This window comes from Synchiropus splendidus, chromosome 2 (genome assembly GCF_027744825.2).
Source record: "Synchiropus splendidus isolate RoL2022-P1 chromosome 2, RoL_Sspl_1.0, whole genome shotgun sequence".
Classification (NCBI taxonomy): Eukaryota; Metazoa; Chordata; class Actinopteri; order Syngnathiformes; family Callionymidae; genus Synchiropus; species Synchiropus splendidus.
The window spans coordinates 29,463,543-29,535,631 of NC_071335.1; the positions used below are offsets into that span (position 1 = coordinate 29,463,543).

Sequence of the window (72,089 nt, forward strand, 5' to 3'; positions counted from 1 at the left end):
ATATATATATATATATATATAGATATATAGATAGATAGATAGATAGATAGATAGATATATATATATATAGATATATATATAGATATATATATAGATATATAGATATATATATATTATTGGCTCCAGTGTGTATTTATTGATTCATTTTTCAAAATCAATAAATACACACAGGAGCCAATAATAAAAATAATAATAATCGGCAGTAGCAGAATAGAAGCATCTTGCAGATTTCTTTTTTTTTTTTTTTTTTTTAAACCAGCGAGCACTCTAAACTCAGCTATCCCACAAGTGCAGTCCTTCCTTGAACAGCTTTGACAGGTACACTGTTTTGTTTTGGATAGACGGAAGTTAGAAACACTACCAGACAGTAATGCAGCCAAATGGATGTTGAACATCAGTGAAACTACACAGAAGAACAAGCAGAAACAACATGGACAAAAACACAACAAAAGTCTGACTTATCCTCTCGGAATACACTCTTCACCCAGTCCACTTGTTTCCTCTCTCTCTCTCTCTTTTCCTCCTGCAAGGTAGTGTAAGTGGATCATGAAAACCCAGGGAACCAGCCTGACTAGCATCAATCAAAGGTGCGGTAAGAAGCTTACTCCTGCATATTCTCATGCTCTATTGGATGTGGAGAAATGTGTGCTGCTGACTAACTCAGCAGACAATCCTATCTTGACTTGCGAGGCTAAATCCCCTGGCGTCATTTTCACTGGCCAAAAAGGGTTGGAGACAGAAGTTGGAGGATAACAGTCGAGTCAACCAACTTATGGACCCAAAAGTATCTGCCAAAGTACTGTGTGTGCTATACACACGCACCATGCCAAGAGAGATCATCCAAGCTTCACTCTACTCCCTCAAAGAGACTCTCTTAAACAGCAACTCATGGGAGTCAACTTCAAACCAGGCTATGCTAAATATTGACTAAACAACCTCCATTTTTCACCACATGCTGCCGCCACGCACTTTTGAACTGACGTTTACGTCACTGCGAAGATCTTATTTAGCATTTGGGTTTGTCGTAAACTCAACATGACTGATCCAAATATCATAAACAGCTTCACAACATCTGCGCTAATATCATTTATTCACCTTTATTGATTCCCCTTTCAACATTTCTCAAGTGGTCTCTTTGTCTCCTTCCCAAAACTCCACATAAAGCGCTCCACTCTGATATACTGGTAAATCCTATATGTGACTTTTCTGATCACTCCCTATGAGGGAAAAACGTCTGATTCATTCTTGCTGATACTCATGAGCCTCACATCAACCGTGTCACGCCAAAGCTTGTTGGGCCATGTGGGCCAGTCATGCCCACACGTTCCACCTCAACACCGTTTCACTCCCAAGGCATCAAATAGTGACTATTTTTGGGTCAATTCAGGGCTCCCAAGTTATGACAGTTGTGATGTGTGAGACGTAATATGCAACCCAATGGGGCGCTGGACGAATGTTGAGATGGAAGAGGAACGCAGCGCTGCATGAGGAGAAAGCTCTGCTGTGACACCTGCTCCAAAGTACAGTTCTCCAATTCACTCCCATGGGGTAATATGTTGATGTTGGGAAAGTGGAATTCTGTCTCCTGTACTGACGTTGCATGATGATGCATAAGCATTTTAACGGTTTAGAAAAGACGTTCGGAAGCTCTCTTCACTGAATTACATAGCTCTCCTTCTAAAAGACGGCAGCACAAAGTCACACTCAGTGTGGAACCAAAGGAGTGCAAACCCCAACCTCTGTTTTTCTTATGTGTTGCGTTGACCTCAGCATAAGGTGCACAAGCCCACTTTCCCAACTTCAATATATGGATGTGTCCAGGTGAGTGTTGATCAGGTATATACGGTTTAGCACCTACGATGACTACTGCGCATGCTCATTTGAGGTGCCTTATGTACCAAGTGACACAGCACCGTGTAGAGCAAAAGGAGCGCCAGACCATTGCTTCACCTCAACCTCCATCTTTCTTTTCCGTGAGTCAACATGCGCATGGATGGCATCACTCTGGAACCCAGAAGTCCACGTAAAAACAGCCACTATTTCACACTTTTGAACTGAGTATCTGTTGTCCACCCGGCCTCCACTCTCCTCTTCACCGCCCTTGTTTGTCTGAGTGATCTCAATTCAGTACACAGCCTACATCTTCACTCTTCCTCCTGCCTCTCGCTCATTCGCTACTGATGCTCTTGCTTTTCACTTTCATGCCTTGTCTCTCCAGCTCACACCGCAACCTCGCATCATGTTGCAAATGCATTATGTATAGACACTTAAATATCTTCATGAATGAAATATGCAGAAACACACATTAAAATTGCAGCAAAACTGTCTCTTTTTTCAAATAAAATGATAACTTATCATCTGATACACAAATGAATGCACAAATCATTGCGTGGAGTGTTGCGTTATCTGCACGACATCCGCAGTTGTAGAAGACACCGGCATAATGCTTCTGAATGACCCCCACACTTTTGTGTAGTTCATTTTTGTATCCAAGCGTCTGAACAATTCATAAAAACTACACATCTTATTTCTCCTTTTTATACAGCAACATTTTAATGGTCGTTTGTAAATCCATGTTGAACAGAACAGGAACAGATAACATAAAAGACAGTCTTATTTATCACCACTTTACCTGACTTTTTGTGTGTGTCCGTGTCCACATGTGTCCGAAAACATGTCGACTCACATTTGATTGTAAAACCTTGGATATCTAGCTCAGTAGTGATGGTCCTCCCTCCCCATCCCGTCCTGTACATGAATACACAGTCTATTTAATAAAGTCGAACACAGGCTGGAACACTCAAGTGTCACCGCTACACGCAGACACCCACGTGTCTGATCTGTGAAATGTAACAATCAAAGATGAACAACAACTTAATCCTCGGTTGGCATCAGAGAGTTGGCTTGTACATCCAAGCATTACTTGTTTCAAACTGACTTTTGTAGCACTTTGTTATATAGCATGGGTGACATTATGCAGCGTAGAAACTTACTCAATGGTTACACAGTTTTCAAAAAAAGTAGATTGTATACATATATAGATAGATGTATATATAGATTTATATTTATTTATCTTGTTTTTTTTATTTTTTTGTTTGTTTTTTATAGCACTGTAAACAGTTTTCACACATGATGAAAAAAAATAGATATATAAAAACACTGAATGTATCTGATTGTTTACGTATATAGGCCTTGTTCGGAAATCACAATCTGTTGTTGGGTTCTCTGTCTCTCACCTCATGGCGCGTGAGAAAGAGCCTCATTCTCTTCTTATTGACAAACTGAACTCTTGAAGCTGGTTTTTCCTACGTTTGCTCGTACAAATTTGAACATCTCCTACCAAACCGCAGGTTCCTGTTTGCTGGATCAAGGCTAGATTCTTCACATCGAAACCACACGTAAGATCAGGAAGTGAAAAAAGTGAGTTGCCACATTGAAACAGTCAAATAAATACTGTAAATGAAAAGAACACAGAGGTACCAAATTTATAAGAAACTGTGTTCGTCTTCCTCGTCCTTTCGTAGCTGTACAACATCATCTCTTTCCGTGTTTTGTTTTCACTTTCCCCTCTGCGCACAGTCTCTGTACAGTTGACTTAATGGTGACTGTAGAAACCGCTCCAGGGTTCTGTGTGACGTTGGCTGAAATTTGTACAGAAATATTGTTTGCTTGATGTAAACAGGCACACACAGATCTCTAGAGGCCAACTCCTTGGTCAGAAACAAAAACCTCCACAGTGAGTAAATATGTCCAGCTTTTTTTTTTTTTTTTTTGTTCCATTTCATTTTGTATTCCTTTAGCGCCTGTCTGTGTCTCTCTCCTTCACCTTCCTAATGTCCACAACGTCTGTTTCAGTCCTGCTGAACGGATTAAGGCCTCGGATCGCTCCTCTGATGCCTCAGCCAGTTCGTGTGTCTATAACTCTTTGGTTCCAACGCACCAAAGATTGTTTTTGATTTGTACATTGGCCACGACAATGTTCAGAAGCTGATGTCGCGTATTCGTTTCGCTGTCTTTAGCATCAGTATCGTCGGTCTAAGACAGAACTTCAAGCTGTCTCTGACAGGTCCACGTGGAACGAGCTAGCAAATCCTTTTCCCGGCTGAAAAGACAAAGAATACAGTCATTAAGACAAATAAAAGTTTCCCGCGAGACTTTTTAGTGACACAGTCTGTTCGAAACACTGTCTGTTGAAGGATACGTGCCACAGAGGACTCTCTGTGAAGCTATTTTTATACCCAAAAGGCTGGTCATCCGACCACAACGCAGAGACTAATTTGGGAATTGGGCATTCGACTCCATGAGCGAGTGGAGATAAATGTTTGAAATTTTGCAGTTGCATTATGTATGGGTACAAAATACACAGCAGATTAATTGCCTCATTCATTTTCAACAAACTGATCATTAAACATTCACACAGTCTCTATCAAGGCATCAAAACCATTCGCTTGTGCAGTTTAAAAGGTAAAATATTCCCATTACAGGCTGTTCTTTCTGTGTACGGTTGTGTTTCAAAACCCAACAAAACAGGTTTTTTGCATTGTCTTTTAAAAATTCATGAAAAAAGTGAACAAATGAACACACATAACACATGTACAAATGCGTGAGATATGAGGAGTATTTGGCCTGGCGCTGCACGGCCAATGTGCAGAATCAGGAGAAAAGCAGCCTCTGACACCTGAAGGCGAAATACCAATTATTTTTTTTGCACAGACCTGAGGTATGTTCGGAAGATTGTTTTCCTTCCTTTGCCAGGTCACAAACATTCATTTACCTGAGAGGCACTCCTTAGTTTGCTTGTGGTATCATGGCGGATGGTGGTTAGCATGGTAGTGACTTAACTGGAAATGACTTCTCCACTGAATGTGTATATCAAATCCATTCTCTACTCTCAGGGCTAATGGAATATTCATGGCAACTGGAAGCATGGAAAGCAAATGAAAGCAGCCCCTGGCTTGCTACTTTTCTTTTTTTTTTTTCTTCTGGGCATCCACAAAGAGCTGCTCAATAATGCACAAGGAAACATTTTTTATTGGAGAAATTATTCATGTAAACTTCATTAGGCAAATTAATTTGTCATATTTGAGTTCAACCTTGGATTTTAACTGAGCTAAATCCACAGACCAGCTTTGTTGGATGGGGCATAGATATGGCCTGCAGCTCATGGGTTTGTTTGCTCAAACATTCTTTTGACCTCGTGGCGGTTGAGTGGTTTTCCCAATGCAAACAGTATATTGAGTCATGCCTCATTCTCTATCGCACGTGTCCGTCAACTTGTCTGATGCCACCTTCCTCGGCTCTCATTTGTACAGTTGAGGAGACGGACATGGTGAGGGTGAGAACCCTGGGTATCAAACCCTGTCATCTCCAAATTGAAGTCAGAACTCCCTGCTGAGGAAACTAATTCTGTCTGCGAGTTCTTGACTTCTTTGGTCCCCACCTCCAGCTGGGGGCCAGAGGTCCAGCAGGAACACAGATCAATGGTAAATCAAATCACTGGTATTTTGGCTCTTCAGCAAAACGTCACGTTCCTGCTGGCACATCACTTCATCCGGCAGTCTGATGCCTCGCGCCTCAATTTGTGGATTTCAAAATCATCACTAAAGTCTTGTCCATATTGACTGGTCTTCCAAGTGATCTCTCTTGAAATCCTGTCGGGTAAAAATGGGATTTTTTTAATCCGCCGACATTGTTAAAATTGTGACTTGGCAGGTTGAGGGTCAATGTCTGGTTTTGATATAAATGACCAGAAGGAGGCTACGATAGTTTGTGAGCAGACCAAAGAGCCTTGTGGCTCCATGTTGAAAGACTACACAGATATGATCCACCATCTCACTTCGACTCCAACAGCCAGGAAAACAAGCGCTTGTTGTAGACGCTTCAGTGCATAAATATATTTTTCCGGCTGTAAAGAATTGCCTCCTCATGTAATTCAGAGAGACCCTCCTCATTCAGAGTGACAACAACAACCACTAACCTCAAGGACATTTATGGCATGAGCACTTTTCCGTCCTACAACCTCCAGAAAATCGTCCCATAATTGTAGCGTCAGACGTGATTCAGTCCTTGACTTCAAATTGGTATGTCTCCCAAATTGTGATCCCGAGGTGAATATACTCTATAGGGAGCTTGCAAACAGGAAGTTGAAATCTAGATTGAAAGAAGCGAAATTCAACTTCTTCAACTATTTTTTCAACAACTTCTTCAATTATTTTGGAGTCATGAAATTTAAAAACATCATCATTTAAAACAATTTCAGTTGATGTGTTGAAACTCATTGTTTCACAGAATGCCTCTGTCCATTTTTTCAAAATGGAGGGAACCTGTGCTTATACGGTAATTTTTTTTACTGGAAGTCATAACCTTTATTTAATGTTAAAAAAACGATGACATACTCAGAAATGTAATGTGTTTTACATCCATCCAAACTCTTGTTGGTTGGCGCTGACTTGAAGGGGAATTCCAAATTTGGAATTTTGAACAATGTAAATAAATCGTTTTTGAACTTAATTGTTATTTAGTAACATGAAGAACATGGATGAATAGTGCCAGGGTTGTTTTTTTTTTCCTCTTGGGGAAAAGATTGTGATTTCCCCTTCATCCAAAATTGATCCAGTTCCTTCAACAATGGTACTTCTGCCACCCATCAGCCTCAAGGCACTTTAGAACTCTGATGACACGGTTGTTGAGAAGGCCACTCTTGAAGTTTCTTACGCTTAACTGCACTCACTATTTGCTAAGTCATTCTGAATTTCAGAAGGCTCTTTTAAAAGGAGGTGACACATTGAAGTTCGAACATGCCTGAGCACTCTAGCAAATGAGTAGGGAAGTCATCCTGTGGATTTAAATATTGATGAATATTAATATGAGTTCTTAACAGAGGATGACCTGGGAAATGAAAATACTTTTGATACACATGGCATTGTCAGGGACGCGTGTGAGATGGATGGCGTGAAGGACAAAGGCGACGGGTTTCCTTTGATGGAGACCTTTGCTTGTATGAGCATCAGATAAAGAAGATTCAATGGAAGGAAAAAAAAGGATCCCACAGGGAATTTAGAGGGAAAAGAAAAATGGGCCACTTCAAAATCGGTGCGATTATGATTCAAACTGATTTTATTTTTTAAGTTACATGATTACAGACAGTGTGAAATCAAAGTGGGGGTTAGATCTATTTTATACAGACTTTGGAGAAGGGGAGTTAGAAATAGAAAATATTATACATATGACACAGCACGTGACAAAATGGTATAAAATAAAAACAAACAAAATAAAACATATATGAGAAAACAATCCAGCAGAACATAAAGCCACAATTTATATCTCCTTAAAATAGAAGAGATAGAACAAATATTAAAAAAAAAAAATGTCCCAATTGCTCATCTTCCCCTTCTCTAGTATCTGTACTGGACCAGACCAAAGTCATATGGTCCTAAAGAATTTTCATACTGATACTCACAGAGAAAGGTAGGTTTGTACGGGAGCGTCCCCCTATCATACTCTTTCCTCTCTAGCGTGCTGGAGCTGTACTGCTGTTGTTGCGGATGAAGGTGATGGTGAAGGCTGTTGTGTGACTGTGACCTTTGACCATCCTTGCCAAAGGTGGAGAATGACCTATCGCTGGACGAGGCAGTGGACGAGGTCATGGCGACTTGGTCGGACAGGTTGACGGAGGAGGGTACCTCAGTGTCAGGTAACGTGGCGTCCATCCCTGGGACGTGAAGGTTGCTGCGGTAGTCGGGCCCCTGGCGCCCGTCGGATGGCACAAAGGACGGCATCCAGCAGCGGTCAGAGTGGCCAAGAGCCTTACACTCCTCCGTGCAGTTAGAGAACAGATCAGCACCTGCAGTGAGGATACGAGTCGAGGAAGAAGGATGGAGTGGCGGTAGATGGAGAGGTGATAAATGTGGAGAGAAAATTGCAGATTGAAGGATGATAAAAGGTATGTGAGGAGCATGAGAGGGGAGGTGGTGGATATATTTCCAGAGGAGACAAGAGAAGAAGAGAGAACACGAGTTAACAATCATTTGCCTGTGACACAAAAAAAAAAAAAAAATGTTCCAAGAGCTATTCATCAAACAGACAAGACCAACATTGATGAAGCAAAGTGTTTGTTTTTTTTCTCCGCCTCATTCATTCTGAATGAGATGTGCAATCGGGCTGATGTTGTAAAACTCATCCCTTTCACCCCAAAGTCTCAGTCTCACAATTGCTTGCCAAAAACAAAGAGACAAATGTGATTCCAAGGCGGATCAAATATTGTTCTGGTGGTGAGGGAGCGAGGATGGAAGCCCACTTCCCCCCCCCACGGTGCCACCTCACGCCTCTTCCCCCATTCAATGGTACTTCCACCCAGCTTGGGGCTGTACGTGATATCGACGCTGTTTTGTTGGTTAAGAGATCTAATGGTTTAATATCAAGTCACAAGTGGACCTCAGCCACGGCTTTGACTGTACCGCCAAAATTATGTTTCACACATTCCATAGTCCAAATAAGTGTTTTTCAACAGCAAGATAGAAAGACTCCTCAAGATTGAACACAGTACGCCATCATCAGAGTACATGTTTATTAGTCAATAACTGCTAAAACTAGATTATTTTCTTGCACCCAAATACGCGAATGACATCACTTTGTTGTTTGTGAAAAGCATTCTCCGCCAACACCCTTTGCAGCTGACAACCTTAATACTGCAGTGCATTTTCTCATGTGTTGTTTATTGTTTGATGCTTTTTCTTCTCTTTCCGAGATACCGATCGACTTCATTTCGTGCTGCTGAATGTGGGAAGTCACCACGGCAACTTGGCACCCAAGCTCCACCTCTGGCCAAGAGGTCTCAGACAACTTCCCCCTTCCCAAGAACAAAAGCCCGGTTTGTTTGTGTTCACATTTCGGATTTTTGTGCAAACATTTACCCGAGCCCAAAGTGCGACAGTCTCCCAAGTTTTTGCCAGGATGTTGGTCACATTTCAAATTGAACTGGCGGTGAATTCGGTGGTCAGTGGATATTCACAAGCTCACTTCTGTACTTTAATAATTCATAGGGAAGATCTTTTTCAATGACAAGGGGTGGCTATGGTGTTAATAAGTTAGTAGTGTCTCACATATCGCTTTGTTTTTCATCCAATAGATGCCCTTTTATTTGGAGAAAGCTATCGCATATGTCCATAGGGAGAGAGAAAAACAAGTTTTTTGTCAAAAGAAAGTTCAGGGACCACGTCAGAATGTGCCCACAAACCTAAATCTAAAAGGCTCCAGTATCTAAAGTAGGCCATGTGAGAAAGACAAACCCATTTCCTGCAATAATTAGTCCCGTTTGGCGCAATAACACATTAACCCACAAATGTGACAATGAAGTCGACGGCACACGCAGCACCATGTGTTTGCTGGAAGCCAACGGCTACGATCAGGGATCGCTGTTTCCAGTCGCAGGAGTTGGGGACAGCAGCACACATGGGTCTTACAAAATGCAAATATCTGCACTTGCTTATCGACTGGGTGCGTCCGACTTTTTTTGCAGTTTCACAGACCTGCATGGTCGTAACAAAAATGGCGGTGAGCCATTTATTTCTTGAAGTTGTACCTACGTCAGGGAAAATTTGTATGTTCCGAAAGGAGTTTATAGTCGATAGTAAACTACACACTGATATGAAAGGGACAATGCTTTGATTTAGGAGCACGAGCAGCCAGAAATGGAGCGCAAAAAGGGGCAATGGTGAATGTTCTTTATAGACAGAAGTACAACGCCAGTTGTATAACACTTACTCTCTTGTCTAAAAGTGCTACATGCTTCTTTTTTCCTAAGTTTCCTGAGCCAGGCCACTTGTTCTCCCAGGCCGCCATAAATATCTGATCACTTTGCTTGCTTCCGTGTTTGTTGGAGCCGAACAAGGCAGGAAAACCACCCGAAGATGTTGTGCCCCGTGTTGCAACCTGGATGACCGGCTGACGGGCGCGATCTAGTCTCCCCTCTTAGCTACAGGGTTCTCCTTTTGGATCAGCTTCATTTGCAAGAGAGGCATTCTAAAATTGTCAGATCGCACTCTGTCACTCATCCCTGTACAGAGTGACACAGTGTGAAATTGACAAAGACAACTGCCAAAAACATCATATTGAAATAAGGAAGAAAACCAAACCAAAAAAAAAAAAAAAAAAAAACAACTCTGAATTAACACTTGGAATGATACACCGGAGAAGCAAACACACACATACAACCAGCACAAAAGGCCTCCTAGACATGTTAATTACACTTTCAAAGTGAATAAAGGGAATGTGGAAGAATGGAACCAGCTTTATGAAAAAAAAAAAAAAGGAAAAGGAGAAAACAAGAGGCATGAACAGAGTCATCATAATAATGAGACCCTGCGGCTACGCTTTCCTTGTGCAGAATGGATTTGAGGTTTTTCCTCGAGAAGAAGAAATGGTGTGATCAAAGTGGGGATGTGGGTAGTGTAGAGGAGAGGAGCAAAAAAAAAAACTGGAGCTGGAGAAACAAAGAGGGTGTGAAAGCGACAGTTTTCCCCAGAGATGGAGGCGCGGTTTAAAATCAAAGAGTCCACTTACATATATCTAGTCGGATGATCTGTTCAACTGATCATGACACTGCTCCTTGTTCGTGTTCAGGAGTGACTCACCAACTTTTGTAACAGTCATGCGCTGTATTCATTAATATATGACCCAAAAAGAGGATCACGAACACACCCTTTTAGATGAATAAGACTTTGAAAACTTCAACAGACCTATAGCTACATTACGGGAAAAAAAAAAAAAACAAGGAAAAAAACGGTGGTAGCACGGCAGCATTCTCTGTGACCTAGTGTGAAACGCTGTTTATGTTAATATCCGTTCGCCTGTTTTTGCCTATGTCTCGTTGTGTAATTTGACAGAGCAATGTCACATCATTTACTTTTATGAGCTCTAGCTAGTCAAGCTGCTGCTCATGGACCCTTACAACCCCTCCCGAGAGCTGCTGATCTAATTATTTGAAACTACTGACCGTTGTTCCTTATTGTTTGCCAAAGTAGGTCACACACACACACACACACACGACGGCTTTGAGGAGCGCAGAAGAGACGGGAAGATGAAAAATGGGTTCATTCCAGAAGCCCTTCACAGGAAACCTCTAGAACTGATTTCCTAAATTGAATGGGCCGCGATGCGAAACCACAGGAATTGCAACCATTTATTATTTATTTAATTTCACTAATGGATCAGTTCAAACATGCCATTTTATTTAAATTACAACCTCACAATTTTGAAAAAAAAAAAAGATGAATGACATATCTATATATTTGAGGCACAACTAGCGACGGAAGAAAACTAAAGAAGAGAAAAAAAAACAAAGCAAGAGAATAAAATGTTCATTACTTGAACAGTTGGAGAGTCGAATAAAATCACAGCTTTTTTATTAACAGCAGAGTAGCTTCTAATGAAATATATTCACTGATAATGACTGACTGACACTGTAAGTTCCATGCAGGGATGTGTAAATAGCTTTCATTATTGCATCAGCTAAGGATGTTACAGTTCTGCAGGTGTCTCTCAGCTAGAAAATACAACCCTTCTGGTTATGAACTTTCATTCCCCATTGACTACCACCTTGTGACACATTTAATTTTGAATACATTTAAAATGGATAAGAAAAAAGGAGGTGTTTGCAAGCTCGACGTGCTTTCTCTTGTTGTCCGTGGCTGCGATATAGGGACGCCAAGTCTGGCGTCACGCGAGTTAGCCTGACTGAGTGACCTGTGTGCCATCGGCTCCCAAGGAATAAAGAGTCTGCTTCTAAAAACCACAGCTTTCAAGACAGCAGGGGAAACAGCAAGACGCATCTGCCTCATGGAGAATGATATCCACAGACGGATGGGGGAATGACCAGTGTAAAGACAGTGTATCACTACATCACCCATGTGGAAACAAAACAGTTCAGAGTGAATCTCCTTTTGACAAATCCGAAGCATGTGAGGTAACATTTATAGACCGTGATTTCAATGTTTTCCCAAGTAGTTTTAAGCTAAGCTGTGTGAATTTGGACTATATCCATGACCCAGTAAGACAGCAATGTGTTGGTGACCAGCTGCCCGAGGAAGTTTAGCCCAAAGCACAACTGATTCTGATTGTTTGTCCTTCGCACTCAAGTGATGTGAAAGCCCATTCAACCCCACCTCCCTGTGTGAATTACGGGGGAAGGGCGCTGTGGTCTGTTCTGAATGAGATATAGGACAAACATACGGGCATAAAGCCCGTTTCAAAAACTCCACCAGGGAACTCCCTTAGAGCTATTTCAGCTGAACTTCATCCGAAGTCCTTGCGAAGTGCAAACATCTCGTGTTGACCAAGCCATGAACTTATCTCCTGTGGGGGGCACAGGTCAGACCTTGGTCTAACCCTGGTGAGAGGGGTGGAAATGCCTGTGGTTGGAATGACTCAGAGGCGCCAGTTGAAGAGCAAACTGGTGGTCTTTAATGAATACCTGCCATCGCTGAAGGACAGAACTGAGAGAAAATCCGAATGAATAAACCAAAACTTTGATGAATACCACGCAACAAAAACTAATGCTTGCCACCACCGGCGTGTCTAAAAGAGAATGCACTATGAGTTTTCCGTGGGCACCGTTGATTGAAGCGCAACTGCGTATCGGAGACGGAAACCTGAGCTGTGGTCAGGCTTTTATTTACTGAAACATTCACAGGTCCATTTACTATGCCTTCTTATCTGGCCATGAGAGAATAGTGTCTCTTAAATTGGCAAAGAAAACCTGCAATATGAATAAAAGAATAAAGCAACAAACACTGAGAGAAATTTCAAATATTGGAGCATAAAAAAGCAGGGAAAGAAAAAGTTGTTTCTATCTTAAGATGAACTCTGAAAGTCGTAGCAGTTTGGCTTTGGAGGAAAAAAGCAACATCCAAGAACATTTGGTCCTCCTGAGAAGCCAGATCTGTTCACTGTCTCACTCGTGGCAAACCTATCCTGCAACGTCAAGCCTTCCTATCTGGGTGAGACACAGGCACTGGTCCAGTCAAGCATGGAAATAATAATATCTTCAACCTTCTGTTAAACACTCTCCTCCAGTATTTCTGCTCCCTCTGATGTCTGCGTTGTGTTTACTATGCACGATTTAGAAAGTCACCTTGAAAAGAGTGTTAGATATTGCTCAAAGGTAACTCAGAAAAAAATAAAAAATAAATAAATAAAGCACATTTGCAGTGATATTTCAGAAGATCATATTGTCATAGCAAAAGCAACTGTAGAGAAATATCGCTTCTTTTGTTTTGGAGTTTAATCCGTGCCGTAATATCTTCAATAAATGACTGAGGCCCACTTCACTCAGTCATTTCGCAGAGGATCTCACGAAAGAGAATGTTCAAAAATGTAAATGTATATATGTTAAATGCTGCCTCAATACATTTGAGTTGATCCATTGTCTTCATTTAGACTCTTCGTGAAGTCATTAACGTAGGTGTTGTCTTCAGTGTTTCACATTTACGCCGTAAGTCTCCATCACTTTCTTCCGTTAAAATATAAATAAATACACATCAGATCAGACTGATGGACTTGCCCTCCGATAGACTTCACAACTTCTTCTCCCAAAGGTTAGTTTGTGCTCATCACCTTCGCATGCGTGGGCTGCAGCAGCTCCAGATCGAGCAAATAATTCCTACGATGGCAGACAAAAAGGCTGGATCTATATTTACCTCAAGCGAAGAGACAAATCCAAACGCTGATTTTGAGCGACACATGCTTGCATTTACCCTCGGATTCACCCCTGAAACGTATGCATATTTATGGGGTCTTCTTAAGATAAAGTGGGAGGGAGGGGTGTAAATTCCTGCCTCCTTCCATGGCCTTTGCCTTTTTAGACGGGCTCTCTCCAAATAAGAGTCCTCTTCTGATCCAGAAGGTCTTGACCCATCTCTGCTATTGTGAGTGTACCTTCTACGAAGGCACTAGTCCTCGTCTTTCCAGGATAACAAGGAAATAAGCAGTGGAGTGGAGCACAGATGGGAAACCAAAGACCCGCACTTCATTTACATACACAGTTAATATCCAAGGATTAAGAGAAAGCTAATTTGTTCCCTTTATTTTTCTTTTTTTTTTTTTGCATATCGCCCAGCAACGCCAAGTAGACAGAAGGGTGTATTGTACTCAGGAGATGATATGTAAATTTAGCATTCACTGCACATCAAGCTCGGTGTCACGCGCATCTCAAACCGCGCAGAGATTTTTGCCTGCCAGCTCTCTCTCAAAAACAGAGACGTCAACACGTATGTTCGCGAGCGCACACATACATCTATGCGTGCTTAAAAATACTCTTTTGCAAAGGCACACGAGAACACGCACCATGTGACACTCAGCCAGTAGCTGTTGATCCTTGTGAAGTACCTTTACTTCTGCCAGCAGAAAGCAAAATAACAACCAAAACAGTGACTGGCAATGACAGGCCCTGCCAGCAGCCCCATCTCTCATCATGACCTTATCACGCTGGAAGAAAACACACACACACACACACATGCGCGCGCACGCACATTCCATGCAAACAGCTTCTCCTACTTCTATTTAAGGTACCATAGTAGATGTTAGATCGACGACTTCAATCACGACGCAAAAGAATCCTCTCAAGGGGGCCGCATGTAGGGAAAGAAATGTGCATAAAAATAATAGTATGTGATTAAAAATAAAGATCTACTTTCATCTGAAGATGAACAATTACTGCGCAGGTACCGATGACAGCTCAGAAAAACCTTTGATTGGATACCGGCTGAAGAGGCTGGTTAGGAATACCAGCTCCACAACAAGCAGTAGGCGAAGACGAGAAGTGGCACTGCTGGAAAATGGAGTGTATCTTGAGAGAATCCTTTCTCCGACTCAGGAATGATGAGGAGCACCATTTTGCGAGGGACTTCAGCGCAGGCAATAGGACCAAACCGCCACAACATCCATAAACGTCAAGCTTAGCTGGCATTTATTGTATTTGCAAATGCATTATGCGGCGTATTTGCAAGTGCTATTACCTTTACACGTAACTCCTTTGAATTTGTCCTGCATTACCCTTTGTTTACCTCTTTATCGTTCTGTAATCCTGCCTCAGATAACTGAGTCGCCCCGCAAGAGGATTAATACAGCGCTGTTTGTGCTCTGTCATATTGAATATTATCAGTGTTGCATTTATACATACATCTTCAGTTACCTACTGCTTAGAGTGGAGTGCTGGAGTCTATCCCAGCAGTCATTTGGCGAGAGGTAGAAATACACCCTGGACAGGGAGCCAGACCACACACACACACACACACACACAGACACACACAGACACTTAGGGGCAATTTTAGAGTGTCCAATTAACCAATCACATTGACCTGTCTACCTGTATATGTGGGAGGAAACTGGAGCACCGAGAAAGGCCACCGGTCCGACCCGGGAATCAAACCCGCAACCTTCTTGCTGCAAGGCGAGAGTGCTTAACTAGTAGCCGTGTGGCCAATGTTGCATTTACGTTCCCTCAAAATGCCCCACATTATGCATTTATGCTTTGTCTAAACTTTCTGTCGAAATTGTTTTATGTTTCAGTCATGAAAAATTTGGAGTTCATCACTTGAGTATTCATTTTAACACCAATGTGCTGTACATGCCAAAACTACTTTGTATGTTATGTATATTATTTATTTGATGTATACAGGCTATTGCACAGGTATTCGTTGGACAGCAACCAGCAACCAAAGGTTTGGCATTTGTCATCTTCGGCACGTGAAAATTTGATTCAGTTGCATGGTAAGACAAGTTCGCTCAAGTTACTGAAGTTGGAATAGAAGACAGTGGCAGCCACAAAAGCTATTCTTGCGTGGTCCTTGTCGGATAAAACCAAATACACACTCGCGAATAGAAACCTGAAAAACCTCACTCAACGCTTTCCTTCCTGCTGTATTCCGTTGACTGAAATCTTCTACTTCCTGTTTACGTTCAGAGACGCCATCTTGGATTGTGTACTCGAACAATTTCCGACTGTCAAATCCATCATAAGGTGACGTCATGAACTCAGTCCAGTTAAGACTTTCACATAAATGTATCAGTTCATGGGAGGAACGAATGGCTGCCTTAACAAGCAAAATAACCTCAGTGTACAGGAAGAAATTCTACTACTTAAACGCACATCACAAACACTGCAGCATGTTCAAGTATTTATGTATTAAATAAGTATATCCAAGCACATGAGTCGCCTCACCTCACCTGATTCATTCACTCGCCTCTCTCTGGCACAGTTTGCAGTTATTTTCTAAGACATTTAATCCTCTTATCCCATTTTCAACCCCATCTCCTATCATCTTTGATGTCACTTTTTTTTTCTTTGAACAAAACACAAAACCAGTCCCTCGAGTAGGACTACCTCTGTTTTTCATCTAGTCATGTCTGGTCTGAAGAGAAAGCAGACAAAAACCATCAATATGTGGACAACGGTGCCACACAGCAGGGGAGCTGCTATTTTTTTTTTTTTTTTTTTGCAAGAGTTGGACAATGAGAAACTCCCAGGGCCCGAAAAAAAAAAAAAAAGCTGTGCATGGTGCTTCACAACATGTTCAGTATTGACAGACAGAGAAATTGTGAGAGACAGACAGGACTTTTAATGTTTGCCACATGGCTGGCTTGGGATTCAGAGCCAAGATGGCTGCTTGCTCTAATAGCATCTCTGTGATGAATGCCCCCTGCCACCGTTGCGTGTGCGTTTGGAAAGCCTCTGTATGATCATTGATCCTTCATTTGAGGGCTTTTCATCACTCCCTTCAGTATCAATCCAAACAGCATTTGAATCGCCCCACTATTTCGCAGACCTTTCTGTTACAAAACAAATAAAGGAAGCTCAGAAAGCACAAGGTTTTCCCTACAACCGCTGGAAATGGAACTATACGTGTGTATGTTCGGAGAAAATGCAGCCCCTTGGTAAATGCACTTCCTTTAAATAAAGTCATTTGTCACAGCTTCATTAGCTCTGAATCTTAATGTTATGACACCACATCAGTGGCTGGTGCGTTGCGTGTGATCAAAGAAGTAGCAACGTTTATATTGTGAAAATGTCTTCACCAATTGGCTGTGAATTTCAGTGCCATGCAGCCGTTAAAAAAAGTTAAAGGATTTGCAGAGAGATATATAGAGGGAAAAAAAATCAATGAATGTACAGCCGGGTTTAAATGAAAGTTATTTTATGTGAAAAATACAAATTGATTTAAAAAAATGAATTCAATTGTGTCAACTTTCATTAATTCCCTTCTGTTTGTGTTCCGATTTTCCTTTCAATACTTGATGCTTTGTTCTCCTGAAAGTCCCCACTATGAGACAAATGCTCATCTTATATCTTAGCCCCTCGATGCCAGAACTTTTTTCTTCTTTTTTTTACTACACCACAGGCTTCTGTTCACATCAGCTGCTCCAATACATTTCAATACTAAATGGCCAGCGTTAATTCACTTGCATTGGTTCCAAACCTATGTGTTACACACTTTTATTTCCCTCTCAAAAGCTCTTTTTTTATTTTTTTTTCCGGCAGGCCTATTAAAACAACGATGACTGGAATCTATGATACTTTTAATACCAACACAATTCTTCCAACTTTGAATGAACTCCTATCTTATCTCGCCCTGTCGTCTCCGAACACCAAACTTCATTTCTCACGGAATCTATTGCCTTCCAAAAAGGCTGCGACGAAACACAGCTTGCTAAATTCATTTGACAGCTCATTGACATGAGAAGCTGCAACATGGCGCCCGCCACTAATTCATAATCAGCCATCTAATACTCTGTTGCCACAGTGACTTAATTGTCCCATTTGTCATGGCTGTTGTTCGCACCAAAACAAACGTCAGGATAATGATAATTTCCCGTCTTCCAGCCGTCACGCAGCTGATCAAATGTTCCTCAGACACGATGATGACGGATGATGATGATTATTTTTTGTTCCCCTCTTTCTTCTCTTTTCTTCTTTTCAATTTTTTTGTCTGCTTTGCTCGCACGCTCCCATCAGGTCTCATTAAACCGATGGAGGAATGTCACAAATCTGACAAATACTTGGAAATAGATGCGAAAGGCTTTTGTACCTGACGGATTTGCATTCTGTTTTTTTAACTTTTTTTGTAAAGGGCCCATATGCTGCTCAGTTCAGATGCTTTTAAAATGATATTGGACCCCAGTGGAAGGAGTAAAGGAGTACATTTATAGTGAGCGGAACACAATGCGACTTGGTTACACCTCCCCTGCCTGACCACCAGAGGCTGCCGTGTTCTGAATGTGACTAAGAACGATGAAGACCTAACACAATGTCGCTCCCAAAACCTCTCTTTTAATGACTTTTGCGTCAAATGTTGAGGCATTAGGCTTTTAACTGAAGCAGAATTCCCACCTTCCACGGCAAATCCTGTGCCATGTCAAAGTAAGATGAAGGTTGGGGTTAGCGTTGGGATTTTGCTGCTTATGCAACCATTAGAGATTGTGTAGCCATGTTGGGTGCTATATATTCCAAGCTACATCTAAAGTGGTTCAGCTAAAATAGCGTCCGATTGTCTCACGTGTGCGTTCCCAACCTCCCTGCTTGGAACGTTACAGGAGGAGTCAATATCGGACGCAAAAGTCACGTGAAGACAGTCGCTATTTGACACCGCGGGAGATAGAATGGACTGAGGAGACTGGAAATGTGCTGTTGTATTCAACTTATCTATCGGAATAGTCACTGCAACTTTCGCTGAGGATCGTGTAGCCTATTTGTATCTTTAGCCACCAAGCTAACCCGTTCCAACAATGCATGACGTCAGTTCCTGTGACTCCATCTGAGTGCGTGGATATATTCTTATTTTACGATTCCATTTAAATTCATTTAATGTGTCATTCATTTGATATGAATAAAAGGACTTTTTGGAACAGGTAATTCAAAAACTGGAATGCGTAAAACAAGATTTAAAAGTATCGAGAATATCCCATAATATGAAAAAAAAGGTCATTTCTCGCCGTATTGCTCAGTCTTAGTTTAGTGTGATTCCGCCTACTCTGTGGTATGTGTCGGAGCAAGTGGGGCCACGTCACACGGCACTTTTAAGAGCAACAAACACATGTTTCACATACGTCTTGCGTTGCTCAGATATTACAAAAATAACGTCTTTAAAACGGAGGAACCTAGTGACGTGGCTCTTCTGTTATTTGAATATATACGGCAGTGATCTATATAGTGAATCAATTCAGTTAAAAAAAAGCATAGGTGCAGCAGACAGTTGACTTGCTGTTCAGACTTCCAGATGGATTTAAAGGTGTGAAATCGGCTTGTGCTGATACGGGTTTTAAACTTGCCAGTACTGAGAAGCACCCCATCCCTGAGTTAATATGCAAGATCAGCATTCTTTCTCTCCAGTGTCCTCATGATTCACAGGGATACCAAATTGGCTGCCTCCATGACTGACAAGAGCGCTTTTGTTTCGGCTTTGGGTCGAGGGAATCAGCATGTTAAGTAGACTGTGTATTGTGTATTCCGCGCTGCATTTATACATACTTTTGTTCAAAGAGGCACTGAAGAACTCGGGAGCCCTATTACGACTTGCATTTAACACAAAGAGCGTATGGGTCTGAAAGCTTAGTCGATGAGCACGGCCAAGTGACCTTTGCATCATTAGGAAATGACAAATAGTGAACAGTCGTGGCCCGAACCAAAAATGTGCTGAACAATGCATGCGGCGAAAGCCGTTTCTCATATTTCCCCGCTGCAATGTGTCGTCGGCTTCAAAGATGGCAGCTGGCCTTTTGATTTAAATCATGTTTGCAGGCTTGCTTTTTTTCTCTCTCTTTTCTGAGAGTGGCCGAGTGGGAAGCGACTGCAAGGTGCGCAGGTTGATATGCTGGATAACTGGAAATGGGTTTGCTTTGATTTCAAAACCGTGTAGGGCACCGGAGGAAAAAGCCGGCTGGAACAACCGCCCCATGTGAAAGCCTTGCCACGAATGCTCCTGCGATAATTGCTATGCAAAGGTTCGGGAAATGAATTACTGATCATCCAAGTGTTACGTCGAGCAAACGTGTGGGAGAAGACAGAATGAAGGATGAGACCCTGCGACGGAATTGTGTGAGTCAGACAAACACACAAGTGAAAGCATACTACATAAATGGCTGCGCACACGAATAACTACGACATGTGGCCTCGGTCTTATTCCTCGGATTATCGCGCACTCAGCGTTACATTTTTAAAAACACACAGCAGCAGATTAGCAAGCCTTTGCTAACTAAAACCATGAAAGAGTCACAGAAACATGCAGAGGAGAAAATGAGCTGCGGTAGAGTTATGAAAAAAAAAAACAAAAAAAAAAAACAGAGCGTCCTCTCGACTGAACTGTTTTCTTCAGTCATTCCTTCAAACAAAGCCACATTCTAGCACAATGCGTTCATGTTAAATCAGACAATAAATCCCCCTCATGCTCACGCACAGTCTGTCTGGTTATGTTTACAGAAGGCAGTGGAAACTCCAGATTCCATCTTTCCAAAGTACTAATAGTGTGATATTGCCTCCTGTGGAGTGGTAAGCTGTCGCTTTCTAAATCCAACTCTGAGGACAAATGCTGATTCCACATTTGAAATACAGATAACAATGGAGTACACGCCCGTCTGTGCCAACTGAGCATATTCAAGTCCAGAACACTTGTTGGAGAGTCCAAAATGTAGACGTGTGCTAGAAGGAGCACTTCACAAAACAGACATAATGGGATTTAAAGTGTTTAAATGACTGGAGCTTAATTAATTTGTCGGGGCTTAGAATAGGGAACCGATCGTGTCGTTGTCAATGATTAAGCAAACGCTGAAAAAATGTGAACAAGTAGGCAAACGCTCAGAAGGCGCAGACCTCAGCCGAGTCAGCGACGTACAACACTCTCCAGCGCACTTGCAACACGTCACAATATCCAGAAATCCAAACAGAGCCATTTAGAATGAAGAGAGTCACATAGTCTCAAGTTAGCATGCTAGCATTTAGCAACTTAAACAGGCGGACATTACATTACCTTGAAAATGCTTATGTTTTTGGAATCAAATCCCATTTCAGTTATAGATAACTTATGCCTGAACTAGCTGAAAATATTGCATCCATACGAATCAATTGTAGAATAGAATAAAACAGAATTACTCTTTATTGTCCATCTATCGTCCAACATACAGGACTGCATAATAAAACACTATAAAAATATGGAAAATTTTAAAAATAGTGGGATTTGAAATGCTCGCTCTCGACACCTCCGAAGCTGGAGCGCTCACTCCAGGGTTTGATGTCCTGTTGTGGGCTGGAGCTGGGACAGGGATGAGGCGAGTCTGGGACAGAGCGTGACTTGGTTTATGACTTTGTCACAGCCAAACTGCACAGAAGCGCACATTCAGAGCTGGACACGCACCGGGCACCTCTTCACTTCTGGAGAGACGTCACTCACTCGGCAACCCCTCCCACATGCAGCGGCCACACACATAGAGGAACAGCGCACCTGCAGCAGACACTCTACATTCACTCCTACAAAAGCCTATTTTTAGGCTTGGAACGCATTAGTTCTTTTTCCAACACATTGAAATGGGAAAATTGATTCAGATTTCTAACAATTCGCTTCTCGAACAGCCGTCTGGAACGGACTGTGGTGGAGAACCGAGGTACCACTGTATATGATCTCGCTCATGGAGTCATTCAAAAAGCATCAGATAGAAACAATGGGACGTGGATATTAACCGTCCTGCTGGACCGTCTACCGTGATCATTCCACCGGATAATGAGCTCCATCCGCAAAGCTTCGACACCTATTAGCCAAATTTGTATTCTCAGCAAAGAGGTGATATTAAATCCATTGAGTTCTACAGGGGGGTCGTGAGGGTACGAAGAGTCAGCTACCGTCGGGAGAAAAGGGCGATTCAATATGAAATAAGGCCACAAACTGCTCCATTTACTTCTGTCTGGCTCCACATTGATCAATAAATGAGGTAATATGATTTTCGAAGTACGCCAGGGAATTAAGATGCAGGACAGAGGGCTTCGCTCGAGCCAGCGTGTTACTCTGACGCTGTTGACACTAATGTGGGCATGAGTTGACTAAAACCTTAGAGAGCAGGGCTTGTTGTTTTCAATGACGTAGAGCATCACTTTATATGACATAAACAGAACATATTCTGTATTTGCACATCCATTATTTTTCACCACAGACTGAGCTACTTCTGCGAGAGCAGGTAGCATCCATGCCGATTTTCCTAGTGGGGACCCTTATTTCCAAGCCTTCCATCAGCATGTAATTGCCCTGTATGATGCAAAAATGGAAGTTTCTCGCGCTGAAAACAAGATCTAACTAAATGGGAAAAAGCAACTAATGTGTTTGATCAACTGAATCCATTAGCCAAGGAAAGGTAGAATGCTGTTCCAACTGTGAGCCTACTCATGCAGCTGATTAAAATGCATCTCATTATTCATCAATTTACCGTCTGTGCTGTTTGCGTTCACTTGAGTAAACTTATTGATGAGTGCGGCAAGCACCATGGGACTCGTGGTGCCTTGGTGAAACGCCGCTGTCCTTTCAGCACCACGCTGTGAAACAATGTGATAGAACAAATAAGGAATGGGAACGGCAAACCAAAATGATGAGAGAGAAACCATCCACTCGCCTTTTTATCTCGGAACTCAAGTACAAATGTGGGAATCAGACACACTAGGAAGTTGAACTCCTTCACGCACCAAGTCAGGAATAAAAGGCCCGCATCACAAATGGTGCTTTCCTTTGTGAGTTTTACGCTCCCCCAATGCTCATGGCTTCACCTTCAGCCAATGACAAAGCGCCTTGTAGTCACATGTTTCACTCGCGACGTGGAAGTGATTGGTTAGCTCGGGGACAGGACAGAAACTGAAGGAACATGGATGACAAACCGGGAACTAGCTACGAGAATCAGCCCACAAAACAGTCTCAAAACAAACTTGTTCCGAAAAAAAAAGGCTCGCATTGGGTTGTGTGGCCGTATTTTGGATTCAAACCGGATGACGCTGTCAATCTCAAGTGATTTCCAAGACGTGTTTTCAATCATCCGTCGCACCACAAGGTAACACCACAAATCTTTATCAGCACCTCAAACGTTCTGTGTTTGGTGCGGCAGCTTGGTTTATGTGTGCAATAAACTTGAGAGAAAATCGTGGCAGAATACCATGATATCAATTCTTCGCTAAAAAAACGTGACTCATATTTTCCCCCAAATTGTGCAGGCCTATCCTGCACTACTGGACTCGACAGCCTTCTAGTTTTAAGATAGGACATGTAGTGATGAAACAATAGGCAAAGAGCTCAATATTATTTTTCTCACCTACGGGCAGTGACCTTTAAGATAGGGGCGATGCTCAGTCATTCAATCTAGAACTGTCAAGTCAAGCATGACTTTAGGAACACCTCCCTGGTGAGGTCCATCGATGTTCAACTGAGAGGAAGCACTAGTGATGGGTAGATGAGGTTTCATGACACAGTATTGAAGGTTTAATGGGGTTTCATGAATCTATGACCAGATTTTCAGCTGATTCAATGAAACCACTCATCATTTCTAAACGCCATCTAGTGGCCTCTGAAATAGGGACACTGTTTTGTCAGACTTGCAACACTGTTTCATGATACCTCTTCTGCCATCACAAGAAGCACTTCAAAGAGACGATGTCTTTCAACTTGCCGTCTGAAGAGTTTCTGTGGCTACTTTGCTTCTACCCCAGCGACCCAACTTCAACTTTATTCAGCGGGAATTGGATGGATGGCTATATTACATACATTTATTTGCGTATAAATCTTGATCTTGTCTTAATATTTTACTAGGAATCCAGGATGTTTTTTTTTTTTTCTACTTTTCTACTTCTAGCTTTGACTCATCTCCTTCAGTGTTTCCTGAGCCAAAACTCATGAGATAGTGTTTCCTTTGTTCTCTTTGCGTCAACTTGTTTCCTTGCCTAATTATTATTTTATTAACAACTCGCAGCCGTTGGCGATCTGAGCTGCGGTAGTGAAGAATTTCCTCCTTGTTTATTGTACTGATTTTTTCTTTTTTTTTCAAACCGGCTCGAGTCTATGAAGGTTCTTCACTGATCAGATGCAGTTAAATTTGAAACCAGTCAGAGAAAGACGTTGTTAAAAGCATCATTAGCTGTTCTTTCATAATGTCGTCCACCACTGTTGTGGCAAGCAAGAATGCGCTATTGAAATTCACAGAAGGCAGAAAGAGACACACTACCGGCAAAGACCAGTCTGTCCTTATCAGAAATGTTCTGTTGAACCCCTGACTATACTCTTTGGTCTGTAGAGGACAAAAGTGCTGTGTGTATTGTTGTCTTCCTTGTTCCCATCACCTATCTTTATTGTAGGTATAGCAGGCAGTGAAATGTGTCTGTACTGAGATGTGCCAGTTTCCTCTGCCGTACCAGCAGGTTCAAACATTTTTATGTGCATTTCTCACATTTTTGAGGACTAATCTGACATTGTTTGAGAATTCTGATCACTAGTCTGTAGATATAAACGTTAGTTTCATTACTCTTTTCAGGGGCAACTAGAATTAAACATTGTATCTGATATAAAGAGTAACACAAAGCACAAAAATTACTGTCCTGTGTTTTACAAATCAATTCACAAGTTAAAGGAAAATCTGAGCCTCATGGACCACTGTGTTTCACATGTCTATTTGAATACAGGGGGCTGTAGTCGCTCAGACTTCTGGCCAGGTTTAACGTCCCACTAGACTGAAGTGTAACCCACCAGCAATAGAAAGAGTAACACGCAAGCATCCAACAAGAATCAAAAATGCTCCACACACAAGCAAGAGGGAAACTTGAATTCATAAATGGTGTGTTGAATAAATATTATGGGCTCACAATAGTATTGTTAGCAAACATTGCAGCTTCTTTGTGTTTCAGAAATGCACTGTAACATAAGTCAGACTGTTTCAGCTTCAGCCATTTTTGAAGATTTAGAGTCTGATCGGGGTTTAGTCAGGTCAGATGCGAATGCAGGTGGCGACAACACGTGTTACATTGTTTGAGAAACATATACATATATAAATGTGTCTAACTCACCGGCTGAATGGCCCCTGTTGGTGGCATCATGGTCACTGTCGCCTTGTTCACTGTCTCCATGACCGCTGTCTTTGGAGCTCACTATGTCAGCTTCTTGGAAAGCGGAACTGGAAACAATAAGTTACAGCCATGGTTAAATAGGAAAGGTGATGTGGTGGCATGGCAATAATAATAATAATAATAATAATGCAGGGGTCAGTACCACATGCAATGTCAGGGTTAAATGAGGGTCGCCATGAAAGTGTCAGTAGGTGAAGGGTCAAAATGAGATGTTGCACATGGTGATGAAAGTGTAGGCGCAGCTCTGTTGGTCATGCAGCAGGACTGGCAGCCGCCATTCATGATACCAACATGCATTAGAGTTGTGCGAGTCAGTGAGTTGGACAGTGAGTGATGGCTACCTGTTGACACGTCTTGGCCTGTCCACCAAGTAGCTGAGCTCTGCTCGCTGATGTTTGGTCTGAAAGAAGCAAACATTTAATCACTGCGTGGGACAGACACCACAAATCTCACAGAATATCACTCTGCAGGCGGCGTTTCCCTGCGTGATGCATGCACTTGCATCAGGAGCCGATGCGAGGGACTCACGGAGACGATTCAATGATTGAGCTGGCCGATGCTAGAACTGAACAACCTTTGTTCGTGCCGCTACTGTGGCGGCTCGTGCATGGAATTATTAACGCAGGACACTCATGCTACACTGCAATCGACAGAGTAACACCTCAGTTATGGAGCAGAAGTTGCTTTGTCCTCACAGAGCTTCCTGCCACGTTTTATCTCACTGTTTTATATAAGTACTGGCTTTATGTAAACAATGGATGTGGGGCATCAAATGCTGAATTTAATAGAGCGACTAGGGGTTCAACTCGATAAAGAGATCTGTAGTTGCTCTTGTTTACAAAGTAAAAACACTGATAAGGAATGTACTTTAAAGATAGAGGAAAACTATTGCAAACCGCACACTTCCTTATCCTTGGTAAACAGGGGAAATCATTAATTAAAAGGCTATAAAAGTGGCCTGTTAATTAATGATAACATACATTAGCTTAAAAGTGATTCCATGTCATAGATAAGCATTAATAAATCCACATTAAAGATAGATTATTCTACTTCACATTGGCAGGCACCCTGTGTTTACCAATTCTGGGTCACATTTTCGTGTATGTGGATGAGTTTGTTTTTCACGAAATGCACCTTGTGTTGACTGTTATTTATTTTAAAGGTTTTAGCACCTGATAAATGTGTGTGGTCTCTAAGAAATGAACAGTATTCAATTTAAATGTTTTTTTTTTAAATCTACGTTAAATTGACAGGAGAAGTTGGTGATTTCCTTTTCGCTGCTAAAATACAGGACCTCACAAGAGCCAACAATCGATGTGCCCAGTCAGACTGACAGTGATGGAAGGCCACAGAGCAGTAATGCAGAGTTTTCATCTTTGATAACTCTGACATGAATCATGATCATGTTGACAGGTCTATTGTGCCAACACCACGTTGATGTGAACTAGTGTTGTGCGTCTAAATGTGGTTCGTGTCCCTCACTCATGCAGCCAGTGGGGTGATTCTCTTACCTCACTGGACAGAATGCTGCCGTTGGATATAATGTCCGGTTGCTGGTCGCTGTATCCGGTCACTATAGCACCACAGGGGTTGTGATCAGTGTCAGTGTTGCGAGACGGACTGCAAGGGTTCAGGAACATCAGATCCGTCTTGGCCGACTCCGGGGTCAGACACACTTGGTAGCAGTAGGAGTTCTGGTTCTGATGGTGATGGGAGCCGAAGCCTCCTCCCACGCCTCCCACGCCGGATTCCTCCACAGGCACCTGCCCCACCGGGCCGACTCCTGACGTCACGTTGGTGCTCTGGACTAACATGATGTCAGATTTGCTCAGCTTCTTCTGCTTACGACCCCGGACTTGCCTGCTGCAGCACGGGGCACAGCACATGCAGCACTCCCCGGCCAGCAGGCAGGTGTGCAGGTTCAACTTCTTGTCCTTTTGGCAGCGGACGGCCAACACGATCATGGCCAGTAGGAAAATAAAGGAGACGGAGCCCAGGGCTATTATGAGAATCAGTGTGAGATCAAGGGAGGTCTCCTTGGCCCCAGAGGCCGTGCCTCTTTCCCCGCTGCGGCCTTCGACCACGCTGTCCACTATTATTACACTCACACTGGCGGATGAGGAAAGCGGGGGCTGCCCATGGTCCCTCACCTCAATCAGCAGGTCGTAGAAGCCCTGGGGGTCCCGCTTTGGCGAGACCCTGCGGGCCGTCCTCAGCTCCCCGGTCCTCCAGTCCATGCGAAACATCCCCATCTCGTTCCCTCTCAGGATGCTGTACGACAGCCGTGCATTTTCCCCGTCATCGGAATCCATGGCGACGATGCGTGTCACCAGGTACCCGGGCTCAGCCGAGCGAGGCAAGTGCTCCTTGGCAGTGCCGTTCTTACCAACCGGCGCGATGACAGCTGGCGCGTTGTCATTTTGGTCCACAATGATCACGTTGACAGTGGCGTTTGAGAAGAGTTCCACAGCCCCGGAGTCCTTCGCCTGCACCATGAAAGTGAACTCTTTCAGTTGCTCATAGTCAAAGGAGCGCAGCGCGTACAGGTACCCGGTGTCCTGGTTGATGGACACGTAGGTGTCCACTGACATGCCCTGGATGTCACACTCCAATATGGAGTATGTAATGACAGCGTTCTGTCCCACATCAGGATCCAAGGCACTCACAGCATGAATGAACGCGCCGGGAACATTGTTCTCTGTCACGTAAACGTCATAGACGACCTGTGTGAAACGGGGCGCGTTGTCGTTCTCATCAGAAACGTGCACTTTAATAGATTTACTCGTCGCCAGAGAGGGCTGACCCTTGTCTTTGGCCACCACTGTGATGGTGTAGGACTCCGTGCTCTCTCTGTCCAGAGGTCCGTCCGTCACGATGGTGTAGTAGTTTTTAAAGGAGGACTTCAGCTTGAACGGAACGTCTCCCACGATCTCGCAGCTCATCTGTCCGCTCTCGCCGGAGTCGCGGTCCGAGACGCTGAACAACGCGATGACTGTTCCGGGCGCGTCCTGCTCGTTCACGGACTCCGTCACGGTGCTGAAGCCGATTTCTGGCGTGTTGTCATTGACGTCCACGAGTTTGACGAGCACCTTACAGTGAGCGGGGACCGCGTTGGCGCCCAGATCCTTCGCCTGCACGTAGATCTGGTGCGTACTGCTCTCCTCATAGTCCACCTCGCCGGCCACCTCAATGCGACCGGTGCGGGCGTCTATGTTGAACAAGTCCTTGATCCTGGGCGCGTTGTGGCTGCTGAAGGAGTAAACTATCTCCCCGTTCTGGCCCTCGTCCACATCGCTGGCGTTCAGCTGGATCACCTCGGTGCCAACCGGCGTGTTTTCGCGCAAACTGACATCATACACCGACTGCTCGAAAGTGGGGGCGTTGTCGTTGGAGTCCAGAACTTTGACGACCAGGAGAGCGGTTCCGGTTCGCTGAGGAACCCCGCCGTCCACCGCCGTCAGCACGTAACGGTGCACCGCCTGCTGCTCCCGGTCCAGCGGCTTCTCCAAAACCAGCTCGGCGAACTTATTCCCATCGCCCTGCGTCTGCACGTCCAGATAAAAGTTGTTGTTGTTGGTAATGGCGTAGGTGCTCAGCGCGTTGGTGCCCACGTCCGGGTCGAAGGCGTTCTCCACGGGAAAACGCGTGCCAGGGATGGCGCTCTCCGAGATCTCCACGTAAATGTCAGTCTCTGGAAAGCTGGGCGGATTGTCGTTGATATCCAGCACCTCGATCTCCACGCGAAAGAGCTCCAGGGGGTTCTCCAGAAACACCTCCAGGTGCAATAAACAGGGGATGGTTTGCTTGCAGATTTCCTCCCGGTCGATCTTCTCTTTCACCAGGAGCGCGCCGTTCTCCAAGTTCACCTCCAGGTAAGGGGTGCGCGAGCTGGGCACCGTTTGGAAGCGACGAGCGGAAAGTTTGGTGATGTCCAGCCCCAAATCCTCCGCTATATTCCCAACCACTGATCCGGGCTCCTGCTCCTCCGGCACCGTGTAGTGAAGCTGACCATCGGCTCCGGCAAGGATGGAGAGCAGCAGGATCAGCCAGCGAATCATCGTCCTCCTTCTTCAAGCGCACTTCAAAACTGACACGAAACAAACCCAAAAAAATCACTTGTTTTTCACCTACAACAAAACCCCCTTTTCCATTTCTGTCCTTAAAACGACGGCGGCTGGTGGGATCTCTCTCCTCCGGCTCGGGTCAGTGGAACATTGTGCGGTTTCAGCTGTGAGACGCGCAGCCATTTGATCCCAGCTCCTCCGCTTTAATCAGTTCTGCACTGGTCTCGGAGTTTTTTGGCGTGAGCGCAGTCATTGCGGGCTGGAGCGCAGGGACGCAGCCAACTCTCCCAAGTCAACAGAACAGCAAGTCCTTCTCAGGGAAAAGAGAGAAGAAAAAAAAATGTAATTCCAAGGGCGCAGAGCGGCGTGGTTCTGAAGAGTCAGTTCTCAAATCACAGGGTGTCTACTTTGCGCGAGCGCTTAAGGCGGATGATGCTCTCAGCTTCTCTGCTTCTGTGAGGCGAGTGTGTGCAGCGGGGTTGGTTTTGCGCACAGCCCTTTTCCCCACCAGCCAATGGAGGGCTCAAGCACCGTCGGTAATGTCACCTGATTGGGGCTCTGAGACGCCAGCCAGGGCTTCACATCGGACCCACAAGTGCGCTCTTCTCTCCTCCTCCTCCGGGCTGAGGCACAGCTGAAATGAAATGTTTTACACATTCAGTTCATCAAGAAAGCCGCTATCACGGCGCGGGACGGTCGAAACAAGACGCCATCCTCACCCCAAACGTCACTTGTAAACACGCTGGAATAATATATATATATATATATATATATATATATATATATATATATATATATATATATATATATATATATATATATATATATATATATATATATATATATATATATATATATATATATATATATATTCAACGCATAACTTTCGCCTGACAAATTCTCATAGTCAGATGAAGTAAATAAATAAATAAAAAATAATAATAATAATTTTCACTTTCAAGTTCAGTAAACTGACATTGAAAAAAACATAACTTGTTTGGGGGTTTATGATGCATGAAATCCTGGATCGACAAGTCGTCTTTAAACATTACGACAGTTTATTCAAAAAGAGCACCGACAAACAGCAATAATAGTGTCCATTCAAATGGACCGAGCACTGTGAATTGAAAGAAACATCTAAAGGCAGGTGTCAAACTTGTGGCCTGAGGGCCATTTGCGGTCAGATCCTGGTCAATCCTGACACACAGCTTCTTGCTCTATACATGTGTACTTGCTTTATCACCAACAGATTCATGGTCTCCTCATTTTCAGAGGTCAGTAGGCGGCTTAGTTGGCAGGTTACCCACGGCTACTTTGAGCAACTATCTAAATGAAACTTCACGTTATTGTTAAACACGAAACTGAATCTGAGGATGATGCTTCATGAAGCTTCTTCCACCCATCACTTAGAGATTATATATATATATATATATATATATATATATATATATATATATATATATGGCACTGTATTTTCCCTGCATGACTATTAATTATCCACTGCTTTCTGAAAGTGACATTTTTCTCCAGATGAATGGGAAACAACATTATTAATGTGATCATAAAACGTGTAAATACGGAGTTGGCCTCCAACAGTTATAGTACGCACCACTGACTGTAATTCAGTGTAATGACATATCTGGGCTGAATCCTACTGTGCTTCAAAAAGCCTTCAGCTTCGCACTTTTCTAATTTATCATTAACCCACTCACGCTTCAATTGTGTCTCCCCTTACTATTAACACAAATGATACATTCAAATGAGCGAACAGTGGGGGTCCACCGTCTGCATACGTTCTTTTTTTTTTCCTTTTCTATGTGAAACAATGATGAAAAGTAGAGTAATGTGAGTGAATTTGCATAATAGGAATCAGTAATTATAGATGGGATAGACGGCGCTCCACAATGTGAGCCCCAAATGCATAGAGACATAAGTATTGTGCAGTGGATTAAACAGCGATTCTGCATCCAGTCATACAAGTCAGTATAAACAAAGAGCAGACGTTGGAAGAATTTGCAGCCTTGTCTGAGCAGGAGCTGTGTGACTGAATCAAGATGACACTGGCGGAGCATCTCATCTCCTCCCTTCCTCTGCCTCGCGCTCTTGTTTTGGAGAACAACGTCGCCCCCTGGCGGATGATAGTGGTTCTAATATTGTATAATGACTTCAACAAAACATTGACTGATGTTGCTGAATTTCTTAACTGTCGCCGTGATTTAGAATAAATAAATAAATAAAGGTATTTGAGACTGTAATTCTACAGGTCCGTCAGTTTATCTGTCTCATGAATCCCTCTCTTTTTTTTAGATGAAGAGAGCTTGAATTATATGAACAAAAATCTTTTTTTCAAGTACATGTTTTGGTTGTTCTATGTTCTTATTTCTTTTTTTTGTTTCATTTTTTTTGTTTGATTGACAGACTGGCTGTCCCTCAGAGGTGAATGTTTATGAGGTCATCTTGACATGATGAATATTATGTGATGCTGATTCAATAAAGGCGTTAAAGCACCAAAAAAAAAAAAAAAAAAAAAAAAAGAAAAAAGGTTTTAGGGATGTTGCTGGTGGATTAACAACTTATATCACTTCATTCTTTTGAACGCAAACTCACACTATATAGACAAACATGTGGTGAATTCACATTTGAAACAAAATTTTATTTGGATGACAAAGTGACGCTCATTTCAGTACCATGAACAGCTCCTGTTCTCGCACTGTCAATGTTTCAGTTTATTTTTAAATTGATTTATTCTTATTTTTTATTATGTTTATTATCTCTTTATTATTATTTATATATTTTTGTCAGTAATAATGACCATTTACGTGGTATATGAAGTATAATATATTTTTTGGAGGTGGAATATAAACACAAAAAAAGAAATGCTGGACAGTTAAAACACAACATTCTTATTTTATGTCACCATCACTATTGAACGTGTTCAGACTGAACCAACAAATAATTCGGACTCCACCGACCTCACCCTTCACGGTAGTCTCTTCCGGCCCTGAAAAAAACATATATATATGAGCGGCTACTCGATTTTCCCGCCTGGCGTGTTCATAATTTAGAGGCTCCCAAATGACAAATGGGACATGATTTTTGACAAATGACATCATAACCCGGTTTAATTTGAGGGGCCAACAGACAAAGACCAGCACGTGGCTGAGAGCTCAGGATGCCATTAAAATTTCATACGAACAAAAAGCAATTAAGATATCATTAAGGGGGCTGGAGCCCAAGGAATATACCTCAAGCTATTACGCTGTACTTCCAGCGCTCCAGCCATTGTTTAGAAAGGCACTTCACAAATGGCAGAGAACCAAGCTGCGGTCTCTTATTAGCAATTGGTAAAGGGACATTTCTTATACGTGCGCAAAGGTTCAGTCGTGGTGAAACAGCCTCTTTCCTTCAGTCAATTGACTTCCTGTCACCCCAAGGACATAAAGGCAGGTGAAACTGTAGAAGAAAACCAAGCACATCAATACACGCAGAAAGTTATTTTGATTGATTCCAAGAAAAGAGCCTTTCACCTCTCACTCACAAACAAAGAACCATCGCAGTCCTTCAACATATAAGGTTTCAAACAAAGGCTTTAAGAGTCTCTCCAATAAAGCAATAGTCACATCTCTGTGTGTATAATTTTCCTCGGCGAAACAAGTGATAATTACCTTCGCATTGAAAGTGCAGTCAAGAGACAGGACCACGTACGATATAAATGGCTCAGCCCTCAGCCCAAAGTGACTGTGTGTGTGTGATCAGTGTCTGGCCTAGACAGCTGCAGGGTGACTCTCTGCCCTGATGGCCATTACTCAGTCTGATGGATGGAGGGATGGCAGAGGGAAGAAAATCTGAGGGGTTGGAAAGAGAAGTATAGGGATAAATGGCGAGGAGACGCCGGGGAACAGCGGTCTGGATGAGGGAACCGGAACCTCAAGAGGCTGAAGTGTCAAAGCAATATATGAAGGGGGGAGGGGGGGAGGGACTGACAGGAGCAAATGATCCTCACTGGCGAAGAGGAACGATGGACAAGAGTGGCGAGCACGAAAGCTGATGTCATTGGAAGTCATTATTTTCCCTCACCGTAGTATCGCAGCTGCTGCGTAACAGCAGAAAACAAGTTGACAAAACAACTTTGGCTTCAAATGAATCGGCGTGAAAAGCATCACGTTTCCGCTCCTTCTTCCACAGAAGAGTGAACCTGACGCGGGACCATTATTTCCAGCGGCCAATAGACGGTGCGCCATATGGGCTTTAATGAAAAGAGTGATCCGCAGCCCTGGGTTGTTGTGAAGCCCGCGCCATTGTTTGGGCTCCCGATGTAAGACTGTGGCCTGAGCTTCATTTACTTACCACTAATTACCTATCACAAGTTGGCAGAGCAACTTTTGACAAAGATATCAGGCTCTGCCTCCTCCTTGATTTTGTACGCCGCTCTGTACAATATGCCAGAGAAGGTGGCGGAGACCTGAGATGGATACAGAGTGAGATCTTTCACTCAAACCACAGCAAACAGACAGAAAATAGAGAAAAAAAAGAGTTGATATTTATCGCACATGCAAATCATTTCACTATTCTTGGGTTGAATGAAGAAGCTACAAGAGCATTTTGCGCAAGGTCATCTTCGAGGTCAGTTTTTGAGTATTGCAGTTGGTTGAATTGTTCAGAGCTCATCATTGTTTCAGCTATCATCTCTTCACAGACCACCCCCACATGCAGTACTTACTATTTGACTTAGATTTTGTTGATTTTTGTGGCCGGTTCGTGCTGAAGTCAACTTTTCTTATTGCGTATTGACATGGGGTAAAATGGTGCACAACTGGGACTTCAATCCGGTCGGCTGGTGGACTGATCCAACTACATTCAGCGCATTCAGTGTGGTGGGTAGATGAGGCTTCATGACACAGTGAAGACACTGTCTGCTGTATGATGTTTGGACTTGAACAACTAATTCAATGAAGCCTCACGTCATTTCTAAACCAAGAGCTCCATCTAGTGGCCTCTGAATATCAGTACATTGTTTCATCAATCCTGCAATACTGTTTCACGATACCTTCAACTATCCGGTGCACAGAGCGAACGCATCCAACAGGCTGCAATTGGCATGGCACCACATCGGCAACTCAAGCTAAAAGGTCTGTCACTGCCTGATCTGGTCCACCTGCCTGATGTGGTCCGCTGGAAATTCCGGTGCTACATCTGGAAATGCGTATCTTTTACCAACTGAAATTTACTGCTATGCGCAAGCATGGTTATATCGCGCAAAGGTGATGGATTTTTTTTTCATATTAAAATTGTTTTACTTGTATAAAATAGTCTACATTTTTTTTTTTCTGACATTCTTTTTTTTTTAAATCCAACACCGCACCACAAAATCTAAATCTATGTGAAACAAATGTAAGGAGAAACGTTTCCTATACAATTATGGTCATGTATTGGGAGCAATAAGTAATACATTGCGCAGGTGTAGTGGAGGAGCTTGAAATGTTTATTGATTCAATAAAGCTGGATTAAAAAAAACGCAAAATCAGATACTAACATACAATTACAAAATCTAGACTGTGACAACGTGATGTCTTTACGCTAAAAAACGTGCGCGTATACAGTGAATACTGCGTACTTACGCATGACTGTTAAAACATATAATTTCCAGATTTTAATGTTAGACTATATGACATTTATTGAAAAATAAATCACAACTTTTCACGATATAACCAGTAAACACAATTCATAGAACTAGCACATGCGTGTTACTAACATCCAATTCCAATCCCGGAACTTCCGGTGGACCACATCAGAATCAGAATCGATCCCACCAACTAGGAAAGTGCTTTGGAATAAAATAAAATAAATTAACCAACAAAGGCTGTTCATGAATACAACATTTGAGGGGAAGAATCAGGCAGGCGGACCACATCAGGCAGTGACAAGGGCCACAGTGATGTGTCCGTTGTGTCGAGGCTTCGATGTGTGTAGCAGGTATTATGGCAAGTTTTCATATGAGGCCTGCACTGAGCATGTCCCAATGATATGGCAATTTGAAGCCTCAAAACCGACTGTACCTTGTGATCGGTTCAAGAACTGGATCACGCTTTTGAGAACCATCCTCAACTATAACAGGAGCGAGGAGACACACAACAAACTTACATTTTGGACTATTGGCTGCAGCGCTGCTGTCTATGCCGTAGATATGTCTGTGATGTCCACGTACCCTGCTTAGAAACGCCACCGCCACTGAGACAGATTCATGGAACAAACTCAGCAAAGTTCTGTACTCAAATAACGCCACCAATATTATAAATTTTATTTACATTAAAGCACTCAAAATATGTTTTTTTCCCCATGCACTCATCTGAAGTTGCGCCATGCTGATGCATTTGTTAGGTAAATAAAATGCCCGTGATTTTATTAGTTTGATGTGACAAGGCTCAATATTTTGGCGACATGAAGCGTGTTTGCCTGTAAAAATCCATACATTAGCAAGAACCAGACCAACAGAGAGACAAACAGGTTAAAGTTCCTTTCACCTGCTTTGAATGCCGTTGATCGCTATTCTTTTTTTTCTGTTTCACTGGCGGGGAAAGAAAAGACGCAACAAAAGCCGCTGTGTTCCTTTAACACCATTAACTATTGGGAACAGCAGCCTCCTTCACCTGAAACCAGGGTCGATGAGAGTAAGTAAGACAAAGCAAACATTGACTTAAAGGCTCTGCGGGGATGGGCAGATCTCTCCAAAGGCTTCATAATTGTAAGAAATATCCTTCACTTTAGCCTTTGTAATCAGATGGAAATGTAAATTTAGAACTGTTGATTAGTGGAGCTTTAAATTTGCATTACAATGGCTTCTTCATTGCGATGCTTGTCTTGTGAGATTTAGATTCCACATAAACTGCCAGTGTCTGACAAAAAAACACCCACACATACACAAAAAAAGAAGGAAACTTCAACCACTTGTAATGGCCAATAAGCAGTTGCAGCAAGACATTGACATTTACCTGCCTTGCTATTCGAGATCATAACAAAACAAATAGATTTTTACATTGATATGGTTTCTGATACGATGTAGAATTTCACTTTGTACGCAGTTGAATGGATCACTAGAGTGTTGTCTTGACCTCGGCTGTAACAACTTTCTCCGTGTTCGGCTTGTGCTGAACCCGTTGGGTGCTAGTTTGGCAGCCATCCCGGCATGTCTCAACACATACAGTACATGGACACCAAGCAGAGTACAAAGGCATTTCTTTCCAAGCGTTCATGAGGTTCATCACTGTCGTGACCATGCTGCGCATCTGCTGCAAAGCACATATCATCGGTACAAAGCATTTATCAGCTCGATGAGTGTTGCGTGAAGCACCTCTCAAGGACAATCTCACCGCGTTGGTGATGAACTGTCATGAATCTAGTCGCTAGGATTTCTCTTTTTGAAAGTTTTATTTCAGAGACAAAGCCCTGTATCGACGTGACTTCATTTACATGTATTTGAGTTTCTGTTTGCGTGAACGTACAGACAATATTTCAGGTATTTATTCACAGCTTCAGTCCTTGTTTTATTGCTTGGCATCAACACTGTCAGTAAAGGTGTTTTTTTTTTTTTGTTCAGATTTAACTACGTCACTTTAAAGTTGGCTATGTTTTGATCAGAACAAATTGAAAGATTGAACTATAGATTATACAAGTGGGATTTGTTTGTTCGAGGTATTATAATGAATCATGCTAAATCGCTTGAAGAGTGTGACATGTAGGTTAACAGAACTCTTTGCTGAATAAAGTGTAAATTGTTTTGTTAAATTGTTTTTCTAAACTTCTAAAAGTCTGGTTATAGCGTTGTAGTAGTAGCAGTTGGTTGACTGGAAATAAAAAAAACTTTTTTTTCTGTTATGAATTATTTAGTCAAGTGTGACAAAGATTTGCGTAACACGTCTAGATGGTCTTTGTATCCAGTATTTTAGGAATGATTGACATTTTACGGTTCCTTATAAAGGAGTTGGAAGTCTGATGGTACAAAAGTGGTACTGACTGGATTTGCATGGCCACATTCTGTATCTGTCATCCACTGTTTTTTGGGGGGGGTTTGCTCATATGTAACTGCAAAAAAAAGGGGACTCCAACATTTTAGCTGTGCTTCCTGTAGTTTTGTCATCACCCTTGACTTCTCTGACACATTTCTTTTCTCTGAGTTTCCGATCATAGGCTGCCACGTGTCAGGATTGGGGTTAGCTCCATTGGTTTCTTCCTTTTTTCCGGAAGTGCCATCTGCAACATACTTTGTCCAACATGGTCACTATGTCTGCCAGTCGGCTCAGTCTAAGTCATGGCAATGTTTTTATTTTCTGGATTTACAAATGTAACATCCGAAAAATGATCGTGATTCATTTACTCGCGACTTCATACCATACTTCAACAACAAATGCTGACTGCGAGTACGTGACTCGTGCTCTTGCGTAGAGTCAAAACCTAAAAAAGAACCAATGCACCAAAGTTACTGCTACACTTATTAAGAAAGATCTACCCAAGCTGACGATATTCAGATTGGAATTCAAATATATAATTTCATGCTGTAGGCTTTCTGGCGATGTGGCTCTCAAAACACTCCAGAAGACAAGCGCATCCGTAGTAGTCCGCCACTTGGCTGTGTCCTTCTCAGCTGGGGATCTGTTTGCTTATGCAGTGATGGCTTTCTTGTCTGACGTAGTTGCGCGCCACTTCAGCTTCTTGCACAAAATGACTTTTACGGTGACTCCCCAGACAGAAGTCCAATCTATGCGCTCATATTCTTTCTTTGCGCAAACTGATCGGCTCCTTCTCTAATGCACTGGCCTTTCCCCTGAGGTGAGGTGAGGGCTGCCTTTCATATGCCTCCCACTCTCGTACCCTCCGCGGCTTTTGAAAATGAGTCTTTCTGGCACTTAAATAAATACATCGCTGAGTAGCGATGCTGGTTTATAGTACACACTGCGGCTTGCACGCAGCCGTTTCTGCCGATTGGAAAGGTGAGTTTTTTTTTTTTTTTGTTCTATTTATTGTCAGACTAAGGCGAAAGTGTTTGATAGATTCACCCTGGTTGGTCAGGATTCACTTCACTACTTCACGAAGCATCGTCAAAAGGATTTAAGAGGCTGTCTCTTTTTAACCAAATTCTCAGTTTGATATCCTCTCACCGCCACCGCTCACTTCCTGCCAGTGATCTTTGTATAGAGCTAAACTGTTCGACATAATAAACTGTACCAAATCTGCGAATCGGAGTTCCGCATCTCTTTTAATGACTCCATCAGCGCTGAGAGACAAGGTGACCGTGCAGCGCATTTATCTTGCCACTCTACCACTGTGATAATTGACGGGTCCTTGGTGATGTGGAGTGGATCACCAACAGGGAATCGCTGCCTGTTTTTGTTTTTCAAAGCACATCCAAACATGAATGATGTCTCTTTCCTCTGGGCCTTTTTTTTTTTTTTTTTTTATCCAGAAATGTGTTGAGTCAAACACAGCTACATGCCTGGTTCATGACATTGGATTGGTTCCGCAGTACTGTGCCGTGCGTAACGCCCCAAATCCCCCAACCTCATAATCACTAAGGTACAGCTTGTTCACTGAGTTTAAGCCTTTGAAACTCTCGACAGTCAGTTAGGCACCGTCGTGTGTCAATGAAGCGAGGAAGTTTACTTGCTGATATTACGACTAATTAGCTCGACTCGTCTCCCCCAAGACGCCGAGCGAGACTCAGAGGTTTTGTTGTGGGTTCAGTGGTGTTTCAGGCAAAATCTCCTAAGTCTTCGTCGCATAATCCGCTCTTGAATGTTTCTTTCATTGAAAAGGTTGTGATTGTTTATACAGTTGAGCAATTTATCTACGCAGGGATTTAGTATTGTTTACTTGAGGCGCCAAGGATTCATCTGGAGGTTTGTCATTTGACAGTTTTCACTCCCCATTAAGTCTTCAGGACTTCTGAAGTTTATTTGCAGAAAACTTTTTCGTCATGTATACTGTAATTTCCCGACTATTATTAGATATTATTTGCCGCACCCACTACATTTAAGAAGGAAAATAGATCTTGTTCATACATAGGTTCAGTGGTGCTGTCTGCGCTGTGGAGCACTGGCCTCAAAAACGCACCATTGAGAGTGAGGAAATAGCGGTAACATCCACGCTGCTCTCACAATAAGTTGAACACAGTGAGAAAGATTACTGACGATGAAGATGGTTTTGACCAGTGAAGTACAGATCCAGACATCGGCGATGATGAATGAATAGTCTGGTGATCTTCTAGTGCCGGACCACTGCGCTGCGCTCCTCCACAGTACCAGTCTCCCGGCTGCACACCTCATTGTTTAGGGACCCTTTAGTGGCCGGCATTTATCATGTTTGTGTGGAGTCGAGCGGTACACTTAGTTTCCGGCATCTAGCGCAGAGTCGCCTGAGGCGAGAAGCTCACCCCCTGCGGAGCGCTTCCCGAGACAAGGCGCAGCTCTCCAGCTGGGACCAAGTCAGTGGCCAAAACCCGACTTGCTTGTTCACCCTTGTTCATCGGACTTTTGAGCCGAACGCATTTTGTCTTGAGACAGCGTCTCGCATATTTTATTCACAATTAAAGCCCTCAAAACACCCTGTTTTAGCCTGCATGCCCGAAGTTCCGACACCACTGCCCGTCTCAGCAGCTGCTTCTTGATTCCAGACCTCCAGGAGATCGACTCTGTTGATGGAGCTGCGGACACACGGGTTAAAACATCACATTTAGAGTGCTTCAAGGCTAAATATAGAGGCTCTGATCTCTGATTTAATCTGTAAAAATCCATATATTAGCCACGCTCTTATATAAGCCGCAGGGCTCAGACCGCAAGAAAAAAAGTTGCGGCTTATAGTCCATAAATAATGGTGTACATTTTTGCAAAATTACAGTTTACAGTTTTGCAAAAGTGAGGACATTTTTACAGTAGTTTGGCTAAGGGAAAGTTTAGGGTGAGAGGCTGGGGAAAGGATTATGTCAGTGACGGTTCTCACTGAGATAGAAAGACAAACGTATGTGTTTGTGATCTTTTGTGTGTCACCATGACACCGAAGGCAGCCTTCAGCGTTGCATGTTGACGCACAAGTCCCCTGCGTATTCTGAAACTGTGGGCAGTGCGTCAGGTACATAAACCATAGGACGGCGCTCCTTTTGTTCTACATGTGACAACCTATGTTGCTTGCTATTTAAGTCCCGTCAAATGGCCATGCGTTTTAGCATTATGCACACTCGGGAGCTCTCCACACCTGGAAGGCTCCACGGGAAGGAAAGACAAATTGTACCGCATTAAAATGTCAACAGGATGCAGAAAGTCCGCTTTCACCCCGTCAATATATTGCACCATGGGAGTGAGGATGCGTGCGCATGTGTATAAAAATGTGACGGCCTCTCATGTATTTATTCAGATCCACTCTGGCAAACGCCTGCTGCATCGACATTTCGGCGCTCGCATCCGGCTTCAATTGATCGGCAAAGACCGATGGCAGTAAATAAACCTCGATTAAGAACAAAGATAAGACACATCTGTTCAGTTTAGTGCCGGAAGACTGTCATCAATCGGGCGTTGCATCTCCTCATTACAATAGACGCCAGGTTGATATTGGAATGGCTTTAAGTATTGCGTCTCCGCGATCTTTAATCTTCCGAGAAAAGTTGGCTCCATGAAGACAATGAAGTGCTTTCAAGGATGAGAGTAAAAGACGAGGGATAAAATATTGCAATGCTGGTGATGGAGTTGCAGTGAAAAGGGTGAGGCTTGTAAGACGTGCAGAATACCAATATAAATGTGCAGGACCCTCGGTCACATCCATAGTTCAGCCCCACGACTGAACACACGACTGAACAAACAATAGAAGTTTGGAACTGCAAACATCAGATTACACTTTTTCTCTTTTATTCTTGTAGTTATTTGAATATTTTTGCTTATACATGCTGAAAGTTGGCGTGATGTATCTCGCTAGATTTTTCTTTAGTTTGCATCTTTCCCTAAAGTTGAATAATACATTGACAGAAGTCATTTGCTTCTTGCTTCTATACCTGTGTAAACTGTGCGCCTGTTTGTCTGTGTTCAATTGCCACCACACGACCAATCCACAAGGGTGTGATCTATCAACTGTCAGCCTTGCTGCGAAGTTTTAATTAATGACATGATGGGAGACAAGGTCAACCTGCTCACCGCAGTGGTCTGCTGGCCTTGCCTCTCTCTGGGAGATCAATAGGCTGCAGCACGTGCCTGTAGAGTGCAACACAAAGAGTTATTAAGGAGGTAGGTCTGGACTTGTTGTGTCACCAGCTGCCTTGTCAATGTGAATGTGAGTAAGAGACGTCGGCGCGCTTCAGGTTCACAGCAGGAAAGTAGTGAATGGCACTTACTAGAACAAATGGTTCGTCCGGAAGGTAGAAGCTTTGACAAGGAGGTTGTGTGCCTCGTAATGCGTGTACTACCACATACTCAGGCATGAAAGAATACTGAAAAACTGTTCAATCTTCTACAATGTTTCACATGTACTACCACATACTCAGGCATGAAAGAATACTGAAAAAATGTTGAATCTTCCATAATGATTCACATGTACTACCACATACTCAGGCATGAAAGAATACTGAAAAATTGTTCAATCTTCTTCAATGTTTCACATGTACTACCACATACTCCGCATGAAAGAATACTGAAAAATTGTTGAATCTTCTACAATGTTTCACATGTACTACTGCATACTCAGGCATGAAAGAATACGGAAAAATTGTTCAATCTTCTGCAATGTTTCACATGTACTACCACATACTCAGGCATGAAAGAATACTGAAAAATTGTTCAATCTTCTACAATGTTTCACATGTACTACCACATACTCCGCATGAAAGAATACTGAAAAATTATTCAATCTTCTACAATGTTTCACATGTACTACCACATACTCCGCATGAAAGAATACTGAAAAATTATTCAATCTGCTACAATGTTTCACATGTACTACCGCATACTCAGGCATGAAAGAATACTGAAAAATTGTTCAATCTTCTACAATGTTTCACATGTACTACCGCATACTCAGGCATGAAAGAATACTGAAAAATTGTTCAATCTTCTACAATGTTTCACATGTACTACCACATACTCAGGCATGAAAGAATACTGAAAAATTGTTCAATCTTCTACAATGTTTCACATGTACTACCACATACTCTGGCATGAAAGAATACTGAAAAATTATTCAATCTTCTATCATGTTTCACATGTACTACCACATACTCCGCATGAAAGAATACTGAAAAATTATTCAATCTTCTATAATGTTTCACATGTACTACCACATACTCAGGCATGAAAGAATACTGAAAAATTGTTGAATCTTCTACAATGTTTCACATGTACTACTGCATACTCCGCATGAAAGAATACGGAAAAATTATTCAACTTTTTATAATGTTTCACATGTACTACCACATACTGAGGCATGAAAGAATACTGAAAAATTATTCAATCTTCTACAATGTTTCACATGTACTACCGCATACTCAGGCATGAAAGAATACTGAAAAATAATTCAATCATCTATAATGTTTCACATGTACTACCACATACTCAGGCATGAAAGAATACTGAAAAATTGTTCAATCTTCTACAATGTTTCACATGTACTACCACATACTCAGGCATGAAAGAATACTGAAAAAATATTCAATAATCTATAATAATAATTTAATTCAATGTCTCAAACCGCAACACATAGCAGCCCGACATCGTGTTCAACGGTTACGACAGTCACTGTATTGCAGCATCTCACCTTCACACAGCGATCTACCACTATAGTAGAACCTATAAACCTTGCATCAGCAATTTTGAATTGCATTCGACCTACGTCCAAGCCGACTTACGACCGGTTGGTCGGAAGCGATCCCGGTCGTAAGTCGGATGTCACCTGTATATAAATAAAGCAAATGGTGGACACATTTCTATCTATGCTGCTTGATATTTCAAAGAGGATCACGGTAAAATGTATAAAATTTTAAAATAAATGCACAAGAGACGTACACTGGATGTGAACCATCAACCTTGTGACACGCAGGGATGTGCTTTAACCGCTACATAAGTCATGTGACTTGCTGTTCGGGTGAACCATGCCTACATATTTGTAAGATGTGGCTCTTTGCAGCAACACTGTAAAAAGGTGGCTCTTTGCCTCTGACTGGTTGGCCACCCCTGTTCTATAGACACAAATCAATATTTTCTGTTTTTTTATTTTTACTCACGGCATCGATGAGCGGTGCTCTCTCCTCTCGTTGGCGTATGGGTTTTTACGATGCAACAACTGAGCACATCCTTTGGCTTGAGGTACTTCCCCTCCAAATGTGGCTTGGCTCCACTTGTTGCACTCGAACACTGAGCAAAGGAACTTCCCTCCGCCTCTTAAGTCGCATTAGAAAAGTAGGTCAATCTGCTGCTTACACATGCAGCTCATCGCTATGACTCATGCTGATATCAGATTAGTTCATGCCACTTAATGTGTGATAGATACATGTAAACACTGGTCATTTCAGAGGGTCTCTGTATGTAACTCTTTTGCCTTGGCACAATACAATTTTCTGCATTTCATTTTCTTTGTTTAAACATCAATGCATGACAATGCTTTCATGCTGCCCGGTCACATTCTGAGTGACATGTCAAGCTACTGACTTCAAGAGGATTTACACCCAAAAGTCAAAAATATATTTTTTATTCACACTAATGTTCACTCATTTATTCATCACCCTAAATTCTTTCTATTCCTGCCATTTAGGGCGATGAAGGTGATGGACTCTACTAACAAGTTGTGCAACAGTCAGAGAACCTTGTACACACAAAAAGATCATTTAGACTCCTCAAAGTACAAGCCAAAAAAAAAAAAACAAAAACAGGATCAATAACTTGATTATAAAGTGCAAAAGCACAAAAAACCCTTGAGAAGCGAGTCGAGGCGAACACGAGGTGCTGTTAGAGTGAGGCAGGAGTCGGAGAGGTTTAAAGGGCTGATGCATTATTTATTGCAATAAAGCACAAACCCATTGATTTAATGGAAAAAATATTATTATCTTATGATCTTTGAAGACACGGGCCTTATTTCTCACTACCTCTCCGTGCGATAGGATAATGCTCAGACCGAATGTAAATGTCATCCTGCTGTGTGCACTCCATTTCAGGAAAGGTTTATAAAATATGAAATGTAATATCATATGATGGAAATAACAATGCCGGATTTGCCGTGCTGGAAATACGTAGCTTTGTATATATTCAGCGAACACCGTATTGGATAAACCTTGCTTAGTAACAGGTTTGACCTCTTTTTTACCTTCTTCGTGGCATGCATTCGAGGAGGTGCTGGAAAAATTCCCTTGAGATTTTTTTGTTTATATCAACACGATATTTTCATCATATTTTTTTCGGGCACACGTTCAAGACGCAACACATCCCAAAGCTGCAACTATTGCATTGAGATCTGGCAACGGTGGAGGCCATTCAAGTCAAGCGTGGCTTTCATAAACCAGTGGAAGATGATTTGAACGTTGTGACACCATCCTGTGGAAGCACCCATCAGAATGTGATACGCGGTAGTCATAAAGGGAGCTGCTGGGCATGGGCAAACCTGCCAGCTGCCTGTGGCATACCTTCCTGTCACACAGGGGGCCGCGAGAACACAAAACAAAAGTGCTGTGAAGCCGTTTTCTATTATCTGTCATATCACTCTGCATTGAAAAATCGGTGCCTGCTCCAGCTTCTGCCGCGGCTCGGTTCCACTGGAAGCCTCCGTGGAAGTGCCGCAGCTGTGCCGAGCTTGTTGCCTGGCACCTTGTCTAGCGTGTCAGAGTGCAGCTTTTCGCGTGGTTGGTGTGAAATAGGCACATTATGTGGCCACATCTCACCAAGGCGAACTGGATCAGTTTTCACTTTTGGCTGGGTTGGAGGTTGGAGGATATAAAATATGTTCAAGGTCTAGTGCCCAATAAAGAGAAATGTGTTTTTAAAAGAAACCATGCAGCATGTTGACGGTATTTTAATGGAATGAAAAAAGCGTTTTCCTACCGGTACCACAGGGAAGTGTTCTCTCTCCATTCCTCTTCACCATTTACACTACAGACTTCAGCTATCGGTCGGAGAGTTGCCACCTTCAGAAGACGACTCTGCCATAGTTGGATGTGTCAGCAAGGGTGAGGTGTCTGAGCACAGGGCTGTGGTGGAGGACTTTGTTGCTTGGTGCGAGCTGAACCATCTGCAGCTCAATGTGACAAAGTCCTAAGAACTGGTGCAGGACGTACAGAGGACCAAGTCTCCTGTGACCAACGCTTCCATCCGGGGGTCAATGTGGATATGGTCGAGGACTAACAATACCTTGGGGACCGTCGTCTCTTCTTCTTGAGGAGCCTCAGGTCCTTCAACATCTGCAGGACAACGCTGAGGATGTTTTATGAGTCAGTGCTGTCCAGTGCAATTCTGTTCGCTGTGGTTTTCTGGGGCAGCAGATTAACAATGGCGGCCAGTAACAGACTCAACCAACTCATCCACAAAGCTGGTGATGTGGTGGGGGTGAAACTGGACTCCTTAGAGACACTTATGGAGAGAAGGATGCTCCTGAAACTAAGGAGCATCCTGGACAGCATCACCCGCCCCCTTCATCAGCTCCTGGTCCAATACAGTAGCACACATACCAACAGACTGAGACTACCCACCTCAAAGACTGAGCGCCACAGGAGGTCCTTTCTTCCTGTGGCAATAAAAACAGAGGCGCATGTCCTTACCTGTCCTCACCAACTTCATTGTCAAGGAAGCCAGGGTTTCTAATATTGCAGCAGCTGTCTGCCCGCTGGTAGTGATTCCCAAAACTTGACTAAGGTCCCAGTTCCTGCACATCTGATCCTTTACGACTGAACCTCGGCTGTTCAGCCTGCACCAACCTGATGTAGCAATGACTGAAGAATCCCCTCTGACTTCTGGTTTGCCAACATCTCTCTAAGTGGTCAGTGCAAAAGCCTCGATTTCATTCATCTTTTGATGAACCCTGTGGGTGATTGTCTCCTCAGCGCAGTCACTTCAGACACGTGTGTGAGCGAAGGATAAAGTTGTAGGGGCAGCGAGTGACACCAGGGGGTTGAGTCATGGGCTCAGAGTAAAACCTGGTTGGTGATTAACTTTCAAGGTGTGGTACTTGATTTGCACTTTAAGTGGAATAAGCATATAGTCCCGAGCTTTAAGCAAGCAGCAGGGAGCAGATCTGATGTTTGATAAACACAGAGTGCAGAACCAAATGTCCATATCTGACAGCTTCAAACGCCCGGGGCAAGATTTTGATGTGTTCCAAGCTTAAAAGAAGGACTTGAATACGCGATTGGTGGAGGAAGCCATGCCCTTCAAATCTGCATCTTCACAGATCTGTTTTCAAAGATGTAAAATATCACTGCAAAAAAAAAAAAAAAAAAAAAAAAAAATATATATATATATATATATATATATATATATATATGACACCAATGTGGAGAATGCCTGGTCCAATGACATGGGACATTCTGAACTCAGAGTTCATGTGATTTAAGGCCCATTTACGATCCCTTTGCGTACGAAATTGGTCCGTTTCAAGCCATGTTACCACCACTGATCACATGCTTCCATACGTTCTTATGTTGCTGTTGCTTTTCACCAATATATCCACCAGGGGGAGCAGCCCAGAGTCAAAAGAATATGACAAAGGCAAACCCCAAAACAAACATGGCGACTGTGGAAGAAGTATTGATCATGTACATCTCGCACAAAAGACGAAACAGAGGCAGCGTTGTAGGAGATCGTTAAATATATCGCAATTGGACAACAGATAATTTCCGCCATTATTATGACTTCTTCGTGTCCTATTATAGCTAAATATCGGGTAGTAACAGAAACACTGGCCCCCCCACGGTTTCCAGCGGTACTGCTTCGTTTGCTCTGTATCTGTAAGCTTTGTGGAAGAAATACAGACATAGGTGCAGAAATACGAACAACATGAAGGCAGAGCACGGACAGACGGCTCCGCCCGTATCTGGATCTGTACGTAACATTGAACATAAATAGGCCTTAAGAGTGAGTAAACGTGGACTGTTTACTGACAAACTGCCTCAGTGAGTGCTAGAGACATTTACGAAAAAGCACCATTGATATCCATATTTAATAGTCCCTTTGATAAAATAATGCTGTTCCTTTCACTTGGATCTTCCTTTAATAAATCATTTAGCATTTTACGGAATTAAGCTACAAAGAGCTGCACAGAATTAGCAGCGGTGGTGTAAACACACCCAGAGGCTTTTCATCTTGCATTTGTGCGTCGCACTTTGTTGCTTTTGATATATGTGATTATTACACCTGTTCACAAAGCAGACTTGCTCAAAGAGACTCCTCAAAAATTCTGCAGACACTTTGCACTAAATTTCTCTTGTCAGCATTGCAGTTTCCTGTACAAACTGAGCGTACACCGTCTACATGTGCTGTGTCGCAGCTAAAAACAAACAGCGACTGCTGGCTCGAGCAGCTTTTGTTGCTTGGAGCTTTTATCAGAGGAGTGATTCTGAGGTCACAGGATGCTACATTATTGTGCCGTGCACAACAAAGGACTCCACACTGAGATGGTGCACATACAATTTTTTGCGAGTCTGTTCTTCATGTCTACATTCAGCAACAATGACAACTATCCCAGCAAATGGATGTTAAACATTCCTAATATGAGGGAGGTGCACGTTACGTTGTGGCTTTAAAATCAAAGATTTGCAGTTATTTATTTATTTATTTATGTTTTGAAACAGCAGGTTGGGTTGTTAAATTCTCTGATGGTTGCTTGGCACTATGTGTGTCAGTTCCACGAATGAAGACCGTAAAGTACTTTGATTCGTGAGGTCAATCCATGGTCAATGAAGAACCATTGTTCCTCACAACCGGTGGAGCCGATGTGCTGGAGTTTTTATTGCTATCAGACAATGTGTATTCCATTTATTTTAAATAACTAAATATGAGTAAAAATATACAGTAATAACACTGTATTTAAAATTACAGCTACCACCAACTGCGCTTTTATTTTCTTTTCTCTCTGCTTTGTGGACCAGTATTCATGGAATTTGTTAGAACCTTCGCGACATTTGAAAGAGGCTGTGAAAATGCAGTCAAATACAGCAAGTGCGCACTTTTTTTCCTTTCATTTAAGACGTCTACCATCCTCATAATCACGAAGAGGAGGCCAACGCGAAGTTCATTATCCATTTTAAATGCATATCTTCGATGCACTTGAACTCAATTAATCCAAATGGTTTCGCATCCAGTTACAGGTGCACTGATGAAATTACCAGTGATGAGTTTAATTGAGTCGATCAGAAAAATCTGTGTTTTTATTATAGTACGAATAAGTAATAACATTATTGTTAATAATAACTGTAACAGCAAAGATAAATTCAAATGTATACAGAGAGAGAAGATAAAGAAACAATACATTATTATATATTATAAAAGGAAAAAAAAAACTACAAAAAAAAAAAAAAAAAAAACAGATTATTTTCCGATACAGATAATAGACTTTGCAGTTATTTACAGTTATTTATGTGTCGCAAATCTGTTAAAAATAAAACTTTTTTTTTCTCTGATTTAACAAATCTATGAAATGAATATCTCGGCCTGTTCTCACTTGTTTTTTCTTTTCTCCATGTCTTATTTCATCCATCCTTTTATCAGGAACCAATGTTGAAGTCCACTTGACAAACAAACTGGACGTTCTCTGAGCCATGAAAGACTCATATTCAATGCCTTCGGTCACTTGGAATGGCCGCCGTTTTACCAGTGTAACAATCTGAAAAGGGTTTTCTCCTCAGTTGAGCCATTAAAGGCAACCTTGAATCGACTGTGTTCTGGATTTAATGCAATGGAATCATGAGGAAACTCTATAAGACCTTGTGCCTTTCATGTCCCTTTATGTTAACAGTTTTCTGTGTACTGTGCTCAGTAGTAGTCAAATAAGTCATTCATTTCCAATTGCGTTTTTTTTTTACCCATCGATGGTTCTTCAATAGCTGAATCAACTAGCCAGGTGAATGAATATGGCTCAGTGGCTGCTTTAAAACACATTTAAATTGGTGAAGATGGCTGTAGAGTGGGCAGCTGGGAGGTTGTTGAAAAGAAGCACATACATACGCGGGAAGTTGAAATCATTAGGACTGACTCTCTCCATCCTCTCCACGAAGAGACGCTGTGGCTGAAGTGCTCATTGAAGCATATAGTGTTCACTGCAGGACATTCCTGGGAACCTGAACTTTGGGTGGAACATCCATTTTGCATTTTCACTGACTTCACAACTTGACTTGAACAACTTTTTTGGTCCACAACTGCATGCAGCTGTCTGTGGATAGCTAAACACACGTCCTCTAAAGTATACTAACATAAAAAACGTTTATTTTTCAGGACTATAAAATGGTATAAATGTATTATTACAAATACACTTAAAGGGCAAACTCACTACTTACTTCCCATGGACCCTAGAAGGAACCTATGCCCCGACTGTTTTTCCGATCAATAAAGCAGGTGGACAAAATTCCAGCTGACAAATGCTGGTAAAATATAAAAGGAATAATGACATAAACGTGCTAAAATATACATGGCACTGAGTGAAATGATTTGAAAATTTCACTGAAGAATCTTTAAATGTGCTGCTGAGACTCAATCGTGATATGCAAAGAGACTCATGATCCACCGTGAATGAAGACATTCTTCTTCCTTCCTCGCTCATGAATGCGTGATTATTTTTTCCAATCCCCACGGTGTATTTGACAAGTGGTACTTCCATTCCAACAGGCTTTAAAATCTGGAAGTAGCGGACACTGACAGCCTTAACTACTACAACCAAGCCCATTCCCTCCTGGCTTGGAGTGTAATAGAAAATCTTGATATGGCCAGCCAGGGGCGAAGACCGCCACCTCCACACTCATAAAGGAAACAGATGAGGACCCATTCCATTCGCCAGCATTGGGCAGATGTGACAAGAAAGGCTTCAAGAAAATGAAGCACGAGCTCCTGTTTTTAAGCTGTGAACCCCACTGTTTTAGTTTTCTCCTGAAAGTCTCCATGTTTTTCCTCAGTGTACTGCTCATATATCCCTACTTTAAATTCCCAAATAACCTTGAAGGCAGCGGCAGTGAATATACATACCACTTGGGGATCCAGGGAGCCTCTTTGTCATTATGGGCCGTTAAACAGTAAATCTGGAAACTCGATTGCAGGGCAGTGAGCTGTAGCGGGGTCGACGGAGGTTGCGATGGATGCGGGATTGACATCATTGGTAGTTAAATGCAACAGAAGAGGGGGGATATTCATATTTGACTTCGATTCAATTGGATTTGATCAGGCTCAGTAAGAAGCGCTTACAAGCCGCGGGTGGGTTTGAAGGAGGGGCAGTCGGACGCTTGGATGGGCAGCCAATCTCTGTATCACCAAAGTGACAAACACATTTGAGTTTATTAACAGCTAATGTGGAGGGTGGCAGAGGAGATTTCAAGTTGTTTATTGGGAGAAAATAAGAGTGAGGGAGTGAAGCAAATGAATGTATGCAGATGGAGAATCAATGCGGTTTGCAGCAATGGCAAACCCAGTTCAAGGTGAGTGTTGATCGGCTCAGAGATTATCAGAGTGACTGTTCCTGTTTAACCCCTAACTATTTTCGTTTTGTTTTCAACACATTTTGACCCCAATGATAGTGATGGTAGCAGGTGAGGAAAAAAGTGTGTGAAAATATTCTGGGTGTCAGAAGTTAAAATATTTTTTGGGAAGTGTGGAGGCAGGGATTTTTCAGAAGATGGGTGCCACATCAAAATAGCCTCTATACCCTGTCTGTCTGTCCTGGCAATGAAAAACATTGCAAAACCACCTAAAGTCTTCAACAACAAAATGTAATTCATCCCCACTGTTCTGCCTTAAGGTGGGCATTTTTTTTTTATTTCTCCAGTTATTATTGTGAGTGTGTCTTCAACTTTATTCACACAGAGAATTCAATCATCATTCCCTGTGGACAGTTGGACCCTCAGCTCAAATTTGTAATTTGAACTGAATTTGAACCTGAAACAGCGACAAAACTAAATCTAAATACAGTGGAACCTCGGTTTTTGAACGTCCCAGACTTCAAACAAATTGGAGTTTGAACAAATATTTCGAGATTTTTTTGGTCCGGATTTCAAACGAAAATCCAGAACTCCAACGCCCCCGAAAAAAACGGAAAAACATAACCTGCGCGGACTGATCAGCTGACCCACGACGCGCTTTGTGATTGTGTATAACGCAGCCTCTGTATGCAGACGTGTCCCGTTAGCTACATTTACTGACTGTTTTTTCTTCATATTGAGGTGTCAAACCTTTCCTGTCTCCACACTGGACCGTGGTAGAGTGTCACAGGGGAGGTGCTGGCTCTCCACACCTCTCCTCCAGGGTTTGATGTCCTGTTGTGGGCTGGAGCTGGGACAGGGATGAGGCGAGTCTGGGACAGAGCGTGACTTGGTTTATGACTTTGTCACAGCCAAACTGCACAGAAGCGCACATTCAGAGCTGGACACGCACCGGGCACCTCTTCACTTCTGGAGAGACCTCACTCACTCGGCAACCCCTCCCACGTGCAGCGGCCACACACATAGAGGAACAGCGCACCTGCAGCAGACACTCTACATTCACTCCTACAAAAGACTATTTTAAGGCTTGGAACGCATTCTTTCTTTTTCCATTCATTGTAATGGGAAAAATCGATTCAGATTTCGAACAATTCGCTTCTCGAACGGCCGTCTGGAACGGATTGTGGTCGAGAACCGAGGTAACACTGTAGCAGTTTCATTAGAAAGATCTTACAGTGCAGTTTTATCATATTTGTACACCAATTGTATGTGTGCTTTGTTATTATTATTAGTGGTATATATTATTTAGATATTATTTGCTATATTTTGTATTATTATTAACAACAATAATAATAAGTTAGCCAGGTGAATGAATAATGTGGCTATTATTATTACTATTATTACTATTATTATCCCAGTGACTAGTGGCTTTTAACGCCTGAATCCATTCTCATAGTACACATCACGCACTCACATGAGTCAACAGGAGTACAACTAACTGAGCCTCCTAGTTTGTGCAACTAAACCACAAGCGGCATCTCATGACACAGTGTCTTGAAATTAGAACACAGTGTCATGAACCCAACATTACTGCTTCATGATACCTCATCGACCCATCACTACAATAAAGTGAGATGTTGGCTAGGTGTGCGAAGCACATTTCATTGTGTATTTATTGTGTAGTTAATGGTAAATATTATCAATTGCTACATATTTGGTCCACAATTTTATATTCAATATACGTAGTATGCTCAAAAAAATGCTGAGAGAAAACTGCTTTTTTAAACTAGTAGAATCCTATTTCAGTCTCAGGGTCTTGGCAGAGTTAACTGTTTTTTTTTCTTTCTTTTTTGGAATCGTGCAACGAGTGCAATCCAAAGCTCTTAAACAAGTTTGAATAAACACTTCAAAATGTCTTTGATTCTTCAGGTGGATTCAGGCCCAAACAAATTAGCCACCATTAAAAATATTTAGCCGTTATTTTTACCAAGCATCTCAAATTGGAGAAAAAAAAACATAATAAAACTGAGTATAAAAATAAATATTTTGTTGTCGACGAGTAGAGAAAATAAATGTTTTGTACTTCTGTCTATTTGAAAGCTCCATGAATGTTTCATTCCGTCACACGTACACTCATCCACCTGACAAAAAAAATTTGAGAGCAAATTGTTGACAAGTCGACTGAATTCAATTTGGTTAAGGTCAGGTGATTTGACAAGACGAGAAACAAAGGATGAGGATCCAAGCCTGGCTCACTATCGCTGTCTAATTGAGCTGCATGATTGAGAATATTTTCCCTTAAGAGAACTAAAAACAAATTGAGAATGGGTATAAACATGATTGAAATTGCAATCATGATGTTGTCTCCGCCGGTCGTAATCAGGGTTGTTCTTCCCGTTCCAGTTCCTCGTCATGCATTTTAATGCAGCAGCTGAAGGCGAAACAAGAAGAAAAAAAAAGAAGGGTGAATGTATTGCATATGGATATTGAGGCTGACTAAAAAAAAACGCAATGAGAAAAAATGTAAACATTTTTGCTTGTTACTTTTTTCCTCATCCGCACGTCACTGCACCAGAGAGTAAACTACACCAGGGGTTCTGAACCTTTTCGATCTCAGGGTCCACCTCTTCCAGAACAAATGGCTCCATTCAAGGAATAGAACAGACTCGTTGCTTTTTGCGTTGCAATTCATTTGTGTTCAATAACCATACCATGTTAACTAAACCTTGTGAAATGACATGAAACCACGTGATCACCACAAATATATTTGTCGTGGAAAAGTCAACCAGCAGCAGAACCAGGTGCAAGTCACATTCATCATATTTACGAGAGAAAAGCAGAGCAAAAAAATACTGTTGGAAAATTGGATAAACTGCATGTCAAGAAAAAAGTTTGAATAAAATAAATATAATAAAACAAAGTCTAAATATCACCAAATATTTTCATAAATAAGATAAGTAAAGTGTAAATGAAAGTATCGCCATTTTAAAAACTGCTCCAATGGATGTTACTGTTGGGGGCGCCATCACTTTCTTTATCTTTTTTTTTTCTTTTCTTCATAGTTGCCAACTATCAAAAATTTGCAGCGGTCACATCAATTCAATGACACACTATGCCACCATATGCGGCAAGTGTGAAAACTGAGCATCTCATGGGCCAGAGGTGTGGAACAAAAAAAAGTTGTAGCGGGCCTCTAGGGGGCGCTCGTGGCCCAACTATGGTTAAGAATCACTGAGCTGGAGACAATAACCGAACTACCTCATGTGGCAGCTTGATGTTACGAAGAGACGGAACATGCAGCAATGAATGAAAAGACCTCCGCTTTCAGTGGGGTTACATGAACTATAACGCGACTTCAGACTCTCCCACCCCAAGAATTAGCCTACAATAATAGAACAACGGCACGCCCTGCATCTATTCGCTGGGTTCTGGTAGCCGCCCCAGGAGTCCCACAAATCAGTTCGGCCCCAGCCTTTGGCTCTACAGCTCCCTACTCTCTGGGGTTCCATCACTGAGTTCTCCATTAGCTTTGACTATGACTCAGGGTTCGTTCACTCTCTTGGCTGTCCGAAAAGACAACGCAATATTCAACGGCCAGAGAAGCATTAAGTCATGACAAGTGCAAATAAATCATTGAGGCACGATGAACACTTCTCACTGGTGTCAAGACAAAAGGTTATTTGTGTTAAGCAGTCCATTGATTCCTGCGTAAGATTCTAGACTGAAGGGCTTTCGCTGAATCATTCCATTCAAATGCTCAATGATAAATCTTTAAAAATGTGTTAGGACTTCTCTTTTTTATTGTTTGCATGCTTTTTCTGTTGTTTTTGTTTCAGGTCAAAAATTATGAAAAGAATAATAAATCTTTTGAGATTGTTTTGAAAGAAAGCAGAAATTTGAAAAGTTGTGTTTTCTGTTTTGGGAATGTAAACGAAAAATTTAAAAAAAGTACAGATACCAAGGGACCCTGCTGTCCGTACTCTGCGTTCATTTCGTCAGCATTTCTTCATGTTTCCACAAATCTGACAGATATAGACCAAACGGAGCAGTACCACCAGAAACCGTAGGGGGCAGTGTTGCCGTTACTACCCGATATGGAGCTCAAATGAAACACGAAGAAGACATAACAGTGGCAGAAATTCTCCACCCATCAGTCCCGATATATTTAACACCCTCCCATCGCCTCCCACAAAGCTGCTTCTATTTGCGTCTTGTGTGCAAGAGGTACATTATCAATACCTCTTCAACAGTTGCCATGTTTGTTTTGGAGTTTGTCGTTGTCATAAACCTTTGTCTCTGGGTTGCACCCTCTGGTGGATATATTGCCGAACAGCAAAATTACTGTACGGTAAGGTTTAGGTTTATTTATTTATCCTTGGAACATTATGGCACGTAGCCCTTGTATTGTTTGTCTTTGTTTATAAAGATGTCTTCCTTATTGACTTCTCTAGTTTCATTGTGAGTGGGATTCATTCCAAGCGCAGTGCATCAGCAGGAGCTTTAAGCTGTCAGTTAACTCTGACTGCTCAGACCTCATCCTTCCTCTTTCAACTTTGATTTGACCGCAGCCATTAGCCCACTGCTTGTACACTTTCCAGAGCATCTCCACCAGCCTCACAGCGCCTTCTCCCCCTGCGTTCTCGACGGTGGACTTTCCTCACGGGTGAGGTGATTCTTAACCAGGAGGTTTCTTGGGTCAGCCCAATTACAAGATCAAAATGTCACGCAAGCCTCCTGAATGTTGAAAGCTGGCCGGGGTGCTAATGAGTAGTTGCGTAATGAGAGGTCTTGCCATTCGAAGACGCAAGCAAATATGTGGACATGAAAGCACGAGCAGATACACAGGCATTAGCATTAACCATCTGCGTCTGCCATGTGTCTGTCTTTGACTCAATCCATGGCAGAATCGGCCTGAGTTCTTTCATGCTGCAATGCTTAGCTTTGGACGGCAGGCTTCATTTAGCCTTGTGAGTCCTTCTTTTAACCGTCTTCATAGGTGTGTAATGATCATTTTTCAGAGGTCAAGGAAACAACGGAAAATAATACACTTTTTTTTTTATTTTATGAAGGATACATGTTCATTTCTGCTGTGTGGACGTATTGTCTTGGTGCTAAAGCAAGCAAAAAGGAGAGAAGGGGGACGTTCGGGCTTAAGGAGGAAGAAGGCGGCTACATTTACAGGTTGTCGTCTGTTGTGTGGTTATAATATTAATGCAGTCATGGGGCAGGGTTGATGTGCGCCCCCTATATTATGTGATTCATCTGACCAGCCCTGTCTGTAGAATCCTATGCAGCGGGAAACAAGCAGTGTGGAGCTGAGGATGTGTCGATAATACACGATCGAACACACAGGAGGAAATACACCTAGCACACACGGCAAAGCCTCAAACACATTCACAATATTGTCACATCACATCCAGCAAAAATAATGACTGACAAGCGACACGTATTCCATGGATGGCATTTTCTATCATTTCCTCCCGTCGTGCCTGTGCCCTTGATGGCTTAAGGATCTGTTTGAGTGTAGGCTGTCTTTGCTTATACCGCTTCCTTTTGGAGATTATGCAAATGTGTGTATTCATACATATGCAAGGAGCCATGTCTATCACTGCCTTTGTCTCCACGCTCCTCGCCCTTCGTATTAATATTAGGCTCTCCCGTGGCAGTGGGAATGGGACAGATCTTAGAAGGAAATGAGGAAGAGGTATAAATAAAAAGAGGTCATTGTTGTCAGAGGCGGATGAGGTGCTGGAAATTACTGCAGGAGAGCACATGTGAGGTGCACTTTACGGCGAGGGGAAGAATAAATGGTGTAGGGGAGACGGGCAGGCAATTCTTGAGCAGAGGGGAAATGAGAGAGGGAGGGGGTCGTGGGTCTGAGTCAGGGCATGAATAAGCGGAGGGGGCATGACTTGATGTCACTCAGTTTGAGTGGAGTTTAACAAATCGGACGTACTGTACCATAGCCATGCCGGATACGCCGGCTTAAAAATATGTATTTGCATACGGTTACATTTGCATCTGTTTGTTGTTCCACTTGTGTTTATGATGCTCAGTTTTGGAAAAAAAAATTGTATTGCAGTATGTTTTGACTAACTTGTACTAATATAAACATGAAATGTCACTTCAACTGAGTTGTTATTACATGTTTATTCATGTTTTATTATTATTGAAACATGGATCACATTCTTAAATGAAGCTGCTTCTTTGGGCTGTTGGTTTACGGGGTTTCCACCAACAGTTTCCACTGAATTCTGTGTAGAGAAAGTACTTTCTTTCTATTTCTTTATTTTGTTATTATTTATTGATTTATTTGTTGAATAATTATGATGCAATAATTGTATATAAAAAATATATAATAAAATATATCATGTATATTTTTGTGTATAAACCAAAACATCCACGATGAAGCACCTGTCATGGTAGACGTCAAATTTGACTTTGAAAAATCCACATGTTAGAAACACAAAATATATTTTTCCATACACTTCCACTGTGATGTGGAAGTAAAGTGATCGTTCTGATGTCAAATATTGCAATACAACTGATCGTGATTAAGTATGACTCAGACCATGAGTGAGGCACAAGCAAGAGGAATTGAGAGGCTGAAATAAACCGGGTTTATTTACAAAAACACAAATGCCACTAAAGTACAACACAAGCAACTCAGGCAGTCTCAAACAGAGCAAACACAGTAGTACAGATATACCAGTAAAGAGGAGCTATGAAACAAGAGAACAAAGATTTAGAACAGACTCGCAATAAGGCTACTCTAATATGGCGCTATGACAGAAATGCTATTTTATTTTATTTTATTTTATTTTATTTTATTTTATTTTATTTTATTTTATTTTATTTTATTTTATTTTATTTTATTTTATTGTCAGCACATTATTCCAAAGCAGGATCTGACAACACAACAAAGCGAGAGACTACAGCGTATCGTGATGTTGGAACAGTCACGGTCTGGCACTGCATTAACCTCCAGCTTCTCTTTACGAGGTGGTGGTCCAATATGAGTTGCAGCTTCTATCGCGTCTGCCACTGTCAAGACGCACAAAAACCAACACTGGGGCTGACAAAAATAAGAGCGTGGCGGAAGGACCTGTGACACTTGACTCTTCGCTTGCCTCTAAATTATTCTTGCTTTGCTTATTTTTGTTGACGCCAAATTCTATGGGATCAAATTCAAATTTAGCAAATCCACTCCGAAACAGAGAGACACATGTTTATTAAAGCGCTGCGCTCCTGCTGTGCATCGTTCAAAATGAAAGGTTACACACCAGATAGAGGAATCTGACACACATCCCTGTGCACACAAGGCCGTAAACATCCGCTAATCCATTCTCTCACTCATGCACACACTCTCCAAAACTCATACACACCACGCCGCACCCCACTTCTGTTTAGGGAAAAAAGTAATTACTTTCTCTCCGTGCCTCAATGCCTTCAAAAGCCTCTGTGGGGCGATTCCCCTGTGAGCCAGTGAAATTCACTTAAACAGCTTTTGAGAGAGTAAGCAGTCTTATTGTTGCACACTGAAACTTTGATTGGAAAGGGGGGGGGGGTTGGCAGGGTGGGGTGGGAGAGGGCAGAGGAAGATTGGGCAAAATAAAACTGTTGGCCTGGTATGATATCCCTCAGTCATGTCTCCACTTTATTTCCCGCCACTTCACAGGCACTTAAGACTTTGGCAGGTAACACTATAGGAGCCGATGCAAAAACCGAGCGCGTGTGAGGAGCTAGGTGTGCGTGTGCTGCATCATTAAAAATCTATTTCTCCGCAGCCCTTCAGACGCACTTTTTTCGCTACACAACCTTGGAAGCGGGCGACTCCCTTAATGTTGACTTTGCTTGCTGCAGCCACCTGTTTGAGCGCCTCAAGTCGCATCAAAGTCAAACTCAAAGCAAGTGTCTTCCACAGATGCGCGCTGGGGAAAACTTAAAGGAGAAGAAGCTAAATAAACTAATGGAGCTGAAATTAAAGGGATTTACTGTCCCTCGGCACACAAGTTCCTTCTCAGATCACTCTCTATATGTACTGCGCTACTAACAGAAAGGACAAAGGATTGGGTATCAACGCTACACTGGTCTTATGAGAGTCACAAGCCTGATATTTTATGGTGTCCATGTAGTGGGAACTGGTCTGTCTGCTAGGTAATACTGCCTTGGAACTGCATGGCAGTTATGAGATACAATGAAGTAACTATTAACTCAAGAAAAGTAGACAGGAAATTATAATGATAATGGATTTCTGCTGCACATCGTAACCCCAAATCACCTTTGTGGATTGTCACGCGGGAGGGATTGCCTATGCATCAACATGCAACGTGGATGGCTGACTTAAGGTGAAATTATTTGCCCTTTACGAACAAAAATGTACCCATCCATTTCAAAGCAATGTCACCCATCACCATGTGTTTTGTGCATTGGTATTGCTGTTCACCAAGATATCCACCAGGGGGCGCATTCCATCATCAAAAGTTTATGACGACAATCTCCAAAACAATATCCAGAAACTGTGGTAGATGCATCGATAACGTACCTCTTATATAAAAGACAAAACAAAGGCAGCAGTGTAAAGGATGCGTCGGTCGGTGACACCATTAAATATATCGCGACTGGGCGACAGAGGGTTGCGTATCGGGTCGTAAACAGCAACATGGTTTCCAGTGGTACGGGTCCGTTTTGGACATATCCGTAAGCATTGTGGCAACGAAATACGGCAGAAATGAACACAGAGCACCGACAGAAGGCAGCAGGAAGTATTGGAAGTGTCGCGACCGCAAATCATGATGTCAAGAACCAGTAATTTCCAGTTTATTTTCTGTCTTCTTTTGCTTATGAAGCAAACAAAAAGAGTAGCAGTTCTGACAGAAAATTTCATCACCGTTTTTTTTTTTTTTTTTTAATCACGACACGACTATTTTGACACATCCTTCCACCAGTTGAATATAGAGCAACAAGCAAGTACTGCAACTAATGGTGTCCAGCGTTCCAGTGGCTACTTCCAACAAGAGCAACGCAGAATGAAAAAAAGATGGGATTATGGATTTAGTGAACATGAGTGAGTTTGCTCCACTCCAAAGCCCCTCCGGTAAGAAGATCCATGTCTAATAGAACCTTTGGGAAGTCGGGGAATCCGAGATTTGCATTATTGATGTACAGCCAACAAATCTGCGGTGACTTTGCTGATAATCTCATTTGAATTTGATGAAACATACGAGATGGAGCTTGTTTTCCCCGCCAAAGAAGACATGTGATGGTCTGTGTTTATGTGTCTTTCAGCAAAACAACTACAATTTCCATCGGATTTTCAGGTGATGCTGATAATAGGACACAAGGAATTTATTTTTGAGTTCTTCCAAATTGCCATCTGAAACTTTTGAAGGGTTTGTTTGTCAAGAAAGAAGCAACAACCTTGTGTTTTCGCGAGCTCTTGAGCAATACTGTTACCTTCTGCCCCATTGAGCTCATTTGAATTTGACTTTTAAAGATAAAAATGATATTTAAAAAAAAAATAAATGTCATTATAAAGCAACTCTTTACTGGCAAGATGCACCTGTTGTTTTGTAGTCCAAAAATTGAGACTGACATTTGGAGACTTTTCTTATTCTCACACGCTCCAAAAAAAAAAAAAAAAAAAAAAAAAAAAGACAATGAGCACCATGAATTTTCATCTGGCAATTATAATAAGTGATGGTTCGAACACCGAGGTTACAGTTCAACTCATTTGCATGACGTTGACAATGAGGAGGTGAAAAGTCTTAGTACTTCATTGGTAATATATATGCAAGGCGAGGAATAGCAGCCCAGTTGAACATGCAAAGTGTGCTTGATTTCTCTGCTTGGTCGCTGCTGTGCCTCGACTCTACGGTTCTCTCACTGGTTCTGCTCATCCTTAGAAATGAAAACAATGCTGGAAATAGGATGCTAGGCAACGAGTATGTTGTTAATGGGTATCCACGCCGCCATACAACCGTGTGTGTGTGTTTGTTTAAGCATATCTGTCCGAGTGAGCAACACTTTTGGGGAAAACACCTCCTTCTGGTGCCTTTATGCCTTTGTAGGACTCTTTTGTGGACCCCAAAAGGTTAAGCCTCAATTTGAGGATGAAGACATCAAAACAACAAGGTTAACCATTTGTTTTGGATGGTTAAGATAATATATATATATATATATATATATATATATATATATATATATATATATAGTGGTACCTCTGCTTTTGAACGTCCCGGAATTCGAACAAATAAGCCGGAAAAAAACATAACGTGCACGGAGCGATAAGCTGACCCACGACGTGCTTTGTTGTTGTGTATAACGCAGCCTCTGTATGCAGACGTGTCCCGTTAGCTACTGGACCGTGGTAGAGTGTCACAGGGGAGGTGCTCGCTCTCCACACCACTCCAGGGTTTGATGTCCTGTTGTGGGCTGGAGCTGGGACAGGGATGAGGCGAGTCTGGGACAGAGCGTGACTTGGTTTATGACTTTGTCACAGCCAAACTGCACAGAAGCGCACATTCAGAGCTGGACACGCACCGGGCACCTCTTCACTTCTGGAGAGACGTCACTCACTCGGCAACCCCTCCCACATGCAGCGGCCACACACATAGAGGAACAGCGCACCTGCAGCAGACACTCTACATTCACTCCTACAAAAGCCTATTTTAAGGCTTGGAACGCATTCTTTCTTTTTCCATTCATTGTAATGGGAAAAATCGATTCAGATTTCCAACAAATCACTTCTCGAACGGCCGTCTGGAACGGATTGTGGTGGAGAACCGAGGTTCCTCTATATTTTAAATGTGCTATGTCAAACGTATACTTCCTCAGTTTTAATATATAATATGTATACTCACAGTACACAAGAATAAACATCTTTTTGCTAAATGGCTACTTGATGTCTTGGGAGTGAAAAGGTTTTGGGTCTGTTGTGTATTTGTTTGCACTCTCCCAAGAACAGATTATTTTCAAACATAATTGATTTTTGGAGAGCTCATCAATCATAGCACATTTGCTGCAACTAAAAAATAATAATAATAAGAAAATATATTCAATGGAAATCATGAAATAGAAGTTAATAAAAGATGAATAAAGTAAGAGTGAGACTGGCTCCAGTCTCTATTCCTGTATGTACTGGGCATGTACCTGCCTCATTGTAAATGCATTGAGAATAAAATGGATATGGAGTTGACTTTTTCTACTGCGTTGCAGTGGATGTGGAGGTAGTGATGAAAAAATACAATGTATTAACAGCTTATCACATACCCGGGAACACAACCTGCTGACCGAATAGCCTGCGCCCCCCACAAGGGTTGGGTAACAGAGGTGTGTGTCTGCTAAATGCCAAAGCCCCACCTGGCTGGGATCATACTCGGAGTGATTTCCCCAAGCTCACGTAATGGGAGCGCTCGGGTCCAGTGGTCAGATTCGCTGCCTGTCCCTATATCCCATGCCTCAAAGTGATGCCCAACTTCTTGGAGAGAATGGAAGTAAAAAAAAAAAATCCTGACAAACAAACAACAGTAGTAGCTACTTGGTCAAATAATGAACAGGACTGTCTTGCTGACTCTGCCATCTGACTTGCGTCGGACCATTCACCAGCAAACTCAAAGCAGCAGTCACTCTTTATGTTTGAAGGATTCAGTGCAGAGCCATGCTCTTGGCGTGTGAAGCTGCAGAGGCCTGAGGCAGACGTTACGTGTCGCACCTCTCCACTAACAGCTGTAGGTAGTGCTGGCCCCCACACTTTGTCCTGGCCTCCATGACCCACCCATCGAGATCAGCACTCATTCAAAACCTCCATTTTAATTGTGGATAAAAGTTACCATAACTCTCAGGTAAAACCTGCGGCTCAAATCACCTCCCGTGGTAGAGTACAAACGGACAGTTTGATTTTGCAAGGGCCGTGAATTCCAGGGCGCTGTGCAGTCACCCATGTTAGAACATTGCTTAAGGTGCAGTGACAGCCGAGTCAGCAGTTAGCGGATCCAACTGTGGTTGACAATGCAGCGTTGCAGCAGTTGCAGTACAAACAGGCAAGGTAGAAATTGAAAACCAGCAGGTCGGTCGGAAAAGGGACAGCAAGGAGGAATAACCAGAAAAGAATGCACACTCGCACAAATGAAAGTGCTCTGAGAGGAAGATTTTTGGATGATGCTGTGTGACATATCAATTCTTTGGCTCTGTAATAATAATAATAATAATAATAATTGTTATTATTATAGATGAAACATTAAGTTTTGTTTTGTCTTGCGGAAACCATAGGATTGAGTCAGTTTTAATGTATTGATATGAATATATTTGATCATGGTTACAGGCGAAATCTCCTTCATGCTGCGACACTGCGACTGCAATGGAACAGTGCTGTCAGTATTTTATGTCAGTACCAGTATTCTTGACTTCATGTATATTTTTTTGAATATAATGATTATGTTTTATAATTATACGTATGTCCATCTATAAGTAAAAACTGAAGCACATTCGAAAAAGCTTTGTTTTCGGTCTTGTGAAATAAAAATTACCGAACCAACCGGGTTCAAGGAAAAACAATGTGGAATTGAATAAGACACAGATGCAGGCCAGGCATTCGCCAGCATAGTGGTTGAGAATTCTGACATGAATCGCAGTATTGCTATTTACTGACACCATTCAGAGCAAAGCTGCAGGGTGAAGTTGTGCGTTCAAAACCAAAACCAAACAGCCATTTCCTGAAGGAAGCAGTCGCGCAAGTCACCACACTTTTGTGGGATAATTGAGGGAAAGAAACAAAGTGTTTATGGAGAAATGTTTGGTAAAAATATTAGAGAATATTATACATTCAATATATCATATAAACTGATTTCAAGCCATGTCGACGCGTTTTATTTTAAGGATAATTACTTCAAGAGCTACTTGGTAAAAAGGTCCTTGTGTCAGCTTTAATATTCTTCAATCAATTCAATCTTTTATCGATGTCAGCCACACATCGTTCATGGTAGACAGCCAAGATATTGTCAGGTTGTTATCCATACTTGCTTTACCACGACGATGATCGGTTTATTTTAAGATGTGCATATTGATGTAATGGGGACACGATTTTCCTGACAACAACAAATTTACCCAAAGGTACCCCATTATGTTCAGAGTTCTTCAGGTTCATTTAGTAACTGTTGCTGCCACTCGTAAAGTGTATAGCTCCATACATTACAAATCCTTGTCGCTCTCCTTGAGGCTGAGCTTCTGAGAAATCTTTCAAAACAAGACTAATGGTGTCCAACACCACTATCACTATACAAAGCCGCTGTCACTGAATCCTCTTGGTTTCAATTCCACACAGCATATAGTGAATAGGATGCGTTTATGCTTTTACTTATCTGTAGTTATCTACAGTGGTAGAAAGGTGGAGTCTCACTATGACATACACATTTTATTTCATTTGTCTTTTAATGAGTGTTTCACTGGGCAAATCAGCTCAGACGACAGTCACTTCACACAGTGAGAGGGGAAAGAATGCTTTCACGCTCACTGTTAATCTGCAACAACAGGTAAGGTGTCGGGTGGAAGTGTTGAAAATCCACTATGAGGACGATTACTGGGGAGAAGCTCTCCGCAGGTGGTTCCAAGGAGAGAAGGGGATTTGGTTTCACATCTGGCACAATAGCTTATTCATTTTTACACACATTAATACTCTGGAAGTAGCTGTGTTTTTTTATCACCGGACTCTTCAAAAGGGCAATGAACAGCTTCTGGAAGACTACATGGTGCTAACACAGTTCTGATACTGTACTAACCAGAATAAAGATTCCAATACAAGTACATGTGGGAGGGGTTGCCGAGTGAGTGACGTCTCTCCAGAAGTGAAGAGGTGCCCGGTGCGTGTCCAGCTCTGAATGTGCGCTTCTGTGCAGTTTGGCTGTGACAAAGTCATCGCCTTATCCCTGTCCGATGACACTCTACCACGGTCCAGTGCGGAGACAGGAAAGGTTTTACACCTCAATATGAAGAAAAAACAGTCAGTAAATGTAGCTAACGGGACACGTCTGCATACAGAGGCTGCGTTATACACAATAACAAAGCCGTGTCGTGAGTCAGCTGATCGTCCGCGCACGTTTTTTTCCGGCTTAATTCGGGGGCCTTCGACTTCTGGATTTTCGTTCGAAATCAGATGCAAAAACATCTCAAAATTTTTGTTCAAACTCCGATTTGTTCGAAGTACGATCGTAAACCGAGGTACCACTATATTTTAATAAACTTAAACAGATTTTTCTTCGTTAGACTGAAAACCTGAGGTCTTGAAAGGGAGGGAAATGCTACCCCAAATCCAGCCCTGTGCTACAGTGCAGACTTTAAAGCCTTAAGCTAGATAACATTCCTGCTCCACATTGGTTAACCAGGCACTGCAAGTGAAGATGTGTAAGAAGACCTGAGGATAGCCCAGTGTCCAGACATACTTCCTTCTTGGAGTATCAATAATGCAAAAGGACAAAGTGCCTAATACATGAGAGAAGAAAAAAAAAAGCAAGAGCTTGCGTTATCCTACCGTATCAATATTTTGACAGCCAGTGTGGAAAGGCAAAGAAATCCGAGGGGACTCTTCCATGTAAAGTGTTCTTTCATGTTTTGCAAAGTGAGTGCTACCTCTCTCTCTCTAGCTCTGTCTCGCCAATTTTACCTCCATGAAATGGAAAGTTGAGAGGAAGCCTCAGTCAGGGTACAGTCTGTTCATACTGACTGACTAACTTAATGACTGAGGGAAAATGACGCCGCCTGTGCCGGCTCAGTTCCCGTGGAAGAGAAGAGGTCATTACTGGTACAAAAGAAGAAAGAATCCTACACCGGAATATGGAGGAGCAGGGGAGTACAAAAGGAGAGGAGCGTTGCAGAGGTAATAAAACCAAAAGGGACAGTGTAACATGTGTAACTGCTTGAGTCATTCAGATTCAGAACAAATGGCTCTCATCCTCTTAAAGTGTAACGCAATCTCTTCAACAAAACACATTTTATGGTTGTTGAAATGAAAACACTGCGCTGTATCAGTGGAAAAAAAAGACAGGTTCTGAGAGGATAGAGAACAGATTTTACGATTTAGGCTGAGCATCACAGCTCACACTTGATCTCATCTCGAAAAGTATTTTCGTAGTGTGATCTAGAAGCACAAAGGCACTTGTGAGTGCTCAAAGTAAGGCGGGGTAAAAAGCCACCAACACTCCTTTAATTATGCTGTGAAGTTATCTCCCAGATGCCCTAGTTATTCCAGGGAGCTAAGACACTGCGCAGTCTTTTGGGACAGGCAACTCCCTGAAGTGGGTGAACAAGGATGAAAGATGTCCCTGGTGGCAGCAGGGAGGACCACATCGCTGGTCTCTAGGGGGAAGCAATTCGGAGCTCCGCTGTCTTCATTATGTTTCCTCCACCATGTATGGAAACAAGACAACACGTCAAAATGTTTTGCCTGTTATTGGTGTATATATATATATATATATATATATATATATATATATATATATATATATATATATATATATATATATATATATATATATATATATATATATATATATATATATCAAGAACACAATAGAACGCACAGAGACCTCTAACATGTCACCTCTGTACATAACCTCCACAAAGTTCTGGTTGGGAGAGGCAAGAAATGACGAAGAAAAGAATGAAACAGAACAACTGAACATGCACTATACATTTTTTGCTGTAAATTACTGGCTAGTAATTGCATGACTTTCACAGTAATTACCTGTAAATATTTAAAAATATTTCACAGTAACATACTGTAAATTCTTCACAGTAAATTACAATAAAACTACAACTGTACACTGTAGTTTCACAGTTGTTGTGACTTTGACTTAACTCTGATATAGCAGCATTTCCCTGTGAAATTACAATGGTTTGCTGTGTATAGAATTACAGTAATCTCCTGTAGTTATTTTACTGTGAAAGTATGTCAATTTGGTAGCCAGTATTTTATTGTGAAATTGCAATTTAAAAAAAAAGCCATAATAATACTGTAACATATTGTACATTTTAACTGTGATATTACAGTTTGTTATTCTTACAAACATGCTTTGGATCTGCTCAGTGAAAATGACAGACAACAGAGACCAAAGGACATTTTTAACTTGAATTACTTTCTAACAAAAAACAATAAAAGCACTTGAAATGGACTTGTAAAAACAGTTAAACATTTGTGAACATACAAAACAATCAGATCACTTTGCTAACCAGTCAAAATCCACCATTTATTTTTTCAAAAAACGTGCTCACACGTGGGTTAATGCCACTTCGCTTTTTGCTCTTTGAGCTGATCTCAGGGTTCATTCCCAAGAAGCAGCTGAAACAATAGGAAAAGAAAACATCTTTAAGTTTTATACAGATTTACATAGGCTCTTGCATAATTTATCTAAAGCACACGCAGAGATGCCCCTTTCCCTTTAGGTAAACCTTCACCAGGGCATGAAATAGGTGTGATACAAGCAAGCAGATCAGGTATGTAGACATTGAGACACACATGGACTTGCTACAAGCATGGAAAATAAATAAATAATAATAAAAAAATAAGCCGCACCGGTCTATAAGCTGCGGGTCCATTGGTGCTGTCTCCGTCAACAGGTCAGTGGTGCACCCGGCTTAAAAATGCATGAGGATCACTTCTCAACTGGTTTTGAAAACAGGGTCCAGCATCAAGACTGACTCATGAAACAAACTCGGCAATGTTCTGAACTTGAATAATGAAGTCACATTTATACTTATCTATATTAAGTCGCTGAAAATACTAAAATAATAAAATTTTCACCCGTGTCTCTGAAGTTGTTGAAGTCATCCAGCTCCTCCTTGAGAGACTGGGCGCCCAATTCAAAAGTCAAAAAACAGTGGAAACACAAGAACGTGGACGTGTCCGAACAAAATAAAAGCATGTCGGGAGAAGACCTGTCAGCATCTGTAAGTTGAACAGATACACATGTATATTTCTTTCTTAAAAAAAACAATAAGAAAATAATATATCATTGGAAAACACCAGTCAGAAATGTTAGGGATTGAATCACATGTCCATGAAAGTAGAAGTCTGTTATTATTATTTTCAATAAAACATTTATGAGCATGTACATCTTGTGCACCTTTTTCAATCTATCATAACTGATGTCCTGAACAGATTGCTCCCACTCATGTAGACAGTTCATGCTGTGCGTGATTTACAGCATGAGTGAGGTGATGATGTTCAACCAAAGATCAATTTTATTAAAAATCTTCACATCCTTTATACTCAATTTTTTTCTGTGCTTTCATTGTGGTTCATCGGTGGCTCACCGTTGTGGACCTTCTCTATCATATCCTTGGCATCAGCACCATCCAACATCCGACGACTGAGCAAAGGATGCATCCCCTTTTCTGTGGCTCCATCTGCGAAATGCTGTTTTTTTTTTTTTTTCCCTTCCCTTTCACTGGCTGTGAAAAACAACCTCCTCATCCCACCACCTCTCTTCCAATTGAACTCTAAAGTGCCGCAATGCAAATCAAGTGTTAATCCATTTGTAGCTGACAAGGCCTTCTTGATTACGGCGGCGGCTTTCTTCTTCAAACGTGCCATTGCCATTGTCTAACCAGGAACACATGTCAAAACATGAAAGCGCTACTGAGTTCAATTAACCGATCAATCGTTTGTCGGATGTGCCGACAGACTGGGAGAAAATTGCCAGGCAAACACCTGAGCCGATAAAGAAAATAAAAGGTAAAAATGCAAAAAAACAAATTAATAGTTCAAGAAAAATACATGTTCAGTAACACGTATTCTCACTTTGATGTCAGTCATAAATAAGTTACACAAGTTTCCTTGACCTTACATACCCATGCTGCCCATTCTGACATTAGATTCTAAGTGTTACCATCACTTCTCTCACCCTGGCTTGCTGTGCTCATCTCTCCCCGTCTGTCCTGTGATTCCATCTTTCTTTCATTGTTTCTCAGTAAGGGTTCCTTAAGTGTCTGAGGTGCCGGTAAATAAACACTGCTTTGGCCCCGGTTGGTCGTGATGGGCTACAGAGTGTTTCATGAAACAGTGTCCTAGTTTCCAGAGATCAGTAGGTGGCGCTCTTGGTTTGAAAGTGATGTGCGGTTTCCTTGAAAAGGTCCAAATATATCCACATCATAACCAAAGATTTCAGAGCTGGAAGTGGCATGTAGTGGGCTTGTCGATACTGTTTCATGAAGCCTCAGAAGTCCATCCTTACTGGCTTTAAGTGTTACCATCACTTCTCTCACCCTGGCTTGCTGTGCTCATCTCTCCCCATCTGTCCTGCCATTCCACCTCTACCCACCATTGCTCTAACTTTCCCTTCTCACCACCACTTTTTCATTTGATTGGTTTCCTCGCCCGCCACAGTTTTTGCTTTTACACGCACACTCTCGTCTACTTTTCTCCCCTTTCATCCTTCTTGATGCTCCATGCCTTTTCTGTACCTGTCTCACTCTCTCACTCGCTTCCTCAGCAAGAAGTCAGAGATCAAAGCGTGGACTCGATCGAAAGGGGCAGCGCTAACACCCGTGCACACATCTTGCATTGCTGTCTGCGTCTTTCCTCCCCTCGCTGTAAAATCGGCATCATATCAACATCTTTATCCACTTCTCCTTCCCCTCAAGCGTTAAAAGTCTTGTTCCCGAGGGTGTTTTCTTTTCAGAAACGACCTTTTTTTTTAATCCCTGTGACACTATTGAAATTGTCTCTGATCAGACGACGTGTTGCTACTGCTGAAGTCAGTTATGGCGTCATTAAAAAACAGGGCTGAAACCTTAAGAAGACCTCTGTGAGATTCAGAAAAAATAATGAAATATAATAAGTTCCCTCACACATGTTGTGATTCACGGCCAACGGAGCAGCCGGGGGGCTGAGTCACTACGCACTTCATAATTCATCAAACCCATTAGTATCTATGCCCAATATTTTTTCTCCCCCTCCAAGATCTTTTCATGAAATAGTTACGAACACGCAGAACAGAAGGCAATCAATGCACACGATATGGGAAGATTGACGTTTCAATAGATCATCATATAACAACACCTACATGTGCCCAAGACTCTATATATGTTAATAAACTCCCTGCGGACTTTCTTTGTTCTCCATGTTGCTTCATCGCTCCTTTTTCATTTCCCCAAGAGTGTTGTATTCATTGCTAACAAACGCTGAAACACACTTAGAAGTTACGATCAAGAGAGTCCCTGTGTGTTTATACAGTTTCCAATGTCCAATAATAATCATAAAACACAGTTTTCCTTTATGGGGCTGTCAAATCGTCTATTGTTGTAGCAAAGCTGCAGTATTTTTTTTTCCACCTGTATATATTTGTGTATCTTTCTTTCATTGTGTCTCAGTAAGGGTTCCTTGAGTGTCTTAAAGGTGTCGGTAAATAAACAGTGCTATGTCCCCGGTTGGTCGTGATGGGCTACAGAGTGTTTCATGAAACAGTGTCCTAGTTTCCAGAGATCAGTAGGTGGCGCTCTTGGATTAAAAATGATGTGCGGTTTCCTTGATAAGGTCCAAATATATCCACATCATAACCAAAGATTTCAGAGCTGGAAGTGGCATGTAGTGGGCTTGTCGATACTGTTTCATGAAGCCTCAGAAGTCCATCCTTAATAGCTTTATCTCCCACACTAGAAATCATTTGTAAATTATACAATTTGTTCGCCCTAATATACAGTGGTACCTCGGCTCTCGACCACAATCCATTCCAGACGGCCGTTCGAGAAGCGAATTGTTCGAAATCTGAATCGATTTTTCCCATTACAATGAATGGAAAAAGAAACAATGCGTTCCAAGCCTTAAAATAGTCTTTTGTAGGAGTGAATGTAGAGTGTCTGCTGCAGGTGCGCTGTTCCTCTATGTGTGTGGCCGCTGCATGTGGGAGGGGTTGCCGAGTGAGTGACGTCTCTCCAGAAGTGAAGAGGTGCCCGGTGCGTGTCCAGCTCTGAATGTGCGCTTCTGTGCAGTTTGGCTGTGACAAAGTCATAAACCAAGTCACGCTCTGTCCCAGACTCGCCTCATCCCTGTCCCAGCTCCAGCCCACAACAGGACATCAAACCCTGGAGTGGTGTGGAGAGCCAGCACCTCCCCTGTGACACTCTACCACGGTCCAGTAGCTAACGGGACACGTCTGCATACAGAGGCTGCATTATACACAATAACAAAGCGCGCCGTGGGTCAGCTGATCTGTCCGCGCATGTTATGTTTTTTCCGGCTCGAGTTCTGGATTTTCGTTCGAAATCCAAAGCAGAAAAATCTCGAAACCTTTGTTTGAACTCCGATTTGTTCGAATTCCCGGACGTTCAAAAACCGAGGCACCACTGTACCTAAAAATAACAAACTGAAGTCACATATACCCAAGTATGCCTGATAAAGTTAACTTCAACTATACTACTTTTTTAAAGTGTATTATTGAGGCGATCCAGAAGCAAACTGTGCAAAGGTTCATGGGAGTAGATGACTGGGGACATTTGTTGTTATTGTAAGATACTTTTGCTCAGTTATTATTTTGTTCTCAGTTGACAGTTGTTGATCATTGTTTTCATTGAATGACTAAACAGTTGTTACTCACTGTGAGAGTGACCCTCTGCTGTCAACCATAGGTTGCATGTACTATACGCTTGTATACTGAATACTGGAAAGTGTACTTTAGTCAACTAAAATGTTCCATTTTAGCCCCAAGATGTATAAGATTTGTATACTTTCAAATTAACTACTAGTGTAGTGTAGTTGTATGAATCATACTTGAAAGTGTACTTTTGAAAACTTTTGAAAGGATCCAATTTAGTGTGAAGAATTATTAATTTAGTATACTAGTAGTTTGTCAGTAATTTTTATTTTTATTTGTTTTACACCTCAGGCCGTGAGACCCTCAGTTTTAACACATTAGCCACGTATGGTGGCAGTAGTGTGTCACTGAATTGACTTGACAGCTGCCGATTTCTGACCAACTGTGATCAACTAAAAAGACGTTTTTGAAAAAAAAACAGTGATAAAGAAAGTGATGCCGCACCCCCAAGAGTAATAACCGTTCATGTTTTTTTTTAATTAATTAGAAAATGTTATGGCAATTCTTTCATTTACACTTTACTTACAATAAAATTATATTTTTATTTTATGATATTTAAACATAGTTTTATTATATGGTGATGAATACTATCTGAACACTATCTGTTTTATTAAGAATTTTATCAAGAATTTTATTCATTTTTTTCCAATTCTCTCAACCGTTTCATGAATAGGACTTTCACCTGGTTC

At 42.1% G+C, this 72,089-nt stretch overlaps 1 protein-coding gene across 3 annotated transcripts; it reads right to left on the reverse strand.

Annotated features, from left to right (window-relative positions):
- Positions 1-347: 347 nt before the first annotated feature.
- LOC128753499 (protocadherin-10-like) lies at positions 348-43,564 on the reverse strand. Of its 3 annotated transcripts, none has more exons than XM_053855268.1 (6): positions 43,442-43,564; positions 26,641-29,827; positions 25,471-25,529; positions 25,070-25,176; positions 7,460-7,843; positions 348-4,102 (listed from the first exon to the last, which is right to left on the reverse strand). In XM_053855268.1, the coding sequence occupies exons 2-6, from the start codon at positions 29,185-29,187 to the stop codon at positions 4,083-4,085; spliced, it is 3,117 nt and encodes a 1,038-aa protein (XP_053711243.1). In that variant the 5' UTR covers positions 29,188-29,827; positions 43,442-43,564; the 3' UTR covers positions 348-4,082. The 3 variants fall into 3 exon arrangements, with proteins under 3 accessions (XP_053711243.1, XP_053711244.1, XP_053711242.1); XM_053855269.1 differs by having other exon boundaries at positions 349-4,102; positions 7,683-7,843; XM_053855267.1 differs by lacking the exon at positions 348-4,102 and having other exon boundaries at positions 4,109-7,843.
- Between the last annotated feature and the right edge of the window lie 28,525 nt (positions 43,565-72,089).

What these genes read in the sequence shown, in the direction of transcription:
- LOC128753499 (XM_053855267.1), bottom strand. Translation starts at nt 29,187, where the DNA reads ATGATTCGCTGGCTGATCCTGCTGCTCTCCATCCTTGCCGGAGCCGAT. An exon ending in GCAGCATTCTGTCCAGTGAG is followed by an intron (nt 25,530 to 26,640) that starts GTAAGAGAATCA and finishes TGCTTCTTTCAG; the next exon opens with ACCAAACATCAGCGAGCAGA. An exon ending in CAACAGGGGCCATTCAGCCG is followed by an intron (nt 7,844 to 25,069) that starts GTGAGTTAGACA and finishes TCCTCACTGCAG; the next exon opens with GTGCTGATCTGTTCTCTAAC.